Consider the following 60,948-nt stretch of genomic DNA (forward strand, 5'->3'; position numbering starts at 1 on the left):
CTTTTGTATTTTATTTCTTTTGCTCAGCATTGGATTTATAACATTAATTCATGTCATAAAGTTCTAGTTTGTTTATTTTCATCGCTGTTTAATAGTCCATGGTATGATTATATCAAAATTTATCTATTTTACTATTGATAGGCACTTTGATTATTTCCAGTTTGGGGCTCAATAAACAATTCTCCTCTGGACATTTTTGTACATGTCTCCTGGCGCATAGTAAAGGCACTTCTCAATCTTTCTTTTTTTTTTTTTTTTTGGTGTGGGGGAGGTAATTATGTTTGTTTGCTTATGTATTGGAGGTACTGGAGATTGAACCCAGGACCTTGTGCATGCTAAGCATGTGCTCTACCACTGAGCTATACCCCTCACTCCCTGTAAATGCACTTCTCAGGACATTTTTCCAGGGTGATGTTGCTGGGTCATAGGCTATGAGTATTTGCACCACTTTGCTGGAAAATGCCAAAATTTCCCCCAAAGTAGTTGGGCTAATAGTCACCAGTGGTGTGTGAGAGCTCCTGTTGCACCACATCCTTGTCACTACTTGGTCTTGTCATACTTTTGAACTTTACCCAACTGGTGTGTGTACAGTAGTACTTCATTTTAATGTTTGTACTTCCTTGATTATTTATGGAGTTAAGACTTCACTACGTTCTTCTTGGCCATTTGGATTTTCTTTTTTACAAAATATGCATTGAATTTATTTGCCCATTTATCTGTTGGGTGGGTTTGTCTTTTCTTGTTGATTTATAGGAACTCTTTGTAATTTCGAGATCAAACTACTTTATCAGTTATTTATGTTCAACTATTATTCCATTGTTTGGCTTGTCTTTTCATTCTCTTTATGGAGTTTGTGAGTTTTGATATAATTAAATGTATCTATCTTTTCATTTATGGTCACTCATGGTAATTTGTTCCCTTGTTTGCATGGTTAGCAGTTCACATTTTTAAAAACGTAATTTGCTGACATCTTTGAGGCTTAGGATGGTGGTGCATTCTCTTCCATCAGGTGCTAAGGGCATTACAAGCCCAGGATCATTTTAAACTAAATTTACAGTCTCAGTATTTGTAGATCATGATAGGTGAGGTGAATTGTATGCAATTTTGCATACGAAACAGCTTCAGGAAGCAATGTCTCGGGGATATGACTTCCATCTTCCTGCTCTTTGTGGCACCATGGCATGCTTCCTTGGAGTCCCTGGGGAGTGCAGCATTAGTTTCTCCTGGTTTGCTCTTACATTCAGAGTATGGCCCTTTTGAGGTCTTTTATCAGATTCTCCTTTTTGGTTAGGTCCTTGGCTTTGTGGGACCATCAAACCCAAGACTGATAAATGACCTCAGGGAAAAACAGCTCCAGACCTTGACTTACCTCTCCTACTTCACTTAGATTTTGCCTGGTTATTCAGTATAAACTTGTCAGAATTCAAGGATGCTTATTCATTATAAGCATATTCTTAAAATATATCTTCTTTTCAGGAAGATGTTTTCAGGAAAATACTTACCAGAAATTTTACTCCCAAAGATTTCAAGTACTAAGATGTCAATTGGAAAATTAGTTAAAATACAGAAAAATTAGGTATAATAGGTAATGCTCAAACGGGGGAATTATTAAATTATGATATCACATATGACAATTACTGTGCTCATTCTCTAAAGTACCCACTATGACAAAGACTGCCAGATGGCCATCAAAATCTGTTCTCTCCTTCTTTTCTATTAGTAGTAGGTTTACTTAGCTGCCCAGCTAGAAACTACATTTCCAAGCCTCCCTTGTGGCTGGGTGTGTCTACAGATAGGTCACTATCAGTGGATGTGGGAAGAAGTGATGGGTGTCCTCTCCAAGCCCAGGCCTTCAAGTTTAAGTGTGTTCTCCTCCGTGCCCAATTCTCTTCCATTGGGCTAAACACAGGCCATGATTTTAACTATGAAGATGAAGACAACACCTTAGGAGATGTCAGAGTCACAAGATGGGAGGGACCTGGTCACTGAAAGACTACAGGGAGCACAGTGGTCCAAACAATCAGGACCACTTATCTCAGGATTGTTACATGAGAAAAACTCTAACTCTGTGAAGTCACTGTATTTTGGGATATTTTTGTTATAGTACCTTCGCCTTTCCCCCTAGCTAATACAAACCCTCTTAACAGTGTTCCCCTCTGCTGGAGATGTCCAGTGCATTGACCACAGTTCTTCATCCTGCCATCTTTACTCTTTTGGGATAGCTTCTAGATCTTATGGTTTCTTATGATAATCACACCTCTGAAATATTAACTCCTTAGCCCCTCTTCCATTTTATCTTACTTAGCAAAACTCATCTTTCTGGTGCCTGTACTCAAATATCTGAAGATCATTGATAAAATCATACAGTTAGGCTGACTGGTTTCCTGTTCTCAAACATCAGATGGACTCAACAGGGAAAATGCTACATTGAAATAAGCACAATTTCCTTCTTTTCTACTCTCTCAAGATTACTGTTTCATCTCTTTGCCTCATTCCTCAAATTTCCTACCTCCTTTTCCAGGTCCATTTTCATCTGGTGACCTTGCCTAATTCTTCCCTGAGAGATTTAAAGCCTTCAGTTGCACCGACATGTTTCATCTTTCTCCCACTAAATCTGCAAACCCATCTGCTCCTGCAAGCTCTGGAGAAGCTGTCTCCTCTTCTCTCAAGAGTGTCTGACTCTGAATCTCTACTCCTTTTATGTTCTCAAAGTGTCTCCTTCTCAACTGGGTCATCTCCCAACAGCTTACAAATATGTCTAATATCTCCCATCTCCCTCGACAAGACAAGACCAACATCTGTATTCATTTTATAGTCTGTATAATACACAACCACAAACTTAGTCCTTAAAACAACCCAGATTTATTGCATCACAGTTTCTGTGGGTCAGAAGTCCAGCAAGTTTTCGCTGGGTTCTCTGCCCAGGGTCTCACCAGGCTGAGAGCAAGATGCTGGCCAAGGCTGTGATCTCCTCTGAGGCTCAGGTTCCTCTCCAAGCTCACTAGGTGGTGGCAGAACTCAGCTTCTCTGTCCAGATCCTCTCCCTAGATTAGTGTTAGTTCATCTGGTCTTGTGGCTTTAAATGCCATTTAGATACTGAAAGACTCACCACATTATTTGTAGCCCAAACCTCTCCCCCAGGCTCCAGACTCATTTATGTGGAGACTTAACGTGATAGCTCCATCCAGCTTTCTCATTGGCATCTCTAACTAAACATGTCCTACAGCCAACTCCGGATTTCCTGCTCCTAAACCTGTTCTTCCTCTGAGTGGCCGCACCATCCCCCACCCAGTCAGAGCACCAGGAACCTGGAGTTTTCCCTGATTCCCGTCTTTTCCTCACTTCTCATATGCAGCCTGTCAGGGTCTGTCATTATACCGCTACATTACACACATCTGCAGCAGCACCGTCTGCGCCCTAGTCCTGGCCTCCATCACCTGCCTGGACCACTGCTCCAGTCTCCTTACTTCCTACTTCCATTCCAGACACTCTTCAGTCAATTCTCCATACGGCCCAAAGTCATCCTTTAAAAGAACAGATGAGGTAATATAACTTTCCTGCTTAAATCAAGTGAATAATTTCCCAATGCACTTCAAATAAAATTCATTTTCCTCTCTGGCCTATGAAGTCTGTGTAATTTGACCATTGCCTTTTTTCAAGCTCTCAAAAATGTCCCATCCTGCCCATCCCTCTGACCCAAGGATCTCTACTTCTCATCCTGGTGGGTTCTCTCTTTCTTTCAGCTGTCACTTAGCACCTTCGCAGAGAGCCCTTCACTCACCACTGAATCTAAAGGCTTCCCTCCCATTGTTCCCTCATCTCCTTTAGTGCGCTGAGCACAAACAGATCGATGTGTGTACTTGTTTATTGTCCATCTGCCCCACCAGCCCACGGACTGTTTCACCTTGGCACGGATGGTGAACCTGTGGAGAAGGGGACCTATTCTAGCTGTGGGGCTGGGCTGACAGCTAACCAGCCAGGCTCCTAGAAGCCTCCCAAGTAGCAGCAGAACACTGCATGCTGCACAGATGAATTATTCAGGATGTGACGTCAGGGCTGGTGGCTAGATTTTTTTTTTAAATATCATTTAAAAAATTTACACATAGTAAAATGCATACATCCTAAGTGTACAATTAAATGAGTTTTGGTAACACTCTGATCAAGATATACAACACTTCTATCAATCACCTACCCACGCCCCTCAAATTCCTACTTGCCCTCTTCCAGTCAATCCCTAAACCCCATAGGCAACCACTGTTGGTAGCTGGATTTTTATTCCTTGTTCAGGCAAGGGCAATGAGTGTTTCTATAATATTCCAGCCAATTCACATATCTTGACACCACTTTTTTTTTAACCAATGAGACCCATTTCTAATATTCAGTGTTCTAACTGGCACAGCTTCCGGGTTGATGGGAAATAAAATAAACTGAAGCTCTGGTAGCGGCCAGGACTGGAGAACAGCCCTTCTGGCTAAATGAGGGCTGATAACTTCCATCCTCTTCCCTCTCAGTGTGAATTCCCAGTCAGAGCAACTGTCTGCTCCCTGGAGCAGAGCTTAAACTAACGCACATCTAACATCACACTGTTTATGCTCAAATTCAGATACTACAGCAAAGTGGAACCAGTGGAACAGGCTAAGCAAAAGGGACCTTGGGGAGCTGGATGGTGGACCTGGAAAGGCAGCCAGTGGACCCAGGGCTGCTGAAACAGTGGGTCTGGTTGATGTGTCCTCCAGGGCACATGCCGAGCCCAGCAGACATAGATCGTATCAGAACACAGTCTTCTCTGAAGACCGGCCACTTAGTTTGAGTCACCCCGGCCTCCCCTCGCCTTCCACGATGCAGGCTGGTACCTGGGGCTCCTTTGGGATGCAAAAGGAGAAACAGCCATCCTCTTCTCTCTCTTTGCGGCTCCCAGATTTTCCACCTGGGACTCAGGGAGTCCTGCTCCTGGGTTCGACCCCCCTGGCTCTCCTTCCTCGAATCCCTCTCTGGGACACCCTGGGGGCTAGGAAGCTGGGCTTCAACTCCCTACAACTGTCCCTTCCCACCCCCATCCTTTCCCTGAGCACAGAGTACAGCACCCAGTGAACCCTCAAAAAATATTCCTTGATGGAAAATTTTTTTCCTGGTTCTCACTGGCATGATCCTTTTACTGCATTTGTGATGTGGGCAGAAATTAGGAATCCCTTGTTTCAGATGAGGACAGGGCTCTATGTGCTTCCCTCTCTTCACACCAACACACACCCCCGCTCTGGGCCTGTTTGCTGAATAGCACGGGGGGCAGCCAAACCTCAGTTTCCTTATCTGTAAACTGAGGCATTGTGTCTGATGCTCTCCACTTGCCAGAACAGGCCCACTCTTTACTTCTCTCCATTCTGCACTGGTCAACGGAGGCTGACCTTTCCCAAGTCCGCAGCTCTCATCAGCATCCCTGGCTCCCCAGGTGATAAAGCTTCCTGTGCTGCTGCCCCCGAGTACCACACTGGCCTTTCCTTGCTCCTTTAACTCTGTAATTCCCACCACTTTGTAATAATCCCTTCATCAAACCCTTTTCAATTACCCCTTTAAATGTGCCATCTGTTTCCATCCAGCGCCCTGACTGCTACAATAATTGGTACCAGAATAGCCCTGGGAAACAGATTCTTGGCTGGGATTCTGGGGTTGGGTTGCTCACACATCTTGATTAGTGTGGGAATAATCTCCTCGTCAGGGGGGAACGGACAGTGGTAATCCCTGCAGGCAGTGGCATCACAGTTACTGACTTTATGGCCAGTGGTGGCATGAGAGGGACTGGTAAGATGTGGGGAGATCAAGTAGCTAAGACACTTAGTCACTATGGTGACACTGGTGATTCCAAAGACTGGAGTGGCCTTCTGACTCTGATCGCCCTCGAAAACATATGCAAAGAAAAAAAAAAAAACAGACTGAGAGCCTTGAGCTGGGCTATATGGGATATAATTCTCATTATGGGCCTAGAGGCAATGAGAGGTGATGGAGTGTCCTGGGGAAAATCAGCATCCGTCTCCTGTGAGGAAATTACCCCAAGCGAAGTCACTGAAGGATTTTTATGCTAAGAAGTCTGGTTTTCTCAGACTGAAGGCAGGGGAATGCTGCCTTCACCAACAAGGAAGATTCAGGGGTTTTGGGGGGGTTCCAAGTTCTATCCAAATGTCCTCAGCCCTTGCCTTGGCATCCCATTCCTTTCTAACCAGTGCCCTCCCGTTAGTGTGAAAGACTTGGTGGGGTGGCACCTTTAACTGGCTCTGCAACCCTGGGACCCTGACAGTCAAGGCCTGAGCTTGGTCCTCTTCTATATCTGCTCTGTGGCTACCAGAGATCAAAGATTCCTTCAGAGCCATTCTAGAGGCTTCCTGAATGTCCACCCTTGAGTCAAGTCATGAGTTCAAGGATTTCAGTTAGTTCTTAGCTAGAGTGAACCCAGTGAGACCTCAGACTGATCCTGTGTCTATAAATTAATTGGCAGAATCCTGCCACTGATTTCCTGACTCAGGGAGTAAAAGCTCTTAGGGGTGAAAGGACCAAATGGAAGCCCCTGAACTGCAACATCCCCACCAGCAAAATAGTAAACCAAAGGCAACAGTACACCCCTAAGGAAATTCCAGAAATTACTGTCACCATCAAAGATCTGAAATATGTAGATGTGGTCATTCCTATCAAGGGTCTCACCTTTTTGGCTGGTGCAAAAACCAGCTGAATCTTGAGGAATGACTATAGATTACTGTATTAATTATAGATTACTCTAATTACTATAGTTAATTAGGTGGGATGCCGATTGTAACTGTGGTTCTAGACATGAAACTTTTACTAGAACAAATCAACACAGCTCCTGGCCTTGTGTACATCTTTGACCCCCAAATGCTTTCTTTTCTAGTCCACTAAGTGAAGATCAGCAGAAACAGTTTGCCTTTGTGTAGCAGGGACAACAGTACGTCTTCACTTTACTAGCTCAGGGCTTTGTTTGCGCTCATGATTTTTGTCCTAATATTATGCTGGTCCATTTTATTGATGACAGCATGGTAGTTGGGCCTACTGAGCAAGAAATTGCAAGCACTCTACATTCTTAGTAGAATGTATGTATGCCAACGGAAGGGTGAGAAATCCCACAAAAATTGAGGGGAATAGCTTGTCAGTGAAGTTTCTAGTCTATCCAGCAGTCTGGGGCACGTCAGGACATCTCCTCCAAAATGAGAGACAAGTTACTGAACCTTGTACTGCCCACTACAAAAAAGAGGCAAAATGTTTGATGGGACCCTGGATTTTTGAGGCCATATATACTACATTTGGTCATGCTGTTCTACCCACTTACTGGAAAACCCCATCATACCGCAAGTTTCAAGTGAGGCCTGCAGCAAGATGAGACTCTGCAGCAGATCCAGACTGCAGAGCAAGCTGCCCTGTCACATGAGCTTTAGGATTTGGATGTGACTATGGCAGAAAAAGATGCCGTATGAACAAGCTCCAATAGGAGAGCTGCAGTACAGTTACAGACCCTCAGGGTTTTGGATTAATTCATGTCCTTTTCTGCCAATAACAATTCTCCATTTAAAAACAGCTCCTGGCTCACAGCTGGGCACGGTGGAGACTGAATGCCTGACTGTGAGACACCAAGTGACCCATGCAACTGGAACTGGGTATTATCTGATCCATCTAATCATAAAATTGGACATGCATGGCAACATTCTATTATTAAATAATATATATGAGATCAGGTCTGAGCAAGTCCAGAAGGCACAAAGAAATTGCATGAACAGGTGGCTCAAATTCCCATGGTAGGTACTCTTACTGCTTCACTGCTTCTCTCTCAGCCCACAGTTGGGAATGTTGCTATGACCAGTTATCATGGAGGAAAAAGCACAGACATGAATTTTAAATGAATCTGCATGGTGTATTAGCGCCAGTCACAAATGGATAACTGTAGCATTAAAGCCACATGCAGAGGGTCTGTAAAAGACAATGATGAAGAGATATCCTCTGTAGGCAGAACTTCTCGTTATACTGATGGTCCATTTTCAGAGGAAGGAGAAATGACCGGAGGTACAGTTCTACTCTGATTCATGAGCAGTGGCTAACAAGTTGACTTGAAAATAAAACTTGAAAATAAAAAGATTGAGAGACTGGTGATGAAGAAGTCTAAGGGAAAGCTATATGGATGAACTGCTTGAAATGGGCACAGGTGGTGAAGCTATTTTTGTCCCACGCAAACGCCCTGAAAGGGCCTCCACTGTGATGGAGGGTCTCAGTGATCAGGTGGACACAATGACCTATTCTGTTGATGTCAACTTCTTTCCCTGGCAACCCTGATTCTTGCTCAATGGGCCCAAATACAGATGGCTGTGTGGCAAGGATAGGGGGTGTGCATAGTGTGGTAGATGAATAATGACCTCCCAAAGATGTCTTTGTCCTAATCTTTGGGACCTGTGGGTATGTTATATTTTTTATGGCAAAGGGTAAATTAAGGTAGCAGATAGAATTCAGGTTGCCAATCAGCTGAATTATCTGGGTGGGCCCAGTGTAATCACAAGCATCTTTAAATGTGAAAGCAGGAGGGAGAGTTAGTGTCATGCTGGTGTGATGTGAGAAAGATTCTATTGGTCACGACTGTTTTGAAGATGGAAAGAGGGAGCAAGCCAAGGAATGCAGGCAGCCTCTAGAAGCTGGAAAAGGCAAGAAAACGGATTCTCTTCTGGAAACTCCAGAAAGGACTGCAGTCTTGTGGCAGCTTGAGTTTAGCCCAGTTAGACTCATTTCAGGCTTCTGACCTCCCGAACTATAAGATAATAAATTTGTGTGATTTTAAGCCACTAGGTTTGTGGTAAATCCAATACAGCGGCCACACCAAACAAATACACAGACTCCACACATCTGATCAGGGAGTTGGCACTGCTGAGTGCCCGAGCTGCCAGCAGCAAAGACAAAGCTGAGTTTCCTACATGACACCATTCCCCCAGGGAATGGTTCTCTAAGTGTGAACCAGGAACCCCTACTGGTTCCCAAGACTTTTTCAGGGGTTCTAGGAGGTCAAACTTGTTTTATTAATACTAAGACAGTATGTGCCTTTTTCATTGTCATTCTTTTATGAGTGCTTTGTGGAATTTTTCAGAGCCTTCACGACGTGTATACAACATATTGAATGCTGAGGCAGACCCGAGAATCTAGCTGTCTTTTATTAAGCTAGACTCTAAAGAGACTTGCAAAAATGTCAAATAATGCCACTCTTCTCACAATTTTTGTTTTGAAAAGGTTATTTTTCATCAAAATATTATATTTAGATTATTTGTAATGGGCTTATTAGTTTTAAATACATACATACATAGCTTAAAACTTCAATTTCTAATCCAGTAAAATAGATATAACCTACATTCACAAAAACACTTTGCAATTTTTAAGAGTATAATTTTTCAGTAATTCTTAAAAGTATAAAAATATTTTTTTCAAGAGTGTAAAGGGATCCTATAAATAAATAAATAAACCCAATTACCTCCCCCTTCAAAAAAAAAAAAAAAAAAAGAGTGTAAAGGGATCCTGAGCACAAAACACTTGAGAAGGACAGCCTTAGGGGGACCAGCCAGCTGCCTATTGGCAGGTTGATTGCTTTGTCCCCTTCCTTCAAAAAGGGGACAGTTATCTATTACCTCATGGTAATGACTATATGTTCCTGCTATGGACTTGCTTTCCCTGTCTGCAATGCTTCTGGCAGCCCCGTCACTTCTGGACTTGTTCGTTCATCACTGTGCTATCCGATACATTGCCTGTCTTCATTTTATAGTGAAAGTGCACAGCAATGGTCTTGCCCATGCAATGCACTAGACGTACAATGTGCCCCATCATTCAGAAGCAGCTGACTGCAGACAGAAACCAGCTGGGAGCTGGAAGACAGCAATCTGCGAGATCAGGCTATTGACCCGTAGGACGCAGTAGAAGTTTGAAATCAAGCGGCTGATATATGGCTCCACCTCTCACACAGCCAGAATCCAGAGGCCCAGGGACCCAGAGGTGGAAATGAGGGTGGCTCCTCTCACTGTTATTCCAAATAATCTCCTGGAGGAATTTTTGCCTTCCATCCCCTCACCTTTGTGTTCAGTGGGTCTGGAGTCCTTAGTGCCCAAGGGAGGAATACCTCCTCCAGGGAACACAGATGTGGCTCCTTTAAATTGAAATAGAGCCTTCTTTCTGGTCATCCTGAGCTCTGTATGGTGCTTAACCAGAAGGCAGAGAGGGAATTAATGGTACCAGAGAGACCAATGGATCCAGAAAGTGGAGGGTGAGCAGGAAGGCCACGTCTGGAATCCGAAGGATTGCCTAGGTGCCTCTCGGATCTCACATGTCCAATAATGACTGTAAGTGGAAAACTTGGCAACCTGACAAACCAAAGATCAATAAGAACCTGAACTGCATAGGAATATAGACTTAGGACGCGCACACACGCATGTGCGCGCGCACATACCCGGTAAAGAGCCCGATCAGCCAAAGGCCGGTAGCTAGTAAGAGGAATGTGCAAGGGATGGAAGGAGGAAGGCATGCCTGCTAACTCAGGCCTTGGGACCAGATACAGCAGGGGCGCTGAAGCAGGTTTCTGCATTATCCCCTCTCCTGTCTTGTTCAAAGACCCTTGATGATGACTGTTGGGCTCCACGTGAGTATGACTGAAGGATGTCAAGGACATGGTGGGTATGACAAGGATATTGTGGTTGATGAGACTGTGGTTTCCCTGTTAGGGATGAGCTTTTTTTAACCCCTTAATTTCTGAAGACTTGAGGTGAAATTCACATAACATAAAACAAACCATTTTAAAGTGAACAATCAATGGCACTTAGTAGCTTCGAGATGCTGTTCAACCATCACCGTGATCTATTTCCAAAGCCTTTTCATTACCTCAGACAGAAATTTTGTAACCTTTAAGCAATAGGGATGTGAGTTCTTCATCTGAAGGACAAGAGTGGGTGGTGGGGGAGGGGGCAAAAGGAACGGCTCCGCTGGGATATCCCATCTCCCTTCTAAACCCACTCTCACCTTGCTCCATTACTGGAAAGCTGGCCTGTGTGGACTGCGCTCAGTGAAGTCACTCAGGTGCCTTCCCTTTTGGTTTTCAGGTGGGTTTGACCAAAGGGAGGCACCAGCAGGGTCCAAGTCAGAATCTCCATCCCCTGGCTCCCTGCCTGGTGGCTGCAGCTCCAGCAGGGTGGCCTCCTCTTCCACAGGAACAGCTCCCTCCTCTTGCCCTTCAGGTCTAGGTTTGCTTCAGGTCTAGGTCATAATGGCTTCCTGAAGTGTGAGCATTCCTGGTAGGTTCCCTTAACCCTGCCCACACTGCAAAGACCCCCTTAATGAAAGCACTTCAGTAACCCTTTGAGCATACCATGTTTCTTGCAGGGACACCGATACAGGAGTAGATGGTGTGGTCCCTCCCCATGGTCTTTTTGGCATTGGCCACTTTGGGTTTTGTGGGTGAAACCAGCTCCATTCACAGGTCCTGGTCTGCACAAAGGAGCTGCTCTCCTCAACAGCCCAGGTGCCAAAGGTGCCTGGGGTGTATGCCAAGGCCCCACTGCCCTCTGGTGGTCAGATCCTGAAAATGCACCTTAGGGATCCAACCTCAGTTGAACTAAACCCACAGGACACTGTGCTGAGCCCATTACACACCCGAATACATTTCAGCCAGGGGTTGTTGTCCCCACTTTACAAGGGAGAGTCTCCCCATTGCCCTTAGTACAAACCAAAATTTGACCGCGGGCTGCAAGGTCCCATCTTCACTTCCCCTCCTATCACTCTGGCTCAGCTCCCAGCCCTTCCGCAGATCCCAGGGTTCTCCCAGGTGCAGCTCTCAATTAAAATATCTGGAAACTCTGAAACCTCAGCTCATTCTATAGTCCTCTTCTAGAATATCACTTAGGAAAGTCCTCCTCGCCATCCCCTCTCTTCCCTCACGGTCACTCACACACACACAGGGTTTTCCTGGTGTGACTGATTAATGCTGCTCTTCCCCAGGGGCTGAAGGAACATCGTGCTTTGCTCACGTGCTTTGCTGGTGCCTGGCCCATGGCAATAACCATACCAGCTCCTGACGTGGACTAAGTGTTTCTCTGTGCCAGCCACTGAGCTAAGTCCTTCAGGCCCCTGGGTCACCCTTCTCCCCAAAGTCCCTGGTCCCCAGGAAGCAGCCCTCGACCCTATCAAAAATTCACATGGATTTATTAGAATATGAAAAAGATTCGGTTTCTTCTGTACAGGCGGCAGAGCAGCAGTAGCTGTGGTGGCTTTGAACATGGTTGTCAACGTCACCCTTGCATGGTGACTCCTGCCCAAAACAGCACTTACATGGAGAGGAGTGGGGGACAGATGAGTGCCCACTGCCCAGTCCACTGGGAAGGGGAACACTCTGACTATTGCACAACCTTGGGGAAGGGCGTACCCTAGGGAGGAGGACAGACACCAGCAGGCCTGGGCCTGGCCCATGGTGGCAGTGGGGGTAGGAGTGTGTGCCTGTGAGCAAAGGCCTCTGGGGGCCCAGGACCTGCCCACCCACCAGCCCTGGCAGGTGGGAGATGCTCAGGGGAGGCCTCCTCCCCTGAGGACTCAGCTCCACAGAAAGCTGGGTACAGTGCTTGTAAGAGAGGTTCCAGGAGCCAGTAGGGGCAGGGGGAGTGATGAAAGAAGAGAGACCAACAGGAACTGAGTCAGGCCCAAGAAAAAGGAGGTGCCAAGAGGCCCAGCATCTGTGAATTAGAGAAAAACTGATTAGGGTTTGGGGAAGGGGGGTCACTTCTGAAATCAGAACCTTGGGGCCATGGTTAAGAGCCCAGGAGATGGAGGACTGATTTGGGATAAAGTGTTGGGCAGACAGGCACAAATGAGGACAGGTAATTCTCTGGAGTATCATGGCCAGACCTCTGTTCAGAAAGAGGTTTTCAAAATGTTTTAAAAACAGGAATGCCCTCTGTGCAAATAGAATCATACATGGAAGTGTGAACAAACAAAACAGATAAAAAGGCAGCACTTTCTGGAACCCCTGACAGCAGCCCCTGAAGGGCCCAGTGGTCCCCGCTGGAGCAGTCTGGAAAGCTGAGTCATACCATCATCCAAAGGGCCCCAGCTCCAGACAGAGAAGCTCAGAGATGCCCTCAGCCTGCAGCTCTGAGTAAGGGCAGGTCAGGTGGCTGGCCAGGGTGACAGTGCCAGCAGGGGGAGGGTGGGACTGCCATGGGTCACCAATTCCTCCCCCAGTCAGATGCCTGGTCCGCTAGTCTTCCCCCTGTTAACGGAGGGCCTGGCCTACGCCAAAGGACTCCTTGGCTCCTTCCCTTCCCAGGAGGGACCAAGGCCGAGCCAGAGGCTCTTTGGTTAGAAACTAAGATCGATCTGAATGTGGAGGGTGACAGAATGGGAGGGGGTCCTCTGGGGTCTGGGAAACTCAGAGACCTTGGTCCAGGTGTGGGAGAGCCTAGACTGAGAAGGGGCAGGGTTTGCCTCACAGCCCAGCAGGTCTGCCAAATGGATTGGGAAGGCAGTTCTGGTGGGAGGGAGGACGCTTCCCGGGAGGCAGGGGGAGCCGTGCTGCGGTGGGGCTGTGGGCCCAGCTGCCATGCGTGGGGGAGGGGCGGGGCCAATCCAGGTCGGGAAGGACGAGGGGAGCCCCCCCAGCAGCCCCTGCTCTGGTAGGAGAGTCTGTGGTGAGACGGGCACTGCCCGCTGGCCCCAGTGCTACTGGCCCTTGGGGATGAAAGGCTCTCCCTCCCCAGGCTCAGGGTGGGGGCCTGGGTCACTGAGGCAGCGCTGTATCCTCTGGGAACTGGGGCTGTCACTTGGTGCAGGAGTGAAGACGTCGTCGGTGCCCGGGGATGAGGGCTCCTTGGTCCGCATCACGATGCCCCCATCGTCATCATCGTCCTCAGTCATCCTCGCTGGATCCCGGCTCAGCCCCAAGACCTTGCCCTTCAGATCCTCGTTCACCAGGTCCACAGACTCAGGCGACTGTGGGGAGGCTGGGTCGATGGTGATCACAGGCAAGTCGGCCTTTGGCTCATAGGCTAGCGGGTCTGGGGATCAAGAGCAAGATACAAGCTGGCTTTTGCCCCAGAGCCCTGCCCAGCGTGCGCCCCACCTCAGCCCATGCCAGCAACTCCTAGAGAACTTTCCTATGACAGTACCAATCCTGGTACATTCAAATCACTCCACGTGGGCCTTTATGAGCCCTCATCAGAAGTCAGGTAGGTTCTCTTCCTCTCGGACTGGGTTCTCAAAGGTAGGATCGTGTTCCCCTCCTCAGACCTGGGGTTCCCATAGGAGTCCCTCCTCAGACCAAGAATTCAGGCTCCCTCCTGAGTCACCCTGTCCTGGGAGAAGGCCTGCCCTTGTTTCCCCCTCATGTTGGAAATCCCAAAGGTGCAGCGGCCTCCCTGCCAGGCACCTCAGCTAGAGCCCCCGTGGAACACTCTGTCCTTGGGGAGGACAGCAGGACCACTCTTCTGCCCCACTGGGTGAACGCCCTCCTCTACCTGATGTAGGAGAAACTTACGGCTTGGGAGGAGGTCAGGGAGGGAGAAGGCATCCTCCCTTCTAGCTCCCTGGGGCCTGTTCCTGTTGGAGCCTCATCCTCAGGCGAAAGGGTCACTGAGCGCCCAGCCTTGAGGTCCCTCACCAGGCACTCTACGCCCTGCCTTACCTGAGCCGATGCGGGCCCGAGACATGGTGGGCGAGTCCAGCTTGTGGGCTGGCACCGTCAAGTAGTTGTTGATCTGCCAGAGAAAGAGCAGACGGGCTGAGCATGGGCAGCTCCTGGACAGTGCCCAAGACCGGTGTCTACACCCTCCTTTGGTGTGCTGCAGTGCCCACTCCCTCTCTGGCAGGTCCTCATCAGGCTCTTTGTCCGCCTGTGCCAGCACTGGAGCCGGGCTGGCACCTCAGGGGTTCTCCAGGGCTTGGCCGAGGCTCTCAGCAAGCTATGCTGTCTCCAGGGCAGCCATGAACACCCCACACTGCCCTGCCTCTCCCACGGTGACACTGCCCTGGCCTCCAGCTCCAGCCCACCCCTGCCCCTGAGGTACAGACCCATGGAGTCCATTGAGGAGAGGACACCTGGGCCCCGGACAGCTCCCAGGGATCTCAAAGCAGCCCAAGACGCTGAACTCAGCTCCTTCAAAACCTGTTCCTCCCTTAGCGTCCCCTATCTCAGCGGCCACTCCCGCTACCCCAATCAGAAGGCTAGACCTGACCCCTGACTCCTTTCCTCTTCTCTTAGCACCCCCTCAAACTGGTGACTGAGTCTTGCTACTTCCACCTCCTAAGTGTCCCTTGAGTCTACCCGCTCCTTTCCATTTCCCCCACCACCGCCCTAATCTGGGCCACCTCCTCCCCTCTCCATGTCACTCCCTTGCTTAGAACCCTTGGCATATAGCCCAAACCCTTACTAATTAACAAGCTTCCTTGAAAGCTGAGGCCCCTCAGTCTGCGGTCAGGAATTATGCACAGCTTCTTCCTTCTGCCTGACCTTCCTCTGCCCACACTCCCTCCCCCTGGCTCTCACTCCTAAGCTTGCCCTGACCACCTCCCTGTTCAAGGTGCGTAGGGCCCCTTGCACTTCCTGTCCTGCACGGGTTACTGCGTGAGAAACTCTGTAAGGGAAGGAAGGACTGAGCTGACTCACCGCGGATTCAGAGGCTACTCTGCTGCCTGGCACTTAGGAACTGCTCCTCAAGTGCTTCCTGAACAAATGAACGAATGCGTGTGTGCTTTGCTTTGTGACAGGTCCCTTTCCCCCCGGGCCTGAGTTTTCTCACTAGAAAATTAAGGATTAGAGCACGTAGATAGACTCTTCTAGTTCAGCTGCCAGAGGATACAAGAGGGGGCCCTGGCCTCTTCGCTGCTCTGAGTGGGGAGGAGGTGGAGGAGGCAGCTTTCTGGAACCTGCCCTGGGTCTTGGCCTTGAAAACAGCAGAGGAGGTCAAAACCCAGCTCAGAGTGGCTCAGTCCCCAAAAGGGCTTGGTAGTGGGGATGCGGGAAGGAGAAGAAGCCAGGTTCCTGGAGAAAGGTGGAAGCCAGCTCCAGTCCCGGACACACCTTCTGCTCCAGTTGCCGGGCCTTCTGTCTGCGGAGCAGCATCTGGTTCCAGGCTTCCTCGTAGGGGTCAGCCACCAGCGTGTGTCTGTTGTAAGACCGCAGCTGTGGGAGGAACTGCTGTCAGGTCCAGAAGCTGGGCCTGGAGGGGCCGGGGTGGCTTGGGGTGTGTGTGGGGCAGGGCTGGAGCAGAAAGGGGGTGGAGGGGCTCCTCTGCTGGGGTGGGGAGTGGGCAGGGAGCAGCCTCACCCGCTGCCTGGTCTTCTGCAAGTTGTTCCTCAGGATTTTGCGGATCTCCTCTTCCTTGTCCTTGGACAGTGCTGGCAGGATGCGCTCAGCAGGCAGGGACTTGGGGTGGATGTTCCTGGAACAACAAGGCACAGATTAGGGCTCCAAGAAAATTCCTAGGACCCTGGAGCCTGCAGGGCTGGGCCAGAAGGGTCCCCTGGGGATGGCTCAGGTGGGTGGGCCAAGGCTCAGGTACTCAGTGTGGCCCTGCAGCTCTCATGCCCGTCCTGATAGGATGACAGAGGGGCTGTGCTCACTGCCACCCCTACACACCACCCACCAAAGTGGTCTGCTCCACATGGGTGCCCAGAGGTCAGTATGTGGCTGCAGAAGCTGCCGGGTTGGCCCCTAGCACTCACTGCATGGAAACAGTGGAGACGGCGGAGGGGATCTTGCCCATGCCCCCACTTTCCACCAGCTCAATAGCCTGCTTCATCTCCATCTTGTGGTAGAAAGCGATGAGCTGGGGCTCCTTGGAGCGCTCGCCAGCTATCAGACACTTCTTCACGTACTTCTTATTAAACCGGTTGAGCCTGGTGGAAGGAGGAAGGAGACGGATGGAGCCAGCCTCTAGGGGTGCGGTGATGCCCAGGCCCCGGAAGACCCTTACCTGCCCCTCCCCGCCCTCCTACCCACCAGGCCTGCCACCTACTTGTCCTTCCAATGGTGGTGGCCGTAGTGGCCACAGATGTCTTCAATGCCTGTCAGAAGGTGGTCCAGGAACTGAAACAGGCCCAGGGCCAGGTCAAGCCTCGCTACTGGGCTCCTCCCCTACCAAGACTTCTGCACGGGCCCCCCCATCTTCCAACCCAGGGCAGCTCTGCTCAGCCCAGCCCTGTAGTTCCAAGAGCAGCCAGGAGGTGGCGCCAATACACCACTCATCCTGAACCCCAGTGGACCCTCCGCAGGGCTGGCTGAGCCCCCTCTGAACCCACTTGTGCCCCACACTTGGGACAGGCTCCTGCAGAGGCAGTGGTGGCATGAAGCCCCCTCCTCAGGCTCTTAGCTGTTCATACCAAACCTCCCTATGGTGTACCCTGGTGACCTCAGGAGCCTGAAGGACCACCCAGCACTGGGATGAGAGAGGAAGGGCTGACTGAGGGCACGGGCTCAAGGCCTAGCTGCTCCCCAGCTCCCTGAGCCCCCTCCTGCATTGGAGGGTCCGGGCCCATCTTCCATACCTGCGTGTGGATCTCCTCGTTGATGGAGCGCTTCGTTTCTTGCTTTTTCTTCACAGCCAGCAGATCTACCAGGGGCCGAATGGTCATGCCCTGGGGGGCAGGTGAGTGTCAGGCACTCTAGTTCTGCTACCCTGGCAGGGAGGCCATAGAACCCACTTCCCCCAACCCCCAGGGTCCCTGAGTCTGGGGTGCCCTCTGCTCTGAGGTTTTCAATCTCCCAAGCTCCATGCCAGCACTTATATAAAGGCAGGTCCTTAAGGCCCACATCTTCCTGAAGACACAGCCAGAGGTTTCACAGTCCATCTAGCCAAGTGACACACACAGGTTATCTAGCCCAGGCCAGGGCTTAGAGGGCCCAGGTTCAAGTGTGAGCTCTACCACAGACGTGTTCTGTAACCCCAGGGAAGTCAGGCCTGGCTAGCAGGGAGGACCATCTCCTCTGCCCCCTTGCAGGCCTGCGAGCAAGGACCTAGAAAGAGCAGCAGCAGCTGATTTAACTGCACACTTGCCATGTGCCAAAGCCCCTGTGCTTTACTAGTATTAGCTCTACAACATCCATGACGGCCCTAAGAGGTAGGCCCTTTCACTGTCCCCATTTTACAGATGAGGCAACTGATACATGGAGAGGTTAAGAACTTTCTAAGGTCTCACAGAAGTAATAAAGCTGGATTCAAATCCAGGCAGGGAGGTTCCCTACCTCAATGCTGCCTTATTGAAAGTGGCCTTGGTAAACCATCAGTGTATACAACTGCAAAGTCAAGGTAATAAAATATTTCTGAAGATGGAAGCAGGACAAGATGACAAAAGAGGCAGCCTCCTCTCCTTTTAAATGACAGAAAACAAGTCCAGCCCCAGGAGGTTTCCTCTACCTTGTTTTCTCCCGAGAAGAATGAAGTTTCCCATCTAGGACTTCGCCAGGATTAGTGTCCAGGAAAGATGGAGGGGATGGTAGAGAAACAGAGGCCCACACAGTGTTTCTCACTTGCTCAAGGTCACAGGTCAGGTAAGGAGGAGCAATTTACATCATCCCAGGCTGGGCTTCCTTGGGGCCTCTGAGGGGAGGTGAGGGGTGGGGGTGGGCTCTCAACTAAGCCTGGGTCATTTAAATGCACAGAAATCATGACCAGCAGGCTGGAAGGATTCTTCAGGATCCTCTAGTCCAGTCCCCTCCCTTCACAGATAGAGATCTGAGACCCAGAGATGGGAGGAGAATCTTTCTTGGGGTCACCCTGACGGCAGCAGAGCTTCGTCTGACTCCAGACCGCCTTCTGGAACTGACCTTTCCAGTTCCTCCTGTTGTGTTATAGTGCATTTTACAGATGCAAAAACTAAGATCCTAAGATATTAAATCACTTCCCTAAAGCCCTACAATGAGCGCCCTGGGACTGCTGACTGAACCCACTTCTCTAATGCTGTCTGGGTTCCTAACTAAGCGAGGCAGCATTCTGGTTACTTTACATTCTGATTGGTCACTTTACAATGACTCATTATCATAACTCTCCCTTTACAATGGAGGACACTGAGGCCCAGAAAGGGGCAGTGGCTTGTCGAAGGTTGGTGCAAGTTATCAGTGGAGCTGGGACTAGAACCCGTGGCCCCCTCTCAGGTCACGTGCTTCCTCTTTTCACTGGCAGAGTCAGGGTCCCCAGGCAGGGCTGCTCCACCCTGTCCAGCACCTGCACAAAGACGGTGAAGAAGATGACGGTGATGATGGCCGTGAGGAACAGGTCACACATGGGGAAGTGCTTCTTGTCCAGGAGGTAGCCCAGGGAGAAGGCAATGGCCCCACGCAGGCCCCCGTAGGCGATGATGAATTGGTCCTTGGGGGTCAGCTTCACGATGCGGAACTTGTTGATGAACCAGGTCAGGCCCAGCACACCTGCCAGGGAGGGGATAGAGAAGGGTCAGGCTGTCCCCACCTCTCCTGGCTTCTGCTTCCTCTGTCTGGAGGAAGCCTCCATCAGTAAGCCCACCCAGCGCATTCATTTCTTGGGTCCCTTGGCCCAAGGCGCTCCAAATCCCTCAATCCAAGAGCTAGATGGATCTTTAAGGGGGTCCCCCAACCTGAATGTACTTTAGAGACATCATAGAGGCCTCCAGTGGCAGAAGGTCAGGAGGGGGATGGGAAAAGAGATGAACAGGAGTGGCCACAAACTGATATATTTTAAATATGATGGGTATGTGGGGTCTACTTTTCTACGTGTTTGAGATTTTAGCATGCACGAGATCCTGGGTTCCATCTCCCATACTTCGGCCAAAAAAAAAAAAGCAGAGGTCAGAGTTCAACCCCAATGCATAGAACCAGACTCTCCGGAGGATGAGGCCCAGGATTAAAGGGGTTTTAAGACAGTGCAGCAAGTAAATGTGATGCTCAGGCCTAATCTCAGAGAGGAGGTGAGATCCAGAGGGGAGAAGCCACACAGTCACTGAGGTAACATACGTCTGGAAGGTACAAGCAGAACCCAAGGGCCCAAGGCCTGGGTCTGTGTGTGCACCCTGTGGCTGGCAGCAGAGGTTTGGAGGAGCCGCCACAGCTTGGCAAGTGCTAAAGCCACCGGTGCCACAAAATGGTGCAGAGACACAGACCTGGCTCTGTGGGCCTTAGTCCCCTCCTCAGACACTGACAGGCTTAGAACTGCAGGGTTCCTAAGGCCCCTCCACTGGCACACCACGACAGTCTCCCCAGAGATCCTGGCCGTCTCTCCCCTCAAGGGCCCATCACAGCCTCAGCATTGTGGAGAGCAGGCGTGGGGAAGCCCCCATCCTGCTGTGCTGGGAGCAGCCAGGAGCCACCCCCGGCCCTCCACACAGTGCAGTTCCCCTGACTTGGGCCCGCGACCTCACCTAACACTCGGGCGATGAGGCAGAAGAGTAGGGTGCTGATGACAAAGGTCCAGTTCCAGTGGTGGGAGCCGGCCACCGTGGAGACACCGAGGAAGATGAAGATGAGGGTCTCGCTGACACTGCTCCACATCTTCAGGAAATATTTGATGGTCGTGTGGGACTTGTGGGAGATGTTGGCCTCCACGTAGGGGCGCATCACTACTCCTGAGGCAATGAGTCTGGGGTCATGGAAGAGTGGGGTTTAGGATTCAGAGTTGAGCTGCACCATCCCTGAGCACCTCCATTGCCAGGGAGGCAGACAGGGGCCCATCTCCAGAGCTCCTCCTACAGGTCAGATGCCCCTGCGGGCTTCACACGCCTGTTCTCACTCAATCCTCTCACCCAACCCTGCAGACATGAGTGTATTCTTGCATTTTCCAGACGAGAGATCTGAGACTTGGAGAAATAAAGTTGTCCATCCGCTGTCATACTGTCAGCAAGTGGCAGAGCTAGGACACAAATGAAGGTCTGTCTGCCCAACTCCTAAGCCTGAGTCTCCTCCCAAAGTCACACTGCCTCTCTACCTAACAGGAGTCAAGTCTGTGGCCTCAGGTTTATCCCCTTGAGTGTGAGGTCCCCTTAACATATGGGGGTCCCCATAGGGAGCTCTATTCCAAGCAGCAGCCCAAGCCCTCCTAGCCTGGCACCTACAGCTGGGTTCCACTCCTGCTGGCCCAGCCTCCTCACTGTTACCCCCTAATCCAGCCTCTGTACTTTCAATGTCCTCCCCTACTGGAAACACCTTTGCACCTCACTGCCTCTCCACATTCCCAACTTCAAGACCCCAATGAAACCTCAGGATCTCCAGGACTTCTCATTTCAAGGGAGGCCCCAAGGGAAGCCCCAGGGGAGCCTCCTTGCCTGACTGCTGAGGGGAGCAGTGAGTGTGAGTGCCTGTATCCAGCTACAACCAAGGGGCTCCCATGAAACAAATGAAGGGAAGAATTAGCTGGAGGCTAGGCCTGCAGAGCTCTGTTGTGCTCCTATGAGCCTGGGGAATCCAAGCTGGTGGCCCCCATCGCGCCCGGACTCACGCCATGATGCCCGACAGGTGGAAGAGCTCGGCTGACAGGTAGGCCATGTAGCTGTAGAGGAAGACGAACAGCGGCTCGATGACACGGATGTGGGAGGTGAACCGGGACGTGAAGGCCGCGATGACTCCGTAGACCACGCCCACAAACACCCCGCCCAGGGACACCACAAAGAAGCTCAGGAAGCCGAGGACGATGTCCACGATGCCCACGCGGTCGTAGTTGGCAAACTCCTCAAAGAGGTGATACAGGACCTGGGGAGGGTGTGCAGGCTGTTTGGCAGGAGAGTGGGGCCCTGCTCCATGGCTCCCTGAGGTCCACCCAGGATGAGCCCATCCCCTCCAGTGACCACCGCTACATGATAGTAGAGAAACCCTGGTGCCAAGCCGGTGCTCAAAACCACTGGTCTGGGGGCCAGGGGGTCTTCAGGCCTGCAGCCTGCTCTGTGGTTAAGAACACAGCTCTGTGGCCAAACTGCCTGGGCTTGGATTCTGGCTCTGCCGCTCCCCAGCTGTATACATGGGCAAGTTACTCAAATCTCCCCATGCTTCAGTTTTCCTTTCCATAAAAAGGGGGTAACAGTACCAACCTTACAGGGCTACTGTGAGATTAAATTAGTAATGAAGGTAAAGTGCCTATCCCAGCGTTAGCTCCCACTGCACCAGTTTGTCTCTCGTGTCCCTGTCTGAATTTCGGTTTCTCCTTCAGCACAAAGCAGGGGAAGTTCAGACAATGAAACAGAACAGGACTTCTTAACTGTGGAAACTCTCTGAAAAGACATACAGCCAGGCCAGACCCCACGTAGACTGTCCGGAAGTGGGGCCCAGAAATCTCTGCTCAATAAGCTCCCCAGGTGGTTGCAATGAACCCAGTTCAGACGCTATGGAACTAGAGGCTCTCTACTGCTTCCCCACCTCTGGGACGGGGCAATAAACGGTCATTGTAACACTATCATCAGACATTTAAGTGGCACTCCATACACTGTAAAGCACTTTGATTATGGTTATCCTGCTCGGCATACCACAGCCTCGTGAGGTGGGCGAGCTAAGGATGCTTGCTCCCTTGCTAAACTGAGGCTCAGAGTGATGAAGTGACTTGTCAGAGGGCCCCCAGCCCAGCAGCAGCAGAACTGAGCTAAGAACTTGCTCCTAGACAGCAGTGGGTGGGGCCTCCTTGGGGTCCACTTTGAGGTTCTGCCACCTCCTAGGTGCTGGCTGTCAGGTCTGCGCCTACATAGCTCTGCCAGGAAACCAGCTGGGGAGTGTCCAGGCCTGGGGGTTGCTGAGGGAGAGGGGACCTGAGGATCCCTGAGAGGGAGCCGTCCAAAGCCCGCAGTACCTGGGCAGCATGTAGAAGCAGGGGTCGGGGAGGTGACCTGCTCCAGGGCAAAGGACCTCCTTTCCAGCCTGGTTCCATTATCACTGGGACTGGAGAGGCAGAGTAGCATAGTGGTAAGCATCTGAGCTCTGGCCTCAGACTGTACAGATCTGAACCCCAGCTACATCACCTATCAGCTAATCTGACCTTGGACAAGTTTCTTAATCTCTCAGTGCCTCAGTTCCCTCACCTAGAAAAACTGGGAATAATTACAGTGCCAACTTCATGGAGTTTCTGTGAGGACTAAATGAGGCAATACACATTCAGACAGGAAGGGTTCAATGAACACCGATTACTACCACCACTGCCACCATCCCAGGGAGGCAAGGCCATGCGCCCCAGGTGGCCGGACTGAGGTATCCACTCTTGCAACTGTGCCCCACTGCTCCCCAATAGTGCCAACCTGAACCCCAACACACAGATCCTCTGGGGAGGGCTTTGTCTCTGGTTTTGCAGACATCAGTGAGTGTGACATCCGTAAGAACCCCAGATGCAGGCTAAGAACTGCAATCCCTGTTACAGGTGGGGAAACGGCTGGTGTGGTAACCCTGGGCAAGAGCTGGTGCTAGAAGACACAGGATGGAGGCCGGCCTGCTCAGGCCAGGCCGCTGTGTTACTGGCCTCAAGAGGAGCTGACGAGGGCGGCAGAGGAGGAAATGGGAGAGGAAGCGAGGCTGTCGGCAGCCGACCACCACTGCCTGTCTCTTCTTTGAGGTGCAGCTTCCTGAGGGGCTGGGGGTGAAGTGGGAGTGTGGGTGTGAGCGTGCATGAGGCGTGCACACGTGTCCCTTCATTTTCCTGTGTGCGCAGCTGCTCTCTGAGGGGTCCAGCTATGAGGGGGATGGAGGTGTTTTCACAATACGATGTGTGCACATACACATATCTGTTTCCTGAGGAAGCCGGCTGGGAGGAAGGGCATTTGTAAACATACACAGTGTTGCCATGTGCAGACCCTGCAGTGCGGGTGTCTGTACTTGCTAGACCCAGGAGGAAAGCACTAAATACTCTGCCACTTTGCAGCTATCATGGGTGAGGCCCAGAGAGGTACAGTCACTTGCTTAAGGTCACACAGTAAGTAAGGGGGCCAACCCAGATCAACCCATTTTACTTATCACTTTCTGGAGGTTTTAGAGGCAAGGTACCCTTCCACAATTGCTGCCCCAAAACTTGGCACAAAATAAACTTTAACTTAAGACACAGTCAACACGAAAGCTGAAATGCCCCTCAGAGACTAAATGGGCTATAAAGTGTAAACTGAGGTACAAAGAGGATAAGTAACTTAACCAAGACCATCTCACAATCCGCCAGAGACGGACATACGACCTGGTAAGGCAAAGAGCTCAGGCTCTGGTGTCAGACAGACCTGGTTTCTAAATTTGTTTCTATCATATTCTAGCAAGCTACCTAATGTCTTTGGGCCTGACAAATCCTCTGTAAAGTGAGAATAATAAGCACCTCTTAAAGTGGTCACGAGGATGAAATGAGATAACCCACGTCCAGTGCCCAGTACAATGGCTGGCCCACAGTAAGCAGGAACGGACATTTGCTATCTTATTACTATTCTTAGCAGGTGGATGTGGGATTCACTCTGGACCTGGATTCGGGTCTGTCTTGTGTGCAGGTGGGTGTGGTCCCTGCCCCCTCACCACAGTGACGGCATCGTTGAGTAGGGACTCCCCGAAGACAAGGATATGTAGCAGCTCGTTGATGTGAATTTCCTCGAAGACGGCTAGCACGGCCACGGGGTCCACGGCTGAGATGATGCTGCCAAAGAGCAGGTTATCCAGGAGGCCGATGTTGTTAATCTGCTCACCGCCCACCAGGCACACGGCGTACATGAGGCCACCCAGGAAGAAGGCGTTCCACAGCGTGCCCACCACGGCGAAGATGAGGATGGTGCCCAGGTTCTCTGTGAACTGCCTCAGTGGCAGGAAATAGCCCGCATCCAGGATGATGGGCGGCAGCAGGAAGAGGAAGAAGACATCTGACTGCAGGAAGGGGGGGGTCTCGCCCACGCCCTTGATGAGGCCCCCTACCAGCAGCCCCACCACGATCAGCAGGCAGCTCTCCGGGACAATGCTGGAGATAGTGGGGATCACATGGAAACCTGTGGAGGTGAGAGAATGGGAGGCCATAGGCTTGTGGGGAGCCAGGAGGGCAGGCTGCGGACAGGGCTGGGGACAGGGGCAGCTGGTGAGAGGGGCACAGGTTTGGTTTCAGAGGGCTGCTCTGTTAACTCTCTGAACCTCATCTTCCTCACCTGTAAAATGGAGGTGATAATCACAGCTTCACAGGGTTGCTGTACAAACAAAGTGACGATGTTGTTAAAGCGCTTTTATCAAAGGACATACAGATGTGATCTCTGTCACTGTCATAAAGTAGTAGAAAGCAGCAGCTCTGTATGCCTCTAGAAAGCAGAAATTATCCATTCATTACCGAGCCTCCAAGTACCTCCAAGTTCCCTGATCACCCTGTCAGCCCAGGTGAGCACAGGAGTCCTACTCTGGTGCCTTCCCTTCTCACAACTTCAATCCACAATCCAAAGGGCATTACCTACACCTGAACCCAAGTCATCTTTCCAGGCACGTGTTCAGGGAGGCAGCTATGAGCTCAAGACTGGGCATAACAATCTAATAATTCTGTCCAAGGGAAGACAGCAAGTACCCCATCATGGAGGTGTTTAAGCAGAAGGCAGGCAACTGGCTGATGAAGTGACACAGGAGACAGGAGAAAGCAGAGGAATCAAAGAATATCAGCGCAGGAGGGAACCTGGGGCTCATACTGCCCAGGGTTTGCAAACATGCAGAACACACGCAGCGACCTCCAACCCCGGAGCCACATGCTTTCCTGCTGAGCCCAGAGAGCTGCTCAGGAAGCCAACGGCCATCAGTCAGTTTTGCATGTGAGACAAAACCTATTTGCCACCCTGTTTCCTGAACCCAATCACACGCACTTTAAAGATGGGGCAACTGAAGCTCAGAAAGGGGAAGGGACTTGCCCGAGGCCACACAGCAAATCAGTAGCAGAACCAGGACAGAATCCAGGTCTGACCCACTAGCTCCCATCAAACTCTGCAGTTCTGTAAGTCAACCCCTCCTTCCTTCCCATTAAAGCATAAAATGCCCTTTTGCCTGAGACCCGCCAACCATCTCCCCAAGCCACGTCCTGACCAGCAGCTGCAGCAGCAGCAGGTCACCCTCTGCAGCAGGACCCCTTGGGGCTTCAAATCCAGAGCTGAGAGGTAGCAAAAATCTCCTTCGGAGAGGTCCCCTCTTAATATCAGGTTTGGCCCCAAGCTCCTTATGGGTTTTTGGTTTGTTTTGGGTAGGGAGGCGGGTGAAGACCTGAGCATCTAGCTACATGTTGGGCATATAACCCCCAGGTTCCACGTGGTTAAGAGGGCATGACGCTGTGCTCATGGTGAAAGCTCTCACTCTCCTCTCCCTAGCCTGTAAGCTTTGTGCAGGTACATTCCATATAGTTTATGATTATATACCCCCAGGGCTGGGGACACAGTAGCTGCTCAACAAGTATCTATGGATTTGAAAATGCAAAGGGCTGGGCCAGGACCCACGTGATTCCAGATAACCTACCTGGCCAGGCCTCTCCTCTCCTCGCCCCGGAGATCCCTGGGAAGGGAGAGGAACATCCTTCCTCATGCCCAAAGCCCCTCCTACTCTCCGGGGCTGATCTGGGTAGTGCCAGTGAAGCTACAAGTCAAGACTCAATACACCGTCTTGGCCCAGAACCTTGTCACAGAGCCAAGCACCTAGGAGACACTCAAAACATGTTGGCAAAAAATATATCTCCATCCTAGGCCAGGAGACTTCAAACAGACCTGACCAAAAGTCACCTCTTTTGATGAAAAGTCCCTCCATCTTTGTAGTGTTCACCAGTAACTCCCAGTGTTGACTTGGCTGGTGCACAGGGGAGAGATCATACTGACTCCAAGTTTCTCTGCTGTAAAGTCCAAACTTCCAGCACTGCCTCTGTCATCAGGTCTTGCTCGCTTCCCATGCTGCCCACTCTCAATCCTTATGTTTCAACTTTGACAAATTCCTTGTAATTCCCCCAAATGAGCTTTATCCTCTTTTGGCGGTAGAACTTTGCCTAGTCTAGTTTGCCTCTCCAGAATACCACTTCTGTACCTCTACCCCAACCGTGTGTGGCTGATACCATATCCTTCTGCCTGCCTCCTCCTCCAGGAAGCATTCCCTGACCACCCTTGTCTGCCCAGGTTAGGGCAAAAGTCCTTCTCTGGTGTCTCCCCTATCATAACCTTCTATCCACAGTCATCGCCCAGACTCCTCTCTCTTCTTGGCACCCAGCAAGGTCAGACAACAGAGGCAGAAGCAGCAGGGACAGGACAAGGGCACTATAGCTGAGATCTGCACTGCCCTGGAGGGGAGACAGGATAGCATGGAGGGTCCAGGGAGTAGAACTCCTGCAGGCATAGACCGGCTTCTGCCAGCTGACCTTCTCAACACCCTCCCTTCCCCACTGCCCGGGAGTTGAGCACCAATAGCTGCTGCAGGAGAAGGCAGAATCTAAAGAGACAGCCCAGGGCAGGTGGAGGATGGCTTCCACCTCCACCTAGCAAGTTAGGCTCTGAAACTGTCTCCCTGCTCTCTTGCCATTGGTCCAATCCACAGAGCTTTCTGGCCCCAGGAAGTGCCAGGCATGCACTGGAGACCCAGAGACAAGTAAGCCACAGTCCCCTGGGGTGGGGGTACTGGGGGTTGTGTGTGTGAAACGAGCCGAGAGCAATAACATGAAGAATGTTCATTACTCCTGAAGGTGCACCAGATGCCAGGCCTTGTGCTGGGAACCTGGCACGTCACCTCTTCAGTCCTCACAAAAGCCCTGTTGGATAGATATTGTCCCCATTTTGCAGAAGAGGAAGCTGAGGCTTGGCAACATTCAGTAGCTTCCCCAGAGTCTAAAGTAGGAGTTCCCCTCTAGCTCAGAACATCTCAAACCTGTGGCAGAGAGAGCTAAGTAACCCTTTACGCAGGCGCGGGTGTGTTCTCTGAGCCAGGCAGCGCTGTGCACTCGGAGCACTGAGGTTGCCCAGGGTCAGAACCTCTGTGCGGAGCTTGTGAGGACGGCCATGCTTTTCCCTACCTGGGGACCTTCAGGCTAGCAGGCCTCCATCCCTAGATGAAGAGACAGCTACTTGACAGATGAAAACCTGGTGCTCAGAGGAGGCAGGACGTGCCCAGGTCACCCAGGACTAGGTCCCAGGCCTCCAGACACGGGTGTAGTGCACTTTCTTCCAAATAAGCCAGCTCTCAGAGTACCTGGGCTGGGGCCTCATTCCGGGAGCGGATCCCCCCAGGTCTTCCTGTGTTGGCCCTGCCTCTCACGGTGCAGAAGGAACTCCGGGCCCTAATGAGGAAGGGGAGGGCAGGTCCAGGCTGAGGAGGAAGAAGGTCTGGGATCCACTTTGGCTCCTCGCCCACGGGTAGGCGGCACGTTACTGGAAAGCAGCTTCAGGGGGAGGGGTGGATTCTGTCATCAGGCGCAGTGGCTCAGGGCGGGGTAGGGGGGCCTGTGGGCCTGTTCTGGCTTGTCCTCTCCCAAGGCCCTGACTCTACCGGTCATCCCCACCCTGTATCTCTGGAGAGTCCCTTCGAAGTGCAGGAAGCTTGCTTACCCTGAGTGTGGTGAAAGGGGTGCAGCTGGGGCCCCTGGTCCCCTGACAAAGGCCCAGCATTGAGGTGGGACCCCAAAATGCCAAGAAACAAGGCAAAGCTTCCAGGGCCCGAACCTGTGGCAGAGGTGATGTCACCAGGATGGAATCAGGGGGTGGGGCAGAGGCAGTTAGATCCAGAGCCCTGAGAGCTGAAACAGAATTTGGAGAGCATCCAAATCCTCCATTACAGGGTTAGAGAAACTGTGACTCCAAGAGAAGCGGTGACCCATCAGTGGTCACGACCAGTCCCACCACGAGAACCCACAAAGCTCCAAGGCCAGTGATCACTCAGGCCATATGGCCTCCTGCTGGAGCACCCAGTCCTCCCAGAGCACGGAGGATGGAGAAGGTGTGGAATTCAACAGCTCCCCGCCACAGGGCAAACCTGCCGACACAGTTGGGGGCTGGCCTCCCTTTTAAATGAAGAGGCTGAGGGAAGGGAGAAGTGTTTCTCACTCTGTCCAGTACAGGTGGCAGTGGGGCAACTGGGGGCACTGGGGAACACACACACACATTCCCTGCACTCTCAACTCTCTGACACACTCACCCTCTCACACTCACTCCCCTATGCACACAATAGCCTACATTCTTGCTCTCTCTCACTCTCACCCACACTCTCACTTCCTTACACACACTCACATGTACTCAAATTGAACAGACTCTTGACCAAACTTCAAATTGGTGAGGGGCTCCTGGTCCTCTGCAGCCTCCCTGATCGTCACCGTGAGGACATTTTACTTACATCTCCTCCGACTGTCCCCATCTGCTGGGACTGGCACAGTGGAGCAGGCAGGCAAGGCAGTCCCATGTCTCCCTTGGTTGCCAGGGTGACTAGACACCCCTGATCCCACTTCCCACATCTGTTCCCTGGCCTGGGCGGTCAGAGGGGAGTGCTGGGAAGAGGGGCCTCCCTGGCCCTCCAGTGCCGGGTCACCAGGGACCCCGGTGCATGTGAGGGGCTCTGCCGCCCTAGTTCCAGGCCTGAGGACTGCTCTGGGGCTGCAACTTGGCCAGGTCCCAAGGGATTCCTGGTTACACAACGATTCCATTTCTTTAACTCCCTCTTCAACTGCCCCAGCAACCAGTCTCAACTATAGTAATGAAAGGTAATAACCTCCTGACGAAAGCCTGGCACTCTACAGTTTATAGCAGTGTGCTCTGAGTAACTCGTCTGCATCTCGCCAAGCTCTGGGACGTCACAATTACCATCCCTTCATTTTAGAAATGAAGAAACTGAGGCACAGAAAGGGGAAGCAATTTGCTCAAAGTCAAGTAGCTGGGAACCAATTCAAATCCAGGCAGTCTCTGGCTCCAGGCTATGTTCCTAGTCACTTCCATTACCCCTGGCTTTATTCTTATTTTATTCCTAAGGGGAGCATCAGAACCCAAAACTGAAGAGCTCCAAAGTGGTTCCCTGAGCCAGAGGTGGTATTTCTTTCCATGAGCTCTTCTCCAGGGAAGTCTCATGGCTGCTTTCCACCCTAGAGGCCTCGCAGAGACCTTGGAGGAATCTTTCCTACCTTTTCTGCCAGCCTCTTCTCTCCCCAGTCAACTCGGCCAGAAGGGGTCAGTCTTCCCCTAAACTCCTAGGGCAGGAGGTGGAATTCTCAGACTGCACAGCCCCTGCCTGCCTCGTTTCCACTGGGGCTGGAGGGTCCTTTGGGGCAGGAGGGGCTCTGATTTTTCTTGAGTCAGATTCTCAGTGTTGATGGTTCCCACCATCAACGTCAGCTCCAAGGACCAGGGAGAAAGATAAACCAGATGCAGCCGCTGCCTCAGTAGGTTTGCAGCCAGACCAGCAGAGCACTCGCCACTCTGCCCTGGGTTCTAACCAGGGTGCAGCTACTGAATAGCCTGGTGGCCTTGGGCAAGTTATATCTCCCACCCTTAGTTCTCCCATCTGTGGAAGAGCCTACTTCAGAAGGTTTCTGGAGCAAAAGAGGACATTTAAGGCTGAAGAATGCCAAATAATGCTGGCACTCAACATTAGCAAAAGTGGTGACTGCTATTATTATAACCTTCTTCAAAACCCAGGTATAACATGGATCAGTCTACAATATCATGACCTACTGGTGAGCACTTGCTCATCACTGGGTTTTAAGCTCCCTAAGGGTGGGAACTTTTCAGAGTCATCTGGGTCTCCAGCTTTCAGCACAGAACAGGCATTAACTATTTGTGAACTGAGATAAAACTGACTTTCAGATATGAAGTGTGGGAAAGAGAAAGGAGATGGTCGGGAAGGCTCTGAAGTTTCAAGAGTAGGTGACGCTCCCAGAGTAGAGACCATCTGAACTGGGCTTTGAAGGATCAATAGAAGTTTACCAGAAAGAGAAGCAGGAAAAAACCATTCTAGGGTCTGTATTCTCTAAAGAGCCCAGCACAAGTATTCTGCACGTAGCAAATGGATGTATGGGTAATGAATGAATGAAAAACAAGGAAAGAAAAAGACAACAGAAAGGCAGGCTGACCTCACCAGGCCTTTGCCAATATCCAAATATGAGTGCTGCTGGGAAGATTAAATGAGATGATGTCTGTAAAACACTTAGCACAATACCTGTGACACGTGTCTCTGAGTTGGTCCCTCTTCTGTAACTGGGATGAAGATGCCACTGCCAGGGTGTCTGTGTCACTGAGATCATTTATTTAGAGCTCCTGGGCCAAAGGAGTCACCCAATAAATGACAATTTTTTAAAAAATGTAAACCAACAGTGCCCACTCAGTAAGACTGTATTTGATCTTGATTCACTTTAAGATACAATCTCCAGCACAGAGAAGGAGAAAAACACATACTGGACACTTAGAGTGTCTGATGCAAGGTGCTATGCTGAAGCTTTTACGTATTTCCTCTCATTTCATCTCATATCCTGACCCCCATTTGACAGATGAAGAAACTGAGGCTCAGAGAGATGAAGTGACTTGCCCAAGGCTACCTAGGTAGGAAGGGGCAGAGTCAAAATTAGAACCTGAGTCTCCTAATTGCCATTTCTTTGTGCCAGGCTGCTAACTAAGCCTGTCGGCATCATCAGGAAGAGAATTCAAGTCTGCAATATGCCTCCCCTGAAAAACAGCCATAAATAACTCTGATTCAAGTACATGGGGTGGAATCGTTCTCTATGCCAGGGGAGTCAGTCTCTCTCTGGGCCTTCCCCCATCATTCTTCCAAATGGCACCTGTTTCTCCTGCCTGTTTCAATCCACATCTCAGGGAGATAGGGCCCTACTCTCTGGGAACTCAAGTCTGGGTGGGAAATTAGCTAATAAGCTAGTTGAGAACACAGTACCGTATGCTGGACCACCTGAGGCATGGGAAAACAAGGACTGGGCCAGGAGGCCAAAACTCAGGTTTGAGGCCCAGTTCTTCCCTTGAGTAACCAGGAGGCGTTGAGCAAATCATTACACTACAGACGGACCTCAGTTTCCTCATGTGCAGACAAGTGAGAATCAAAGGACCTGACACAGAAGCACCCTGTACATTGTGAAGTGGCAGACAAACTTCAGAGAGAGATAAGGACAGAAATGCCACATGGGTCCGGGGACCAAGGAGACTTGAGAGCAATAGGCAGAGTGGTGCTGGCGACTTGAGAGCAATAGGCAGAGTGGTGCTGCGACTGCCAGCCCTCTCGGAGACCAGGCAGGAGAGGCTGTGATCAGGATTCTGGGTTTCGGGAGCTAGCCGAGCTCAAGGTTACCCCTTAGCACTAAACCAATTCCTTTACTCCAGTTGCTAGAAGTACCCAAACCCCATCTCTGTGCACACAGAGGGGAATTCTTCACCTTGAACTTCTATCCACCTTTCAAAACCCAGTGCAGGTGTTACCTCTTCTGGGAGGTCTTCCCTGAACTCCTAGGCTGAGTCACATGTTGCTGCAAACTGAGGAACGGGAGCTCAGCTCTATAGCTGGTGTTCTAGTTGGCTTGGCAGCCCAGGCACAGCCCAGGACCCCACAGAGGTGACATTCAGGATAAGAGGGTTAAAGGAATGATGGAAGCTTCCTAAAGGACATAGGATTGAAGTTGGGTCTGGCTCGCAGAGGTTGGGGGTGGGGGGCTGGGGGGCTGGGAGAATAGTGAACAAATGAACAGGGAAGGCATCTCAAAAGCCTTCCAAGAACCCCGAGGCCCCAGCCTGAAATGAGACTGAAAGTGAGGGAAGTGCTGGCACACGGCTGGAGTAGGAAGATCGTGCTGGGGTGGCACCTCTAGGCACCCAGCACAGCCTCCCCACTCATCTAAGCTCTCCATAAACATTTGTTGAATGAATTTCACTCCGGCAGATTCTCCCCAGCCCCCACAGGAAAGGTGTTGGATGGAGAGTCCCCATGCAGTAGAGATGGAGGATGACTCACAGGGGAGGGGAGGGAGGGACACAGACCAGGGACTGGCAGTAAACAGTCTATGTGTGTTGACAAGATACAGAGCTCCAGCAGCCAACGGCAGGGCCTGGCAGGGAGAGGTGTCCACGCAGCCAGTCAGGGTGGCAGCTCAGGGGGGTGGGGTAGGACCTCAGGCTCCAAAGACTCCCGTGGCTGGTTTGGTGACCATGTGATATACACTGGTTTCTTTTTATCTTTTTCAAAATATATATTAGTTTTGTGATTTTAAACGAATCCCATGGTCATTTAAAACTTTTCCTCAACAATATATAAGTGCACTAAGTCAAAGGAGAGTAATTTATCAATGATTCTCCCTTTCCTGTGCCCACCACACACCCTCCCAACCCCCAATCCACACTGTTAACAGTTTGATACACAAACTTCCAAATTTTTCTGCACCTATAATTTTAGATTTTGTGTTTCAGTGGTATATTCCACATACTGTGCTGTAACTGCTTCTGTGGGGCAGAGACCATGCTAAGCACTTCACTGCAGCGTCTGGTTTAATTCTCTAAACAACCCTACTGCAGTAGATACTATTATTGTCCTCATTTTAAGGTAAGCAAAGAGGTCAGAGGGATGACCACTTACATGCCCTAAGATCACAGAGCCAGGGCTACAGAGCAGTGTTTCAGACCCAGGCCGACCTGCCCCTCCCCCCCCACCCCTGCCCCCTTCACTGTGTGTATGGCCTTGCCTGTGCCATCATGTACTGGATGGTCCCTCCACGGTGGCTTTGGGCTGAAGGCTAGTTTCTTAAACTCTGAGATCCTCCACTAAGAGCCCCAGACAGGCCCTCCCTCTGTGTCTGGGAGTGAAACCAGGAGGCCTTGGCTTCTGCTTTCTCCTGACCCAGAGGTACCACTGGCGTCAAAACAAATCTAAATCACATCTTTTGCAAAGGAGGCCCTTCTGGGCTCCCCAGATTTCAGCCATGGAGTGTGGAGGAGAGGAAAGCACCAAATGCTTGAGCTGGAAAAGAACCTGGGATGAGTCTGGTTTCAAGCCAAGGTCTCCCTCCTTTCCTGGTGCCCCAAGGTGTGCAGCTCCCCTGCACGGGCTCTCCCCTTTCTGGCCCATCCCTGTCCCTGGCCCTGTCCTGACTCCTGCCAGACTGCCCCTCAGGACTTGCAGGCAGCAGCAGGAGTTCCAAGCACCAGTCTGCCCCACACCTGGCGTAAGGAAGAAACAAGAGGCTCGATAAGCGAGGTTCCATTTCCAGAAACTTTAGAGCCCTGGGAAAGCTGGATGTTTCATTTCTTTTATTTTTGCTGGGGGTAGGGTGTAGTTTGCAAAATGCAAATTTAAGAGAAAACTGGAATTGAGTATATCAAATACCTGCTGTTCTTCATGCCCTAGTTGAAAGTCACTTAGGTTAGAAGCACAACAATGAATTAAATCCATCATATATAACTTGAACTTCTCACAAGATCATCACACTTAGATAAAGAGAGGTGGAGTACAGAGAGGTGGCTGTTGGAAAGCAACACAAGAAATTCTACCATTTCCAGGACAACAGCCTTGCAGAAAAGAAAGCAAGTCCTGGCACCCCCATTTTCAGCTGCTGCAGGGGAGGGAGGGGACGCTGCAAAGGGACAGCATGACTAAGGTGGCAATGGCCAGGTGAGGGAGAGGGAGCAGCGGCCCAGGGAGGCATCTGGGGCCCCTTAGACCCCTCCCAGCTCAATCACTACAGAGTCTGTTATGTGCTTGACAGCACCTAGGGGTGATGATGAAGAGGGGGTGCCTGGAACCCTTCAACCTGAGCATTTTGGTGACCTCTCAGAAACGTCAAAATGACACTGATGAAAGAAAATGACTTGCAGAGGACAGAGCTTGGAGTGGGCCCGAGAAGGGGGAGACTTCTGGAGGGGTAGGGATGGGGTGGACCTGCAGAGTGGCAAGGACACAGGAGCTACGCTCTCATCTCCCCACCCCCAAACCTGCTCCTCCTCCAGTGGTCCCTGTCTCCCCAGCATCCCTCAGTTGCTCAGGCCCCAAACACTGGGATCATCCTGACTCCTTTCTTTCTCTCACACCCCACATCCAAACCAGCGGCAAGCCCTGCATTTGGCTCTACTCACTCCCCTCTGGCTCTACTGGCCTCCTTGCTTTTCCTTGAGTGCAAATATGATTCCACCCCAGGAACTTTGCATTTGCTGGCTCCTCTGCCTGAAACATTCTGCACTGCATAGGTGGATGGCAGATTCCCTCCCTTCTTACTAGGTCCCTGCTCGAATGCCGCCTCCTCAGTGGGGGTCTTCCCCTACCCTCCTATCTGCCTTCCCTGCTTTATCATTCTTTAGAGCACATACCACTTCCTGACAGTCTGTCTGTGCTCACTGATGGTTTCCCTGACCCAGAATGTGAGCTCCGTCAGGGCAGGCTGTCGCAACTGCTGTCATGTGCCTGGAGCTGTGCCTGGCACACAGTAGGCTGTGCCTGGCACACAGTAGGCTCTCAATCAGGACTAGCTCAGTGGATGACTGTCTCCTGCCTCAATGACCTAACAAGGTTGCTGTGAGGACCACATGAGACCTAGACATGGGAGCACTGAGCAGACTACGAGATCCTGTCGGGGTGGGTTACTGCAGAGCCGTCCTCCCAGGTGCCGCTCACACTAGCTCCTTCAGCGGCTCTCCCCAAATACCCCCCAGGGCAGAACTAGTCACACCCAGGGCTGTGATCCTTCAGGGCCTGGGACACACGGCCCTCCGCCGAGAGTCTTCCCACACTGTGTGGTTGGTTGGCTGTGTCCTCTCCAGACCACTCCTCAAGGGCAGGGACCCTGTCCTATTCACTGCCAACTCTCCAGCACTTAGCACAGAATCTGGCACATGGCAAGGATAAGACTTGTTTGTTGAGTTTGCATGACTATTCGTTGGATTTAACTTAACCTCCAGTGTTGGCGTGAAGCTTGTGTACACTAAAAGCTACCTGAACTGGCCTAAGCCTGAAGGAAGCGCAAAGTCCCAGCATCTGGAAAGGCAAGACGCTGGTGTAGCTGGAGGACTTCTACTGGGTACAGATGACAGTGAAGGCTGAAGAGGAAATAATTTCTCAGGCAGTTATAAAACAGCTTTTCCTCTGGTCCTCACTAAAACCCAGAGCAAAAGACAACAGATGAGGAAACAGAAGTTCAGAGAGGTCCGTACATTCACTCAAGGTCACACAGTTAGCAGCAGAGCTAGGTCACAAAGCTGAGACAGCTGACTCCCAGTCCAGTGCTCAACCAGGGCCAGATTGTGAAAAGCCTTAAATATCCTGGAGAGGGAATACTGGGTCAACCTGGTGAAGCAGGCAGAGCTGCTGCAGGGCTTTGACAGAGGATGGTGAAAGTCTTGCCGGAAAGTACCTGGGGGAGGGAGTCAGGGAGATGGTGCTGGTTCCCAGGCTCAGCACCCTGGGGTGAAGCAGAGCTCTCCAACTGCCTAGCCATTAAGTCTGGGCTCCAGGGGCAGCTGGCACTGCCTCCTGCATATTTCAGCAGGTGGATAAGCCCCCCTCTCCATCTCACTTCCACATATCTGCAGAGACTAGAAAGCTACAACTGGAGAGAGAAGGGGCCGGAGCCAACCTCAGGCTGGGGATCAGGAGACCTGGGTTCCAGTCTAGACCCTGCCATCACCTCACCAGGTGCTTTGAACAAGCCCTTGCCTTTCTCTGGCCTCAGCCTCCCCATCCTAAGAGGCATGGTGAGAGCCTTTCCAGCTCTGACATCTGACCAATGAGCTCTGCTGATAGACAAAGCCAGGGCTCTGTAATACCCACCATCTCTGTCCAGGTCAACAAGCACAGTGTCTGGGCCCAGAACAGTCCGCATGCAGAGCAAGGCTGCGTGCGGCAGCATGGGGCAGTGTAAAGAGCCCTGGTCTGCTAACAAGGGAGCTGGCTTCTGTCCCAGTTCTAAACCTGAACTTACCTGTGATCTCTGGCAAATCATAGTATTGCCCTGAACCTCACTTCCTTCCTCTCTAGCATGGGGATGAGCGATACTGTGGCACAGGATGGTTCTGAGAGAGAAGAGGGGATGGAGGTAAAAACACTGAGAGGAAAATAAAAGAAACATTCAGATTGCTGCAGCAATCATTGTGACAACTCCACTTCCAAGGAAGACACGAAGAGGGTGGAGGACACACCTTGGATGAAGGGGTGGGATGGCAAGATGCCTCTCTGCTGCTGGGGAGCAGGGTACATCTGCCCTCCAGGACTTGGCCTCCTCTGTGGCCCAGTGTGGCCGCCACCTGACTTGGCTTCCACAAGAGCACAGCAAGAATATCGTGACACCAGAGGCCTGCGCCCTCCATTGGAGCAGAGGCTCATTCTGGAACCCAGGCCGAGCCCCACAGACAGGCCCCAGTGAGAGGAGGACCCACCAGTCATGTGGGGGTCTGCACTAGGGGCAGCTCCTCTTGGGGGTGGGCAGCCAGCACTCTGGGGAACTGAGGTAGAGGTCTGGGCCAAGGGAGGCAGTCCACGTGCAGGCTGCGAGGTCCCGAGTGAGATGGCTGGGAAGGGAGACATTGGAAAAACAAACAGGGTGTTGCCTCAAGGTTCAGTCCAAAGTTTCAACTCAAATTCAGCTATCAGTCAGGGAAGGCAGGGAGCCTGCGATTAAGACACAGCATGGTCTTGAGAACCCAGCACCAGGTTTCCTGGCTCTGCCATCTACTCACAGGTAGGTACTCAACTTCAGAGTCTTGATTTCTTCATCTGAAAAGCAGGTCTCATAATCATTTCTATCTCAGAGAGCTGCTCCAATGAGATGATGGACATGGTCCCATCACTGCCCCCAAGTCCCAGGCCAGAGAGGGCCCGATGGCCCCAGAGCACAGCCACACAGCACACTCTGAGGCAGCCCCTCCGAAGCAGAGCTTGGTGCCCTGTCCCTGTCATCATTGGATCCAGGCTGAGCCTGGCTGGCAGAAGTCCCTAGAGGTGCTGAGGGAAGGCAGAGGGGAGGCTGAAGAGAGGCAGGAGCCCTCTGGAGCCCCACTGAACCTGCTTCTAGTCCCCTGTAAAATCTGTAAAAAACTTCCTTCCAGGGTCCCTGAACACGGATGTGAAGAGGATGTGGCTCACGGATGTGGCTGGGCCTTGCAGACGCAGGTTTCCTGCAACCTCAGCAGCGGGGTCCCTGAGGCAGGCTGCTGGCGTGGGGAGGCCAAGTTCCCCCTAAGCAGGTGCCCGAGGCATCCGTCTCAGGGTCTGCCCTGAGTCCCCAAACACTTCTCCTAAAAACAGCCCACCTAGCTGAGCGTCAAGACGGAGGGGGACCAGTAGGCCTCTCCCTGCCTCCTCTCCCTGTCCACTTAGGACAGTTTGCCACCTCAGGCCTCCAGGAGCCAGGAGATGCGTGGAGTAGATGGGAGAGCTGAGCATGCTCAGAGGTGGCTGCCCTTTAGAGGACACTGCAGAGAAGAGATGAGGACACAGCCAGCTGCAGGCCTTGGTCCTGGTGCCAGGAAGGCCCAGCACTCCAGAAACAGCAAAGGGAAGTCAGCCTCTCCTGGGGAAGAAGAGGGGCAGCAAAAAGCCACAGGAGGTTAGAAGAGGCAGGGCCTCCCCAGACCATTTCAATCTGACCCCTCCACTTCACAGATGCAAGGAATGATGCCCAGAGACAGGGAGGGACTTGGCCAAGGTCACACTGCAAAGTGGTGGCAGAGCCAGGAGTCACACCCAGAACTCATACTCCAAAGCCAGTCCTTGCTTGGAATACAGTACTTCATCCTACTCCCACCTTCTGGAACTCTTCTAGAGGCACCTCCCAGGCCCGGGTCCAGCCTGCACGGCCCCTTCTTAATGTCTGCACACACTGCCTTGGGGGACACAGTGCAGCCGTCTACCTGCAACCAGCGTGGGAAGGGAGAATCACACCAAGCCCTGTGCTTTCTCATTTTGCCTCAGTAATGCCACGAGGTAGGTACAGTTTCAATTCTGGGGGGAGAAACTGAGGCTCAGAGCCTAAAGAACTTGCCCAAATGGCACACAGCCAGCAAGCAACACAACTGGTATTCGATTCCAGGACTGCCTGATCCCAGAGGGCAAGCTCTGCCATCACGCCAGGTTTCTCGATAGGAAACGATATGTAACAGCTTCCTGCTGTCGCTCTCATCCTCAGGGCACAGGTGCCGGCCTCTGGCTCCAGTGGAGCTGTGCGGTGAGAGCCTGGCTGGAGGCCGGGAGCCCATCAGTGACGAGCAAGGTCCCAGGCAGGCTGAATAAAGAAAGCCTCCATCGGCACCTGCTTCCCCCTGGGCAGGGCCCACCGTCATATGAGCCTGCACATGGCACAAAGGCGGGGATGGCTGTGGCAGCAGGAGCTGGGGAAGCAGTCCCCGCAGGGCAGGACACGGAGGGCCTGGAACTCCAGCTGGAGTCCTTGCTCTAATCAATTCACTGATCCTCATGAGACGGGGCTGTTGATGCTGATAGCACTCACAGAGGGCTCCTGAGTCCTCACAAGTACCCGGTGAGGGAGGCCCTATCATACCCACATCACAGATGAGGAGCCTGAGGGTCAGAGAGGTAGGTTGTCTGCCCAAGGCCTCTTAGCTGGAAAGTGGCAGGGCCAAACAGGACTCAAGCCCAGGAGGCTGACTCTGGAGCTGACAGGTACTCATCCTCCAGGGCGTTTCTGAGCTGGGTTCCTCATCTGAGCCACAGAGAACATGATCTGGATAACTTTTTTCTCTATTCTCCAAAGGATGGACCTGACTACAACTGTCTCAGGATGTTCAAAGGAGGAGGCTGGGGGCCTCAGTATGGAATAACTAGTGCTGTTATCAGTGGAATGGAAAGAACACTATCCCTAATGCTTGTCCCCACACTGCCCTAACTCTAGGCCTTGGGTTTGCTCCTCTGTGAGGGGAGAGGATGGGGTAACCTCAAAATAGCTTTCACCCTGGCATCCTAGGATTCAAGTTCCACCACTTTCTGGTGCGTGTGACCCTGGGTAAGCTAGTTAACCTCTCCAGACTGCAGGGCCCTCATTTATAAATGGGGACACCTCCACCCACCTCACACACAGGGTCAGGTGAGGCCCACCGAGACAATGAAGGCAGAGGGCTGAACATGGAGTCACACGAGCAAAAGCTGGAGCATGAGGTGGTTGTGCCTATTCTTCGTGCAGAACTCCTGTGACACCATTCACTGCCATTAGAACACGTGTCACTCCACAACCTCACCCTGAAAGCAGATACCAGGGCTAAGAGCCCCTCCCCAAGCCCTACCCTGGACCAACAGGGCACTCCCAGGTGCAGCCTGCCCAGCTCCAGGATATCACCACAGGTGCTTTCATAATGAGCGGAGCTATGGCTCCAAGACAAGCAGGAGTCAGAGCGCGGGGAGCCACATCCGCCGCTATGTGCCTGGCACCACACGTGGTAGCCAAATACCGAGGAAAGCGGGGCCCACCTGGCCTGGTACCGAGCAAATCTTATCTCACCACATTCTTCCCTGGGAGGAGCAGAGTAGTGAGGCAAAGGCCCAGCCCATGCTGGTCAGGGTTTCGTTTCCGGATTCTTGACCTCAGCCCAGGTGTAATCTCACAGGCCTGGGGGACCCCTCAACTCTCTTGCAGAAGCTGTGAGGGTGAAGGCTTAGGGGCTCTAAACACTGAGCTAGAAGACATCTGAGAGTCTACGCAGATCCAGGCCTTCATCTGCCTGAGAGGACAGGGCAGGGGTGCTAGCTTGGCATCTTGGAGGGGAGGAAGTGAGCTCACAGAACCCCAGGTTTGGGGGTCCGGTTAGGACAGGGAAGGCACTGAGCCTAGACCAGGGCTGGATCTCATTCCCATCCAAATCCCCACTCTTCTGCTCCACCTTCCTGCTTTTCTGCTCTCTTGGACGCGGGGAGGGTGGGTACAGATCACTGCCTAATCACTCCAGTAGTCTTAGCCAGGGACCAAGGAGGAGATCAGGTCTGGCAAATTTTCTGTAGTGCCTTCTCCCTAGCAGAGAGTCCCCATAGATAAGTGAGGGGTCGAGTTCTCATCCAGAGAGAGTGGGAATTGAGGAGGGAGGAGTGGGGCACCCTGGGAAGCTGTAGCTCCAACGACTCCCTTGGCTCTGGCTCCATCATTTGCTGGCTCTGTGACCTTCCCCAGGCCACTGTTTACTCACGTGTAATATGATGGGCTGAGTTAGCCTCTCAGAGGCCTCCTCTAGCTCTGACAGCCTAGGATTTTATATAATAACTGGCACACATGCATCACTCTCCATTTTGCTTTGTATTTTCCCATACTTTGTTGCACTGAAACCTCATGACATCTTTCTGAGGCAAGTAACCTCCTAGGTTAAAGGTGAACAAACCAAAGCTCAGGGCATTTAAACCCAAGAACATACCCAGATAGGGCACAACAGAGCCAAGGCTTGCACCCTGGGCTCCAGAAGCAAAACCCTGGGCTCCACATAGAGGAACACTGAGAGCGGCCCGACCAGGCCAGGGTGGAAGGCCTGAGTGACGAGTTCAGGAGCTCACCCTACCTGTCTCTCTTGAAGTTGCTTCTACGATGCAGATAAGGGGACTCTTTTAAAAGCTCAGATTTAATGACAAAAGTAAGCTGCAAGAGATATGGACAGCATGATCGTTATGGTGAAACAATTTTTATTAAAAAGAACTTCACGGGGGGTTGGGGGGTGTAGCTCAGTGGTAGAGCCCATGCTTGGTGTGCATGAGGTTCTGGGTTCAATCCCCAATGCCTCTGTTCATGGGAAATAAATAAATATTTAAAAAATTTTTAAACTGAAAAAAGAAATAAAAAGAACTTCACACAACTGTGGGGAAGAGTTTAGCCAGATACACTGAACTGTGGGGAGTAATCAGATCTGAGGAGCAGGGGAGTGAAAGGGATATGACTTGCATTTTTTTTCTTAAGTACTTGTGTAGTATTTGTTGGTTTTTTGTTTTTTTTTTTCCTTTTTACAAACAACAACAACAAAAATCTGGGGGGAAAATTTCTGAGCACCGGCTCTAAGTCAAAACTCAATGTTAAACTTTGATTATCTCATCTGATTTCCACAAAACCCCAGTGGAGTATAAGGATGTTCATAACAGCTTTATGCATAATTGTCAAAAGCGGGAACCAACGCAAATGCCCATCCACAGGAGAATGAAGCAACTGTGGCTTATTCACACAAGGCAATGCCACATAGCTACAGAAAGAATATAACTCTGGGACATGTGACGATAGAGAGGAACCTCACAGAAATGCTGAGCAAAAGAAGCCAGACACAAGAGTACCTGCTGTCTAACTGCAGATATACGGAGTTGAAGAAAAGGTATAACCAAGTGACAAAGACAGATGTCAAAATGTTGGTTCCCTCAGGGGAGTACAGACTGGGAAGGACAGAGGGGACTCCAGGAGGGCACACAGATGTCCTATATCTCAATCTGGGTGGTTAACATGGACATGAACATTTGCAAGTAATCACTGAGCTGTACAATTTAAGATCAGTGCACTCTACTGCGGGTATCTATGTATATTATTCCTCAATTAAATAAATAGAGGGAGGAAAAGATTTAAAAAAAAACATGCAGGGGAAAATTATTTCCAGAAAAAAAATGATGCTCACAGGTCAAGTACTTAGCCCAAGGTCATACACCTGGCAGGTAGTAGAGCTGGGATTCAAAGCCAGGTTTGTTGGACTCTGAAGATCTTAAGCCACCAGGCTATATTGACCCTTGACTGCCCTGAAGGATGCCTTGAGTCTCCTAATGGGCCCCTGTGTCGCTGCACAGGCAGCCTTGCCCATGGGTTCACGACCAGCTTGCTCCTCACTGTTAACCACTGGTCACTGTGGCTCAGTCACCTGCTCACACCAAGTGGAGCCAGGTCCCTCAGGCTCAGCTCACTGAGAGCTGCTGTTTAACCAGTGAGGCAAGAAGGAAGCAGAGGCTCGGCCCACAAAAAGCTTTGAGCCTGCTGGGAGCTGGGACAGGAGGAGTGCTCTGTGCCAGGAGAGGGTGCCTGGTGCACACCTACCTGCCATGACAGGCCCTGGCTCACAATGGGAATTTCAGATGTGGAATGATAGCCGAGCAGCAGAGCTGGACCTGGGCTTGGCTCTGACACCTGGCCTAGCGCTCCAAGTGCTAGGCTTCACTGACCCACTTTCTCCCATTAGGACCCCAGCTCCTGTTGACTCAGAAAAGCTGGATCCTGCAGGTCAACCTCACCATTCTTCCCCACCAAGAGGAGAAGAACTTTGAGGAACTTGGCTTCTCCAGAGCCACCCACACTCTGCTTTAAATTCCCAGCCTGCCTAAGCTCCCCCTCCCCCTCCAAAGGGAGCCACCTCCTGCTGCTTGGCATGGAGTCCCCGTCTCCTGCAGCATCCTTTCCACTCTCCCCCCAACTCCTACACAATCCTGGTCCTGAACAATTTCCTGCAGCTTCCCATCTGATCAATTTCTTAGGAAGGATAATTATCCATAGAGAGAGGAGGCGGAAAATTCCCAGAGCCAAGAATATTAGGAAAAACTTCATCTAGTTCATTCTCCACCTGCCAGGAGAGCCTTCTTCCTAAACACAGTCATGGCCACGCCTCCCTCCCGAACCTCTGCAGTTCCTGCCACTACAGGAGAGTCCACACTACTCTGTAGTGAATCAGAAGCCTTCCTGATCTGTCCCAACTTCGGTTCAGGCCTCATCACTGCTCCATTCTAAGTGGCAGTGCCAGAACTGAGACCGTCTGCCACCAGGGCCCACGCTGCATTGTGCTGCCTCCCTGTGTCACTTCAGCCTGCCTCGTATTTAAGCTGTTTACATGTCTATCTCCCACACAAAACTGTCACCGCTGCAAGGGTGGGAACCACCTCCCACACAGCCGTGTGGATATGCAGTAGGTGCTCAGAGGCAAGTTGAAGAGGAGGTGAGATGCCTGGGACCACCACCTTGCCCCTGCAGAAGGAACAGGGCACTGTCCCAGAGGGAACAGTGCAGGAGAGAAGAACCACTTACGCTACCACAGAAGAGCTCTGGACTGGGGGTTGGAAGGCCTGAACCAACCCCAGCTCTGCCACCACCCACCGTGGCCTGTGGGCAAGTCACTTCCGCTCTGGCCTCTGCTTCCTTCTCTGTGAGATGAGGGTCAGGCTCTGTCACTGCTGGCCAAGCCCTCACTGCTAGATGCCCTCCACAGCTTTATCACTGAAACTCCACACTGTGCACGTCAGTCACCGCACAGCTGCAAGAGCAGGAGCCAGGATTGGAGTCCAGGCCTTTTAGTCCCCAACCCCCTTATCTTTTTCCATTACACCTCCTGGTCCTAACTCTGTCTCTAGGCTCCCTCCCAATAATAAAGTCTGACTCTCTGATTCCAGACCTGCCCCTCTGGGCCTGATAACTCCCCAGACCACGTGAGACCACAAGGTTCAGCCAGGAGCAGGCATGTCAGGGCCCTCCCACATGACAGGTCTGGTGACATCCTGCCTGCGGGCGCTGGGCTGGGCAGGGGAGGCGGCAGGAGTGCAGCAGAACCTGGCACCTCACTCAGCCCCTCCCCTCCCCACACGCTCTCACCCTCTCCTGCTCTGCTCCGCTCCCTGTCCACTTCTTTCTGGACACGGCCCTCCATCTCACTTCTGGCCCAGCCAGGGGTGCCTGTTTGGAAGTTTGGCTCTTGTTCTTTCATACTTCCTGGTCAAGTAGCCGTGGGCCAGGGATCTGCTTTGCTAAGCTTGCTGCAGCCAACCCAAAGATGGAACCAATGCTGGGAGCCACCTCTGACCCCCCAGGCTGCTCTGTACATCCCTCACTATGTCAGACCACAGCGCCCTGCTCAGTGGCACTGCACAGCACCGGGTCCAATCCTGAGCCTAACCCAAGGCCCCCAGGCAGTAAATGGTTTGACTCCTACCTTCCTCTCTGTCCTCACACCACGCCTCCCTCTTACTCCACTCCAGTTTCCTCAAACACACTCTCCTTAGGGACCCTGATCTTTGAAAGGCAGGCTCCTTCTTATCATTTGCTCAGCTCAAAAGCCATCTCCTTGGAGAGGCTTTCACTGGCCATCCAAAGTAGCACGTCTTTCTCATATTTATCTTATTCAGGACACTTATTGCAGCCTGACATTGTGTCCACTGTCCAACATCCCACACTGGCCTGGGAGCCCCTGACATCAGGAACCTCCTCTTCTTGCTCCTGGCTGTGTCCTCAGCACCCAGAAGAGTGTCTGACATGGGTGGGATGGGGTGGGGTGTGCTACATATTAGACCAGGTGGCCAGAGAGGCCTCTGAGGAGACGGCATCTGATCCAGAGCCTGAATGAGGCAGTCGGCCTGCAGTGGTCTCCAGGCAGCCTTCCAGGCTCTGGGTTCTGTATGGAGGAACAGGCCTGGCAAGGTTTGGTGTTTGAGGAACCCAGGGAAGCTGGTGTGAGTGGAGTAGAGGAAAGAGCAGTGGGGAGTGAAGGAGAGAGAGGTATAGGGCATACATTTCCTTGGGATTTTTACCCCAAGTTCATCAGGAAGCAATTTAAAGGTTTTAGCAGGAGAACACCACGTTCTGGGTTACATTTCTAAACCATTCCTCTGGCTGCTTTATGGAGAGCTGATTACAGGCAGAGGGGAGTGGAACCAGGAGATCATGCTGGAGGCCTTTGGAGTCACCCAGGTTAGAGATGCTCATGGCTTGGACAGCGAGAGCAGAAGTGGAAATGGAGGGAAGGGGCAGGCATTCAATCCATGGAGCCATGCTTTCCACCAGCCCAAGAGGCCTGGTCGAGTTCACATCCCTCTGGCTGGAGTTCTAGATGCTCAGGAATCCAGCCCAGCCCAGCCCACCTACCCAATCCTATTTCTCACTGACCCAGCCCAGACTTCCCCCAGGCTGGCTGGGCCTCCTTCTCAGGTGCCCACCCATACACTGGCTGCTCAGAGCCTGAGCTGTGCGGCGACCCTCGCCTGAACTTCTACCTCCCCCGCCACTTCCCCTCCCTATCTGAGGGCCTGCATAAAGGCCCCTGTTCCCTGCTCATTCCAGCCACATTCCTCCCCTCCCTGAAGTCCTTCTGGGCTTTGGGTTTGAGGCAGCGGCCCAGCAGTCATCAAGTACTTAATTATCCCTCTTTTACTTTCCCAAGGTAGCTGTAAGCTGGATAAAGGCAGACACCACAACTCGCACCCTTCGGGGTTGTCAGGACACTCAGACAATGATGTGCCACAGAGAGCCCCCACCACCAGGCCAGGCTGCCAATAGGTCTCAGTCCTCAATCAATGGTAGCTCCCTCCTCACCACTTATCTACGAGGGCACCCATCCCTGGTGCTCACTGTCCTACAGGGAGGCTCAGCTTCTCTGCCCAGCCAGGCAGGTGGGTTAAGTATGTGTGGGGGTGAGGTGGGGGTGAGATGGGGGTGACGAATGCCCCAGTAGGTTCCCAAAGCAAAGATCAATGGCTCTGCATTATCTATGGCTTTGCATTATCCACATTTCTGCCTTTCTCCAGCTCCTCCTTCCATGTGAGATAAGCAAACTCCTCATAACCTTCAAGGTCTCGGAAATCTTCCTAATCCACCCCCAGCCCCACTCCTCCCATGCCCCCACAGCCCATGGGCCCCTGCTGTGTGTGGCACTTCACACAGGCACATCACAAGTGCCTATTTACAGCCAGCCTCTCCTGGGAGGCTGGCATTATGTTTATTCATCATTCCATCTTCAGTATAGCATTTATCAGGCACGAATCAGTGTTTACTGAGTATGTGTCTCCCCCTCTTCCAACTGAAGACCAAACTTAGATATTTCTGTTCACGGTCTCATCTGCATGCCCACCCCAGTCCTGGAGACATTCAGCCCTACCCCAATACCCTCTGGCCTACATACCTAAAATCATCCTCCACTGCTAGACTTCACTCTCATCTCTTCCTTTAATGCTACAGGACAGTGGCAACTCCCATTTCTGAGAGCTTATGATGTGCTCGGGGCTTTACAGACATTACCCCATTTGATTGGGGAAACTGAGGCTCAGACAAGGTGATGGAGTTAGGAAGTGAAAAATCTTCTGCCCTTAACATGGGCACAGATCACCTGGCACCTCATCATAGCTGGGCCTATTTTAAAACCCATCATCTGTTCTGCAAAATTTAGTGCTTTTATAGTTACACATCAACTTGTCATAGAAAATCGCGCTTTGCTCATTAAATGTTTCAAGTGATAAGTCTTGCTTAAGGTGGTGAAATGACTGTTATGTACGAGAAACAGCACAGGACTTGGAATGTAAGCCCTGGGTCTGGTTTCAGCTGTGCCGCAGTCAGGATGTATGACCCTAGGCAAGTCACCTAACCTTGCTGGGCCTCAGTTTCCTCAATTGTATAGAGGAGAATGACAGTATCTCCCCAAAAGGCTTCCTGATACATGCTAGAAAATGTTCTACCAACCTCATTAAAAGGATGAATATTATTTATCCATAGCCACCTCACCCTTGCCTTTAGCACAGCACTAGACACACAGCAGGCCATCAGTAAGTCTCGCTGAATGATTTTTCAGTTGCTGGGAGATTCAGGAGTCAGAAAAAACAAGTCAGTACTTCTCCTCCTCCTGACCCTAGAGGTACTCCTAAGTGCCACCATTTATCATGTGTTCGGAACGTGTCAAACTCTATGCCACGCATCTTACACGGGTGCTCTCCCTGAATGCTCCCAACATCCCTGCCAGTGTCACTCCATGTTGCAAGATGATCATATTGAGACTCAAATAGCGGGAAGTGACTTACCCAAAGTCACAGTGCTACAAAGTAGTAGAGCTGAAATTTGAATCCAGGTCTGTCAAGCTGCAAAGTCATCATGTTTCCAAAGGTAACTGCTTGGAGACACTCCTCTGCAATCCAAAGGTCCTGCCCTAAGTGGAAGCTTCTGGCAGTGCCCAGTGAGCCATTTCACACAAGCATCTCATCTAAATCCTACCTATCCTTCAGGGGCTAGTTCACCAGTCACCTCCATAAAGCCTCCCCAGACTTCCCAGGTGGGAAGGTCTTCCTGCCTCCTCTAAACCCTAAAAGGATTCCATCTGTACCTGGAATCACACTCACTTTCTACTGCCTGATTCCTGTGCATCTGTATTAAATTTCTCAGACCAGTCCCTGAGTTCCTTGAGAGAAGCAATTCTTGTGCATCTGTTTGTTCCACCAGCCAGGCAGGCCCAGAAGGGTGCTGTAGGGTGCCAGCTCCCTTCCCCTCTGAACTGTAACCTGAGTCTTGGGCTGGACTCAGCTAGGTGAGCTGGCCCTGCCTCATGCTGCCTACCTGGTACAGCATCGAGATTCCTATGGGCCCTGGCCCAGGACTCAGGAGGTAAGATCTCATTCCCTGGTATGATGGCAAAGATGTTATAAAAGCAGAGCACCCAGGCTCAATATTGGCTTGTGATGGAGTACAAAGGCCTGAGGAATTTGATGGGTGAGGGTAGAAGCCTCTGGGTCCTGAGCCTTGCACTCGGTTGTCCTGCAGAGACCTGTGTGGCCAAAGCCAAATGGCTTCCCTGCCAGAAACAGCTTTCTGATGGATACTCCAGCAGGAATCTGCCCTTCCTCAAGCTTTTAGGGCCCACTTGAGAGCTACCAACGCTTAGATACCAACACCCAGGCCAAAGACCACGGCCCCACCTCTTGGTCCAGCTCTTACTGCCTAGAGACCCCTGGGTTAGTTAGCAGAGCAGGGAAGGCTCTCCCTCTGCCATTAATTCATGTGCAGCTCTGGGCACATCCTCTCTAGGCCTTAATGGGAAGGTGAGAGAACTGGATCAAAACATCTCCATTCCCCCTTTGGGCCCTGGGACCATAGCTATGATAAGGTCCTTTCTATCTCCAAAATTCTAGAGGTAGAATGATATTCTCTACTTTTACTCCCAGAAGCAAGGAGTAGGAGATAGGGGTCCTCAATCCAGAAAACACCAGAGGCTACTTAGGGCTACCTAGCATTGCACCCTCAAAGTCTGTCTCCTTCAGAGGCAATCACCCCTTGTTTCTGCTGCCTCCAAGGCAGCTGCTTCCCCTAACAAGTCTCAGAGGTATGTGTAGGGCGGAGCCACTTTAGGAAAAAGGGCGAGAGGCCTGAGTTACCTCCTGGGGTGTCAGCTTGGCTTGCCTTGGAAACCCAGCAGACCCAGGGGGCAGAATGAACCCAGTACCTTCCCTGTCTACACTGGGCAGGGCGAGCCTGCTTTGTCTGCTTTGATCCTCAATCCAGAAAAGCTCTTCTCTACTTTATGGAGTCATTTTCCGTTCTCTTCCCCTAGGACACAGCTTATTCATGCAGAGTGAGTTCAATCTCCTTGCCTAGAAGGAGTTCTGCAGTTCCCCAGGCAAACCCCACTCATCCCACTTCGTCCAAGGAAAGTCTTTTACCCTTCTTCAAATTCCCACAAGAGAAAGGGCTAAAGCTCTTAACCTTTGTGTGTGTGTGTGTGGCAGCGGGGGGAGGAGGGGCACAGACCCTGCTGAGAATCTGTGGCTACTATGGGCTTTCTTCCTCTAATAAAAATATACACGTCTGCAGACTATTTGGCGGGGGGGATCCTATGGGTCCCCTGAACTTCATCAAGGACTCAGGGAAGACCCTTAGGAACCTAGATCCTAGAAGAACAGCAGGTCACCCAGTCCATTCTCCCTCCTAAGCCAAAATCCCTTCTAAGAGCAAGCCCCTCATCCAGTGATGCTCCTTTTCACCTGACCCACTGCTCAGGATCACCTCCCTCAGGGAGCCTTCCCACACCTCTCCTGCTCCTCTCTGAGCCCCTCAGCAGCCTGAGCCACACAATTTCCCACTTGAGCTTTCTCTACTGTGTGTTGTCTGACTTCCCCAGCAAGAGAGCTGGCTCTCTGCAGACTCATTCATTTAACCCCATAACCCTGAGCTCCCCATAAACCTGAGCTGGGGTTGGAGATGACCCATGATCATGAACTTGAGAATTCTGTGTTTTGAGGCCAGGGTTCATGACAGCAGTGGCCCATTCCCCCAAAGGATGGGGTTGTAGAGATCTCTGCCCAGGCCTCACCAGAGTAGGGGCTCCTTTGGGAGACTGCCTTTCCTGCGAGGAAGTTCCAGAGAGACTTTCAACAACTGAAATCAACAAATAGGGAAACTAGGCCCAGGGAGGCAAAATGACTTGCCATAGGTCAATATTCCAGAAAGAGGCAGAGCCAGGACCAGGACCCAGGTCCCTGGTCCCTAATTCCCAGCCTAGAGCTCTCTTCCTTTACACAAGTGGCCTTATGAAAACTAACTCTGTCCTCACACTCCCACATTCATATATGCACGAGAGAATTTCTGAAAAGATGTACGAGAAAGTTAACAGTCCAGGGAGTATGACGGCAGAGATGGTCAGCGAAGTGACAAGGGAAACTTTTTTACCTTAACACCCTCTGTACTGCTGGGTTTTATTTTTGTTTGTTTTCTTTTACCACGAACTTGTTTTATTTATTCAAATTATAAAAATAAATCTGCCACAGAAAGAAGATTCTGGCCCCAGCCCACTCCCAACACACACATTAAAACAAAGAGAAGCCATAAGTCAACTTGTCCAGGTACAACTACAAAATTAATGAGATTGCTTTTTTGCATAGTTTATGGCCACTGGTCTCATTAATTCACAGTCACGGTGCAGTTGATGGCTTGAGGAATCTTCCCGGGAAAAGCTTAATTCAATTAGGGCTCTCGGCAGCTCCGTGAGGAAGCTCTGATATCTTGCTTTTACTTATACAAATTGAGAGCAGACCAAACAGACTCAGACTTTCCCAGAAAGACCCCACCCAGCCCAGAGACGATGCCCTTGCAGGCACTCCATTAGAGCCAAACCGAGGGAGGCAGTGGGAGAGGGAGCGGCAGCAGCATGTACCCACGGGCTGGCTGATGCCTGGAGCATCGCTCTGTGTCCAGCTGGTTTCTCGTCTGCCTCAAAGGCTTCACAGGGACCCTGTCTCTACATGGAAATCAGTCATGCACGCATTTGTTCCCCAAATATCTGTGCTGGCACAGAGAGGAAAGCAAACAATGGTTCTGCCCTCAAGGGGATTATATTCTTGTAGGAATCAAGTACTAAGAATAGCTCTCTCTGTCCTGCCTGTGTGCCTAATTTCTCTCCATCTTCAAGACTGGCTCAAGTTCTACCTCCTCTGAGAAACCGTCCCTGACCACCGGTGCCCTCAGGGACCTCTTGCTCTCTCTGAACACTGCCTCTGCCAGAAGTCTGCCCAGCCCTCAGCAGGGATTGAAGCAGACTGGAAGCTCCTGGTGAGCCAGGCCTGGGTCTCACTCTTGGTTCCTTGCTGTGCCACAAGCGCAAAGCCTGCTGGCCAGTTTCAGCTGACCTGCCTCTTTGACCCTAGACAGGCAAATTAATTAGCTGCCCTCAGTCCTGGTTGGCCAGCCCAAAGCCACAGCCTCTGTGAGTGTGCCAGGCACACAGTAAATGCTATGTTAAGTGTTAGCTACTTATTATTTTGGTGAGCTTATGGGCTCTGCCTGACACACAGCTGTGATGTCATCTCTGCCTTCAGCAGCCTGGTCTCAAACCGGCTGAGTACTGTGGAAGGGCCAGTCTGGACTTAGGGGTAAATGCCCCCCAAGGGAATGACCGGAAAAGGGACTTGGGAAGAAACAAGACTTCTCATCCTGGACCTCACTCACAGCTGCTTAAGGAAATATGTTTTCAGACAAGAGTTTGCCTGGGTAATTTGGGGGAAATCCAGATTCTCAGAAAGTCAGTGTCAGAACTCGGGGGTCATGTCTGGCCCAACAGACCCCAAAACCGGCCCAGCGTATGGAAAGAGCTTTAGGGGAAAGGAAATGAAGTCAGCATGATCCCAGGGAAGAGGGACAGCTCACTGATCCCGGCCCAACTCAAAACTTAGTTCAGTTAAAATTAGATTAGCCCGTAAGATTAAAAATACCCACATATAATCACGGGCTGCCCGAAAGCATCAGTTGATGCTTGTCGGCATCCAAAGAGACGGTTTGGCCCAGAGCGGTGTGTGCAGACAACCTTGGGGAGACATGTCTGACTCAGACATTTGCAGGGGGAGTGAGTGCTGCAGAAAGAGGCCCACACAGGCGATGGATGACTCAGGAATAACCCAGGTCCTGGGTTTGCTGAGTGCGCCTTCTCTCCCCACCACAGAAGGAAAGGGGGGCAGGTCGGGAAGTGGGGTGACAGGAGGAGGGAGGGAGGGAAGCAGGCCTGCTGGCTGTGGACAGGGTGGCATTCCCAAAGGGAGCCCAGGGCCCCTGAGCTCCAGTTCCCTGTCCCTCCTGTGTTTCTGAATGCCACCAACTCTGAGAAGGGCTATTTGCTTCATGGTAGGACTTGGAGAGGGTCGCAGTTTTCCCCCCAAACCCAAGAAATGAGGAACAGAGAGCAGCCAAGACTTGAAATACTAAAACTTTTAAACCTTCCCTGTTCAAAAGGATTATGGGAAAAATAAAACTTCTGAATTGAAAGGGGATCAGGGCATGATGATGAAAATATGAGCTCCAGAGTCAGACAGATCTGGGCTTCAACCCCAGTGTTTTCCGGCTGTGCAAGGACCTGACACAGCCTCTGAAACAGGAGCTTAGCAATGACAGCTAATATAATTAACAAATATTTAACACAAATACTACAAATTAGGAAACGAGGGCTCAGAGAAGTAGTGCCTTGCCTGAGTCACACAGCTAGGCAGCAGAGAGCTCAGACCAGATCTCAGGCCTCTTGACCTTCCCCCTCCCGCCCCATCAGGCATGTTTTCTGTTGTAATTCACTTCTCTGCCTCTCCTTTCTCCTCCCAGAGGTCCTGCAACACATCAAGGGAAAGGAAAAGCCCTCCATTTCAAAAGTTTCCTGTACCATAGACCATGAGAATGACAGATCCCAAGTCCGAGTCAGCCTTCATATTCTTTCTTCATATAAATACACACGTACTTGAGGGTTTAAGAACTGGGCTCCAGACCACCCCAAACCACCCTGCTCCTTCAGTCCTTCCCTGCTCCAGGAGGAGTGTCCCACCTGTCAACCACTCAGGTTACCAATGTGGACATGCCTGGTCATTTACTCTAGTTAAAGCCCCTTGGGACCTCGGGTCCCCTTGATCATCACAATGACCCAACATGTCAGCCAGGCAGGAAACAGGACAGGACCTTGGGTTAGAAGTCCAGGGATTGTGTCGTTTGCCACTACTTGCTAAGTGACCTCAGGCAGGTCTCAACCTGAGACTCAGCTTCCTTAGATGCAAAATGGGTACATCAGTACCACCTGCTATTCTGGCCCACAGGACCATTGAGAAGATCAGCTTTAAATACTGTATATACAAGTGCTTTGGAAATAAGTTATAATACTAATGAGAATTACGAATAAAATTCCACCTGCCTTATAGGGCTAAAAAAAGTTGTGCCATCTGCTCCCAACACAGAGGCTGCCCCTCAGGGGATCCTGCTGGGCCCCGAGGGTAACCAAAAGCAGCCCAGGCCCCTTCCAGCCCAGAGGCAGGAGATGGCAATCACAGGTTAGCCACCCTCTGCTGGCTAAAGGAAACTACCATTTAATTGGCACTCCCCTGCCGAAGCAGGGAAGAAGCAAGCTTGGTCAGACCACTGAGAGAGCAAAAAGATGACAGGCAAGGTCACCACCAGAGGACAGGGATAGGTCCAGCCTGGCTGTGGGATTCAGGGGCACACATGCAGACTCACAGGGACAGAGGGTGGGCAAAGCCAGCACAGAACCTCTACAGCTTTTCAAGGCAAGGAGAGCTCCCACTGACACCTGCCAGCCCCCAGAGGGATTCCTAAAATTCCTGAATGCAGGTGCAGTGAGCTGGGCCCCGCCTCCGTGCAGGGTCCTGAGCATCTGCTGGGGGGAACATGGGGGACAGGAGATGCAGCTGCACCTCTCGAGGAGGTTATGCCAAGACTCAAACGAAAATAAATGGCAATTCAGCATCACAGCAGATAACCCCTCTGAGCTGTTTCCTCGTCTGTGAAACAGAGATAGCCTTTATCTCATATGATCTTAGTAGGAGTTAAATGAGATTACTTTTATAAAGTGCCTGACATGACTCTGTAGATACTCAATAAATGGTAATTCTTATTAAAACACCCCCCTCCTCCGCAACAGAAGCGATGTCATAGGGCAGGCTAGGCGTAATGCCAAAGTAGTGGATAAACAATAAGGGATACGGCTTTGGGGGAGAAATGAAAGCAATGGCTGTGGGCTGGAGTGGCCTGGGAAGACCGCCCAAAGGGGAGGAATCTGAACAGGACCTGAAAGCTGCCACAGCGATAGGGGCACCATGCTGGGCATTCCCATGTTCGGGTTCTATGTCGATCCTGGACGGTAGAGGCAGCATCCTTAGCTTCCGGATGAGGCAAGTCAGGCTCAGAGAAACCAGACGCCTGGCCACCCAAGTACTGAGAGGCAGGGGCAGGGCCCAGGCTTTGTAACCAGGTCTATCCTTTCCACCAGAGCTGGAGGAGCTGGGTGGGACAGGAAGCAGAGGAAAGGTGTGCCTCGTGGGTGCTCAGCTGAGTGAAGTCTGAGCAATGTGACCAACAGAGGCCCTCTAAGTGCCCTGGCACCTCAGGACACATCTGTCCTACCTGCAGCTTCCTCCCAGTCCCCAGCTGACCTCCCCTCTCATTCTGCAGTCACTTAGCTGTTTTCTCAAAGAGAAAAAGGTCACCTTTTTTTTTTTTAAGAGAGTCCCATCTGGGATTCTTGAGATAGTTTCAAGGTGACCTTTAAGTTGTTCCTCTCTCCTTTTGAGAAGTGAGAGAGGCGAGTTCTAATCTGATACAGGAAACCAGTTGCTGGGTCTGATTTCCACAGGTGTGAAGTGGGCAGTAACCATCCCCACCTCCCCTCCTCACAGGCTTCTTCTAAGGGGAAACGGCAGGACACACCTTGCAAAGACCAAAACCAAAAAAAGCTAAAAGATGTGAAGGGACAAAGGAAGGCTTTTTTGGTCTCTGGTCAGGAGGAGAGATGAATACCTGCTTCGTGGGCCGCCAGGAGTTCCGGGTCAAGAATGTGGGTAAACAAACACAGGGGTGCCAGTAGTGAGCTGGGTTAAGGTGAGGCTCTTCCTTGAAACAAGCTCTGGACCAGGAGCCAGGTGAACAGGGACAAAGCAGAATTCATGCAGCGTCCAAACCACAATGTGGGCGGGGGCATGGGATTACCTAAGGCTTGGGGTCACTCTCACACTTCTCCCAACAGTCTGACCCCCACTCATGCCACTGGCCCCTCCCTACCAAGGAAAAGGCAAGAATCCCTGCCTGTTGAAGAGAGAAAAAAGGCCCAGAGAAGGGAAGTGACTTGCCTAATGTCACCCACTGAATCAGTTAGAAAAGGACCCAGAAGCATCTACCCTAGAACTTCAGCTGTAACCCCACCCCTCCCACACCCATCTCTGACAGAGTCTACCTGAGGCTCTGCTCAACCATGAGGACAGGATTGAGAATTGCACACAGCACTTTCTATTCTTAAAGGAGGGGAACCTTGAAAGGGAAGCAGCTGCCACAGATGACAGAATGAGGCCTCCAACACAGCTCCTACCCACGCTGGGGCGCTGAGAGAAGAGGCAAGACCCTAAAATGAGCTCCCAGGCACCTGAGTATCTCATAGTGCAAAGGGAGCATGGCCTCAGCCCCCCACCCCTTTCCCCCAAGTCGGTTGGTGCCATGTCCCCTCCCCCCAGGACCTGCTCTGGAGGCAGCTTAAGTGAAAGGAAGAGCAAAGGCAGTAGGACACACCCTCCACCCTGAAATCTTAAGGAAGGACACCCAGTGGCAGCCTAAGTTGAGAGATTTGTAATCCTCCAGGCTCAGAGGAAAACCGTAGGAGGCTGATGTAGGGATGGATGAATTTACCTTAGCTGGTTAACATACCCAACAGGGGCACCTGCAACTCATTGAGTGTTTCCTGTAGGTACAAAGTCAGCTTTATGTGCATGAATTTATGTCATCATAACATCAGCAGCACTGTAGCTAAATACTATTATTTCCCCCTTTTTATACTTGGGGAAACTGAGGCTCAGGAAAGATAAATGGCAGAGTGGGGCCAACCTTGATCCAACACTGCAAAGGTAAAGGGGATAGTGGGCTTTCACTTTTTCCTATCCGAACAGGGACCCTCAAGATCTTTTGGCCACCTTTCTCTCTATTCTCTTCCCCAGGAAGGCCAGATGCTAGGGCACCTCTGTTTCAGAGGCAGAAAAATGCCCCATCATGCCAGAGACAGTCTTTTGGAACTGCAAAGGCCCTCAGAGACCATATCCAGCTTCCTCATTCTATGATGGGAAAATAGTGGCCCAAGGCTGAGTGACTTGCCAGGGTTACCCAAGTCAGTGGAATGGCAGAAATGTCAGACTTGGAAGAGGCCACAAAGATCAACTGACAAGTGGAAAGGCGTGAATGGCCCAAGGTCACAGAGGGAGGTGGGACAAGAGGCCAAGTTTCCTAACTTCTAGATGATACCCTTGCTATGGCACCACCTCTGCTCTCCAGCTGCCCAGGGGCCCGGGCACAGGTTTTGGTGGGGACAAAGCAGGCCAAGCCTGACCCCATTAGGATTAGAGATAATTAGGCCTGCAGTGACCCACTACTGACTGTCCACTGTAGATCTTGGTGGTTATGCTATCCACCTACCAGTAGGTACTGAGACCCATAGTGCTTGCAGTGCCCTAACACAATGCCAGGTGTGGCTGGGAGGTGAGGGGGTTAGAGAGAGAAGGGCAATTTATAAATAGTGCTTGTGAAGCCTCTTCCTGGTCTCATACAGACAAATGACACATCAGTCACTTCAGCTTCTTACAATAAATTAAGACACAAGGGTTCATGATTCAACTGATCTGGTCAAATTTAGAGATTCTTGCCAGTTTCACAGGTGGGTAAGACCTGCAGAAAAAGGCCCTGGCTTGTTCAAGGTCATGTATTTGTCAGAATCATTACACCTGGCTCCCCTTGCCCAGTCCTTGATTTTTTCCAGGAAGCTGGCTGCCACCAGGGGATAGGTGCTGGTAGTCCAGCTCCATGCACAGGCCTGCTACTGTCATAGCACCAAAGCCCCATATCAGGAAACCACCTCCTGGATGTGTTAAAACAGAGTCACCAGTGCCCTCCTGCAGCATGTCCCAGAGCCTGCCTCATACCAGCCTGGCATCGCCACTCAGCTCCTGCATGTCCTTGGGAAAGCTGCAAGGCTTCCTGCCAAGAGTCACAAACTCTCCAAACCCAAACCAGCAGAGTCCCAGGCCCTTGTACCATCCACAGCTAGCTGGGGACTAAAAAAGCAAAGGCAGCTTTCAAAGCCCCCTTGGATACCACTTCCAGGGACTTCTGGGCTGTGCAGGCTCTGGTGAGCCCCATCCATCACCTAGCAGAACAGAGTGCTCAGGCCTAGCAGGAAGATACTCTGGAAGGGAACAACTTTGCTGCTTCCTTCTCCCAAAAAGAACGTGTCAAAGTCTCTTCAGACCAGAACATTCCCTGAGCCCCTCTACCTGTCCCTCTCTCACTTGGTTGAGCAGCCAGCAGGCCAACATGACTGGCTGGCCCAGATAGCACCTTGAGACACAGCTAGGTGCCAACCTGGAGGTAAGCTGCGGCCCGACCGAGCTTGGACCTCCTCCACTCTTCCTCCATCCCCAAACCAGACTTCAGAAATTTCCAAGGCCCCCGGCCCATAAACTGTATAAGGAATGGCATTCCCGGGCAGGAAACTGACTCAGGGGCTCCCGGCCAGTCTGGACAGGCAGAGCTGACAGATAACATTCTGGGAAAGAAGGAAGGTGAGACTATGGGGATGCCTCATCTTCTACTACACTTCTAAGTCTCCAGCACACAGGTCCCTCACTATACTCAAACTCCTTAGACAGATCAAGTAGAAATATACTCCATTCTGGAACACCCTCCCATGAAGCGTGTAATTGCACTGGTCGCTGTTGACAGAGCAGATTATGCCACTTACTGAAGACACTTTCTGCCTCACACAGCTGGGTGCCTGGCTCCCCTTGGGGTCTGGCCCAGCCAGGGGAGACTTGCCAGGCCTGGAAGCCTAGCTGAAGATACCTAGTATCAGAAGCATCCCATTCTCCAGTCCTGCTCTCTCCCAAGAACGATGCTGGCTCCAGTCTTAGGAAGCCTCAGACCACAGAGGCCACAGAGCTCAAGTCTAAGAAGGACCAAGATGGCAGGATGGGGGCTGCCTATGTTACGGAAGCAGTCCAGACCCTTATTCCTGGGCAGCCTCAAATGGTGAGGATGGGGCACGAAGCTCATCCGTTTGTGGGCAGCGGAAGCATAGGGGAGACTGGACTTACCTATCTTCATGAGGCAGGCCAGCAGGATCCAGAGGGAGATTTCGAAGGGTGTGCGCACATGTGTATAGTCGATGCCCAGGACTGGAAAGGCCTTTCGATCTTTCATGCTGTGTTCAGTGACAGAATGGTTAACAGGGCGGCTCTCAGGGGCAACCTCCGGTGGGGCAGTGGTGACATCCCCAATAGAGCGTTCCCGTGGCGGCTCTGAGCCTCTGATGGTGCTGGCAGTAGGGCTGGGCTGGAGGCCATGGCTTCTGAGAACGGGTAGCAGCCCCACCAAGGCTACCACCATGAGCAACGAAGGGAAGATTCGCGGCGGAGAGAGGCCACAGACGCCAGACCACAGAAGCATCCTGCTGCTCCCTCAACCCTTAGCAAAGTGAGAATAAGACCTGGGACATAGGTAGCAATGGGTCAGTAGGGAGGAAGAGACTGGGGTAGTCTCTAGGCAAAGTTCATGTTTTAGAGATGTGTTTTTGTGGAAGCAGTCCTCTGGAGGTGGAGGAAGGCTGGGGGTTCACGATCTAGAACTCCAAACTGGGGAAGAGGGACAAGAACCCTGTCAGGATCATAGGAGGAGATTAAAAGATCTGGAACTCCAGGCCTGGGAATGGGAGTGGGGGGAGGGGAGAGACTGCGCCCTAGGGACAGAGGAAGGGACAGGATGGGTTGGACCCCAGGCAAGGAAAAGGAAAAGGGAAGGCGGCGACCCTCGGCTGAGGAAAGTGACTGAGGAGCTGGGACTCACGGAGCCTGAGCTAAAGGAAGGGGATCAAAGCAGGTGGGATCCAGTCTAGGAGAAGAAGAAAGGGGGCTGAGAGCCCAGGCTGCGAGGAAGGAGTGAAGCCGGAAAGCGGCCGGGAGCTTCCCCACCCAGAGAAGGACCTGGGTGCAGGCGCGCCGGGCTGAGATTCCGGGGAAATGGAGGGAGGCGGAAGGCGGAGGCAGGCGGCCTGGCGAGAGGATGCCTCGGCGCGGGCTGGGGGCGGCTCACAGTGGGCCAGCAGCAAAACGCCCCTCCTTGCGGCCCCGGCGCGGCGCTGCGTTGCGCCCTGGCCCAGCTTCAGCTCCTCCGCGTCCAGCTCCAGCTCCAGCTCCAGCCCCAGCCCCAGCTCCAACTCCAGCCCCAGCTCCAACTCCAGCCCCGGCCCCAGTACCGGCGGCAGCTGACTGATGCCTTGCTGAGCCCGGCGCTGCCACTTATAGGCACCAGCGAGCAGACAGTGCAGCGGGCTAGAAGGATCTGTCAGCGCCCGCGCGGTGCAGCGACCCCTGTCTCAGAGGGGAGGAAGTATCGCGTTGAAAGAGGAGGGAGAGTCAGAGATGGCAAAAAAGTCCTGAATCTACAAAGATTCTAATAACACGGGTAAAATGCTCTGCTATTTACAAAGGGCTTTCACATCCACCCACAGTCTCATGGAGACTTCCTAATATTCTTGTGGAGGATGTACTATCTTATATATTTAGTTACCATATGACCTTGAGCAAATTACTTAACCTCTCTGTTCCACAGCCTTCTCAACTGAAAAAGTGGAGGTAACAAGAATACATATAAGTACTCGTTAGCTCATATATTGTAGTGTAGTATATGTGATGATTAAATGAGATAACCTATCTAAAGTGTTTAGAATGGAGCCCAAAACATAGACCATTATTATGGTTCCAGTTTTGCAGATGAGGAAACAGCTAGAGTTCCTTAGCTAGTATGTAAATAGTTGTATTAGTTTGCTAGGGCTACTGTAACAAAGAATCACAAACTGGATGACTTAAAGAACAGAAATTTATTGTCTCATATTCTGGAGGCTAGAGGTCTGAAATCAAGGTATCATCAGATTTGGTTCCTTCTGAGGGCTGTGAGGAAGAATCTATTCCATGCTTCTCTCCTAGCTTCTGGTGGTTTGCCAACGATCTTTGGTGTTCCTTGATTGTGACTGCGTAATTCCAATCTTCACGTGGTGATTTCCCAGTTTCTCTGTCTCTGGGTCCAGATTTCCCCTTTTTATAAGGTCACTAGTCACACTGGATTAAGGGCCCACCCTAGTGATCTCATCTTAACCTGATCGTCTTCAATAACTCTATTTCCAAATAAGGCTACATTCACAGATACTGACAGAACTTCAACATCTTTGAGGATGACACAATTCAACCCACAGCAGAATAATGACAATATTCTGTGGAACCAAGATTTGAACATATGGTATTGGTTGGAATTGGTAAGATTCAAGAGGTCATGGCTGTATACTGGAATAATTGGAAAGCTAAAAAACTACCATTGCAGTGGTGGGCTGGGGTTGGGTATAGCTCAGGGGTACAGTGCAGTGCTTAGCATGCACAAGGCCTGGGTTCAACTCCTAGCAACTCCATTAAAAATAAATAAACCTAATCCCCACCCCCTCCAAAATTAAAAAACTACCATTGCCTGAGACCTTCAGAGGTTTGTATCCACTTCCTCCAGATCAGTGCCCAAGCACTATGGATAGTTTTTTAGAAGGCCCCCCGCCCCCAGTGATTCTAATGTATAGCGAGGGTTGAGAACTATTGAAATTACTGAAATGCCATCTCTGTTTTGCAGAAGAGTAAATCAAGGCCAAGAAAGTCAAAGTGACTAGTTCAAGGTCACAAAATGATTTCAAAGGGGTTCAGTTCAGTTTAGCAACTCTTGACAAGGCTTTGTACTGGGCTCTGGCAACACAGACATAGGCATAGGTAGGAAGGAGGTGGTGGTGATTGGGAGGGGCCACAAAGTGGGTACAACA

General features: G+C 51.4%; 1 protein-coding gene and 1 non-coding gene across 2 annotated transcripts; one reads left to right on the forward strand and one right to left on the reverse strand.

Annotated features, from left to right (window-relative positions):
* Positions 1–12,196: 12,196 nt before the first annotated feature.
* On the reverse strand, positions 12,197–59,375 carry SLC9A1 (solute carrier family 9 member A1). Its single transcript, XM_006173690.3, has 12 exons — positions 58,193–59,375; positions 24,482–24,942; positions 21,462–21,712; positions 20,389–20,606; positions 19,221–19,423; positions 17,545–17,634; positions 17,016–17,086; positions 16,723–16,896; positions 16,325–16,439; positions 16,079–16,180; positions 14,684–14,756; positions 12,197–14,057 (listed from the first exon to the last, which is right to left on the reverse strand). The coding sequence occupies exons 1-12, from the start codon at positions 58,542–58,544 to the stop codon at positions 13,723–13,725; spliced, it is 2,445 nt and encodes an 814-aa protein (XP_006173752.1). The 5' UTR covers positions 58,545–59,375; the 3' UTR covers positions 12,197–13,722.
* On the forward strand, positions 41,544–41,615 carry TRNAT-GGU. The gene has a single exon. It is a non-coding gene; the product is annotated as a tRNA-Thr (tRNA).
* Positions 59,376–60,948: the final 1,573 nt, after the last annotated feature.

This window comes from Camelus ferus, chromosome 13 (assembly GCF_009834535.1).
Source record: "Camelus ferus isolate YT-003-E chromosome 13, BCGSAC_Cfer_1.0, whole genome shotgun sequence".
Classification (NCBI taxonomy): Eukaryota; Metazoa; Chordata; class Mammalia; order Artiodactyla; family Camelidae; genus Camelus; species Camelus ferus.

Coding starts and splice junctions, on each gene's coding strand:
- SLC9A1 (XM_006173690.3), bottom strand. CDS start 58,544: ATGCTTCTGTGGTCTGGCGTCTGTGGCCTCTCTCCGCCGCGAATCTTC. Junction 21,713..24,481: donor TCAACGATGCCGTCACTGTG/GTGAGGGGGCAG, acceptor CACCCTCCCCAG/GTCCTGTATCACCTCTTTGA. Junction 16,181..16,324: donor TGCAGAAGACCAGGCAGCGG/GTGAGGCTGCTC, acceptor TTCCTCCCACAG/CTGCGGTCTTACAACAGACA.